The sequence below is a fragment of the Urocitellus parryii genome, unplaced genomic scaffold (genome assembly GCF_045843805.1).
Source record: "Urocitellus parryii isolate mUroPar1 unplaced genomic scaffold, mUroPar1.hap1 Scaffold_43, whole genome shotgun sequence".
Classification (NCBI taxonomy): Eukaryota; Metazoa; Chordata; class Mammalia; order Rodentia; family Sciuridae; genus Urocitellus; species Urocitellus parryii.
This window is the reverse complement of record NW_027553833.1, coordinates 5,045,882-5,117,970: the sequence shown is the minus strand read 5'-3', so window position 1 is coordinate 5,117,970 and position 72,089 is coordinate 5,045,882. Positions and strand designations below refer to the sequence as shown.

Here is a 72,089-nt window from a genome sequence, read left to right as displayed (position 1 = left end):
ATTTTTGTTGGGCTCATAGTTCCTAGAATAAATGTACAATAAGCCAACAAATTCTTCAATTATGGACATTTACAGTAGTATCATTTTCTACAGAAAACTGATAATAATGTTTCCACTCATATTTAAAGTGCCTGTTTAATTTTCTCCTATTGAACTATAATCTTTCTAAGGACAAGAGCTGTGAGTTATCTTGCTCCCTCCTTAGTCACCAGCATATAGTATGACTATAAAATTTTAAAGTAGCATATGTAAAGACATGGATGGAAAAAATAGCAAAAATGTAAGAGATTTCCTTAAAATAGGTCTTTAAGATTTTGATGGAACTTTATTTTTTATTTATTTATATGTAGTGCTGAAAATCAAACCCAGTGCCTCACACATGCCAGGCAAGCATTCTACCACTGAGCTACAACCCCAACCCCAAAATATAAGATTTGCAAGTAATTTTCTATAGTGGGGTTAAAGGCTGCCTATTGTGGAATTTTGAGGAATAAGGAAGGAATTGAAGGGGTTGACAATCACTAAAAATAAAAAAAAATATGTTAATTTTAGATTCATTTGTGCTTTACACTGTTACCACAAATATAAGGAGACAGAATTGCTCACCCAGAAAGGGAGTTTATGAGCATGTAGAGCCCATAATATAAAGGAATATCTTTTTTTTTCTTCCATTTAAAGACTACAGGAAGATTTGTAGACACGTTAGAAGGACCTTTCAAAACAGCTCCCTTCTCTGCAAAAGGAAACAGAGAGGTGATGTTAGGAAACAGACACTCAGCTATAAGTTTATGCAATAACCTAGAAAGAAACAATTAATAATTCTACTAAATTACTGTGGAGAATGAGAGAGCATGGCTGGAGGGGTAGCCATGACATGCAGGCAGCTATGAGGAGAGATGCAAGAGGAAGGCGGGTGTCTATCAGGACACAGTGTCAGGGCTGCTGTAGGTCTGCCTGGGTGTGGAGGTAACGTGCATGGACTTGAAGTCCAAGTTCCTTATCAATGGCTGGCACCACTGCATTGACAGAAATGGCACCTGCCAAACGAGATCATCCAGAAAGTCAGCATAGTTTGGTGTATGATCTGAACGGGATACTCCAACCTTGTCATGGTGAAGGGAACTAGAAGGCTCCTCAGTGGAGGTGCCCAGCAGGCAGGCAGGTATGCTGGATTCCAGGGAGACAGTTCTGGGCCGAAGACCAGGGTCTCTGAATTGCACAGGAGCAAATACCACAAGGTGAGTCATTATAAATGAAAACCTGCAATAGGTTTAACCAGAAGAGAATCCAGAATGGGCTCTTAAAAAAAAATAAAAAGCATTTACAATGGAAGAAGAAATTAGAAACACATTTTAAAATCATGGTCAGAATGATGGGAAGGAGAACTCACTGAATTTGATTAAAGAAGAAAGGACCACTTTTAGCATTATAGGATGTGAAGGAGGGGTTGCATGAGGAAGCCCCATAAGTGGCAGGAGTTCCCCTTTGGACATCATCCATAGCCTTCCTTAGAGCAGGGCTGGACCCTGTTATTGTTGCACATGGAGGATCACATTTAATGTACACAACAGCTGATGAGAAAGTCATATAGTCTTAATTTTACAGATCAAGATTCAGACCCAGGAAAGCAGGTGCTGGGAGTTGCACTCTCAACAACCAAGCTCTACTGTGCCACCCACTGACACATCTAATTATATTGAATTCCGCATTTCACAACAGTTTGAAGTTTTGTTTTGTCCTCTATTTTTTCATAACAATAAATGGTAATTCTCTCATGCTATTCTAAAGTATCATCAGGATTGAGACATGCCATATGCTTCTATGTGTTGCCCCAAGTTTTTAGCCCAAATGGGGGTACCCAGTGTAAAATCCATTCAATAAATGATGTTGAGCAGAAATAGGCATTGAGGGTACTAAAGCCTGGCAGACCATCCAGGTTGTCCTCCAGTGAAACAAACAGCAGATCAAAAAAACTATTTGATCATGGCCTGTGTTCCCTATTTCTAAGCTCTCCTTTACAGTACTTCTCCAATGACTTACGTGCAAAATCTCCAAGGTTATAAGACTAGGCCACACACAGACCTTGATACCTCCATAATGAGTTAATAATGTATACCCCATACTTAATGTATGAGGAAGCAAACCACATAAATTGCACAAAAGAGGTCAAACACACATCTCTGGTGGGCAGTTCCTTTGAGCTTTGAGTCTACAACAAACTATTGTGGAAAGAAAATGCTTTTCATCTTCCTGCGAATAAATAAATCACCAGTTGTTTTATATTTTAAAGCCTCTGAACAGCACCCCAGGGCTCCACAAAGGCTCCATCCTCTAGACGCATTGGCATGCAAGCCATTCTCTTAGATGTGTTCATGATCACCTGCAGAAGCTGTGTCATGGGTTAGGCACCCTTCTGAAAGGTGGGCATCACAGCGACCTTTCGCATAGAACTGGCTGCCATGGTGCAATTAGAGGAGAAGCCAATCTTACCATCTTGATGACAGCCCATGCAACCAAAGCCAGGCAACATAGATGGCTTTGAGAAAATGGAATCTGGTATTCTGACAGTGTAATTATTAAGCTCTGTCAGCTTATTCGACTTTTTCATAAAAATCACTTAACACTTCACGAAGATATTACTTTTGTCATCGAATATCACTTTTGGGAAACATTAATAATTTAGGAACTTCAATATTAAAAATGGCTAATTCACTAAGTGCATGAGAAGCTCCAAGTTTTGAGTCTTCCTCTTCTGTAAGACTCCCCAACCCCCGTTTTGTTGATATATAATTGACATACAAATAAAAATCCCCATAATGTATAAAATTGGGTAAATTTGGGTATATGCTGACACACCATCATCACTATCCAGGTGAAAATTATACTCCTTATTTCTAAATATTAATGCTTCATTCTCATGGTAAGCCTGGGGGAATAAGGAAGGCTGAAGTTAGGAGCTGCTGTCTGGTGTTCAGAGGCCAAGCAGCTGACAAGACAATTCAAATGATTGGGAGAGTGCTGCAGCTATTTTAATATGCATTTTCCTCTGGAGCAACAGATGTGTGTGTTCTTAAATGCTATTTTTAACTTAAATCTAAAGCCTTGTCTTATAAAGACTCTTCTCTTTGAACTGAAGTACACGAGCAATGGAAAATGCATAGCTCACTCACTTCAGTTGAATTTTTAAAGTGTATTTACAAAAAATAAAAGTGAAACTTGCTCATTTTGGTGAATTTTGACTCACAAACTCAATCTTGTGAACACCATAGCAATCAAAATACCAAATAATGCTGTCACCCCACCAGAACATGTGCTGCCCCACTGTGGCCGGCCTCTCTTTCAACCCCTATCCCCTGGCAACCCACTCATCAGTTTTCTATCTCTGCAGTTTTGGTTTCCACATTGTTGTGTAATAGATTGTTTTTTTATTTTTGATGAGCACTATTTCATTGTATAGAATGCCTAGTTTCAGCCTATTTGTCCTGAGCAAAGCACACATTCATCATGCTCTGATGGCAAGGACACCAATGACCTCTGACACTGTGCAAATTCTTTCTGTGTTACTGTCAATATACCTACCACCTCATTTAAATTCCTCATCCTGTAAGTTAGGTGATATCACGACATCTCCTCTTTAGAGAACAGAATAGAAAAATAATTTTTGAAATGTTCTTTTCAAAGAATACTAAGTAACCCTCCCTAGGGCCACATAATTTGTAAATGTCATAGCCTACATTTGCATCTGGGCAGTCTGACTCTAGAGCCCAGCATAATATCCACTATCACATGAAAGATAGGTTGAAGAAAATGAGAATTACAGAGATAATGCAATTTGCCATAAGTCACTCTGACAATATTACCTTATTTTTAACCAAATGATGAAAACAGTCTCAGTACCTAAAAGGGTACTTAGCTTTGATCAGTTTTGGATTTCACTTTTTTAAGTTATTTGCTCCTGTGGCATTGCATGTTAAATTCATATCCACATACATGGAGCCTTCTGAAGTTGGAATAACTTGTTGGGCATTGGTACAAATCATCTTCCAGCCTTTAAGATTAGATAATAAAATATATTTGATCCAAAAGAGACTTTGTCTCTATCTTGATTTATCTCTGCCTGTGGGAAATTGAAGGGATGAAAAAAAAATCTGCTCTCCTGAATTGAACTACATAGAAGTGTAGCAAAAATATTTATATTCATTTTAACTTTGGGTTGTTCCTCAAGAGGTTAAATCTTTTCTCCAGAATGAAGATAAAAATAAATTTTGATGCTAGATTGCTTATGTTATCACCTTATCATCAGCCTTGTAGAATTGGAAGCAACAGTCTCCAACAGAGATGTGTAAGGGGAGAATGTGACTGTATTTTTCAATTGTATTTATGGTAATAATAATGTACTCAGTTCACATCTTTAAGAAAAATGGCTTGAAGTACTTTATGTATTTTAATTAACCCTTACTATTCTCAGGACATAGATAGTATATCAATTTTATGGAGGCATGCAAAACAAATTTAAGTTCTTAAGGTCAAAGTCAAGGCATGCTGGTAATAACAACATTTCACGATGAAAACAAATCTGTGAAAAGAAAAACTAGGCAACAACCCAAAAAACTCTACCGTCTGACATTTCAACAACATTGCATCCTTGCACATTCCACTAGTCCTTTGGTTATTAATTTCTCAGTAAATTTTCATCAAAAAAACACTGAAACTGTGGGTTCAGATATGTGCAAAGTCTATGGAAGGAGTCTATGGATGTCAATGGAAGCTGTGCGTGTGGAACTCTGGGCCAAATTTGGTTGTCATGGATGAATTAGTCAAAGAGGGTATTAGATCAATTTTTAAAAACATAAAGTACTCTCATTCTATAATCCTTTTCCATCTTTCCAAATTTATTGACCTAATCCAGTAATAACTATTGAATCTCCGTTATACACATCAAACCACAATTTCATGCATGCGTCACAGAGTCACTGGCCTTAAAACATTTACCTTTCCACATAAATGTTAATAATCTTGCAGCAATATTTCATCCTAGCAGGAAGAGAGTATTGTGAGATACTTTGCGACAAGGTCAATTTCACTTAGGGAAAATGCTAACATTTTAAAAGTCAGCCATCCAGTTGGGGTTATTATTGCATTTCCGTTATCTTGTTACAGGATAGTAATCTGATTTCACTATTGCCACAGTTATTTAGGTAGGCTTAAATATATTTATTCCGAGTCAAGATGTGTAAGTTAAAAAATCGGTATCATTCTCTAGGTTCTAAAGAAAGTAAGTTTAAGAAAATCTGCCTTAAAAATGTTAATCCAAATATTTTTAGCATGTCATTTTTTTTTCCCTTGTAAGATGAAAACTTCCTCAAATGGCATGCAACTTGTTAGAAAAAGACTGCTTTCTCCACTTGGGAGCTAACTCAACACTCAATGTTGAATTTCTTAAGTAACTTTAGCTACACATTGGTGTTGTAACAAGCATCTGCAAAGCCTGCCATTTACCCATCTGAAGAGAGACCTTTAGTGACTCATTCCCTTTGCCTGAAATCATTAAATGTTCTCTTCCTCACTGTGGTAGATGATTTTGAGCCATAAGGGTCTTTTGGTGAGTTCTAAAAATGAAGACTCTTGGGCCCTTCATCACTTTTAGACCTGCGGTCTGGCATGGACTGCGCTGTGAACAAGCCTTCCATGTAGCTGTGGTGGTCTTCATTCTCAGACCACTCTGATGGATGCTGGAATCCAGAAAGTAAAGGCTGAGCTAGCAATGGAGAGTGTGGAAGAATGACAAGATCAGGAATGCCATGGGCACATTGTTGGTAGTGTCACCTCGACAAATGCAGGGAAACTTTAGTGTTGAGGGGGCCCAGCAGAAGCATCTGGCTTATATAAGTGCTTGATAATTGGGAATTAAATAAAATGCTGTTCCTTGTTGGAGCTGCTGTATTGTACCAATGTTGCCACTCTGACAGTGTTGGATACAGCATTGCTATTCATGACGTTATGGACTGAATTATCCACCTCTGAATCCATAACCCTTAAACCCCAACACCTCAGAATGTAGGAAGATTTGGGTATAGGGTCTTTAAAGAGGTAATTAAGATGAGGTCAATTAGGGTCAATGGTAATCCAATATAACTCCTATTATAAAGTTTAAAAACTTAATAAACTATAAGATTTAGAAGGATATTCTTGAGAGTGAAGGGGAAACTATTAGTAATTCTACTGGGACAACAGGCATGAGTGGAGTCTGTCCTGAAACACTGGGAACTACAGTCACCCTACCTAAATAAAAGGCTCTTATATCATTGAATGTAAAGATACAACCAGTATTCTTTTTTTGCCATTTTGCCTTATAAAAGAGAAGCCACCTGAAGACCAAGTGAAACAGCTTCCTAGACTTTCTTGCTTTAAAAATATAGTGATTCATAACTATTAAACTGTATGTGGACTGTACCTTTTACACATATAATAACACATTTGGGGGGCTTCCAGTAATAGCGGCAGAGTGATGTGGTTATGCAGACATTTTTTTCCAGATAACATGAAATTTGGGTGAAAATTTACTAAAGACCCCATGAAGCATGCAAGCGAGGAAGGATTCTTGAAAATCAGCAACTGGAAATGGTAAGAATTACAACTTTATATTGTTTTAATTCATGCAGGCTTTCCAGTCTTCAGGATTATTAAATATAAAAGCCCATAGAGTCTTACTGTCTTGGCTTGAGGTGGTGAAGAGTTTGAGCCTGAAAAAATGGCTGAAAAGTATCTAAAAACCAGACAGAAGTTAGTGAAGAGCGTACCTTTCTTTGAAAAGTGGCTGTGGAAAGGGCAAGTGTTATATGTTTCTAGTTTTCTTGCCAAGTGTGCTTTCCAAAACCTAAGTCCATGGCAGCAGAAAAAATGTCAGCTTCCTACATTGCTTAAGAGGATGAAGAGAACACAGCACTGGAAGAGATGCTGGAAATGTAAGAGGAAATTTCTGGAAGAGAGAAGAGAAAGAATAGACACCTATCACTGAATATAAAACTCTGATCAAACCCCCAGGCAAACCACTAACTGGATCTGCAGGGAAGACTCAGAGGGCTCAGAAGAGGGTGGGCAGAAGATGCCAAAGAGAAATTTATCTTGCAAGCACTTTGTTTCACTGAGAGAAATTGTGTGCATTTGCTGCTTTTTAAATGGAAGGCAGTTCCCTATCTATGCACAACTCAAGTGTCAGAAAATCGATGCTTTTTTGAATTGAGGTGTCACAAGACAGAAGTGGAAGTTGGAGAAGATGGAAATTTCGGAGATTTTGCAGAGGCAAGGAATCCGTAGAGAGGGTGAAGCACAAAATTTAAATGTAAACTTTGCCTAAATGCTTGAATGATCACCCGACTCCATAAGCACAGGGGAGATGCATAGAGGACCAGACTGAGAAAACAATCACGGTTTGAACTTTGAGTTCAGACAAGTTAACTGTGTAATTAGAAGTAAAAATGAAACGAGACTCCTCTGTTTGTATGAGAAATAAATATACAGCCAAGATTGAAAAAAAAAAAGGAAACAGGGCCCTATGAGGACACAGGGGATGAACTCACAAACCTGTCACCTGTCTTGGAACTACTTGTATGTCACAGAGATTAAGGGCTTTGACTCCAGAGTACACCTATAGGCTTCACCATCTATTAGCTGTTTAAATTTTAAGAAACTGCTTAAATTCTCTGGACATTGTTTTCTCCTCTCTAAAATGCCAATAACAATAGTGCTTTATGTTTCAGGTATTTGTGAGGATTAAATGAGTTTATATATGCAAGGCATTTATAAAAGGACAGCATCCTGTTGGCTAATAGGATAGTAATAATATTGTTGAGGGTGATAATATTGCAGTCGTCCTTCCAATACTTAAATGCAATTCCAAGGTGAAAGTAGATTGGCTTTCAGAGAGAGATCCTGAATTTATTAAAAACATTTTGAATTGGCCTCAATTGCCCTAAACTGCAAGGTAACAGAATAGAAATGCAAAAAGTAGCTATATAGAAAAATGTTGTATTTGGTTTTTTTGTACAATTGAAATAAATTGGTGCCCACTACTTAGGCACATGTACACATGCTTGCATGCATGCTTCACAGGCTATTGGCTCCTAACAGGTTTACTACTAGTCTTGCTTTAGTCAATCTATTTTGTAAGTAGATTCATTGTAAATCTGACTTTTCAAATATAAAAATTCTGAATGTTATTTTTAAGTCTCCATCTATTTAAAAGCTGTTTTGCTTTTAAATTGTTCCTACAATTATTGGTTTCTGATCAGGGAGTATAGTCTCTAAAACTTATGAAAATAGTTTCAATTTCATTTACATATTTTATAGTTAAATGTTTCACATCTTTAGTTTTTTTTTTCTTTTTTGATCATTTATACACTCAAACCCTTTCATCCTTGAAGGGGGATGTCTTGTCTGTGAAACATGGGGATACAAAAATGAATAAAATTTAAATTTTCTTCTTAAAAGTCTTATAAGGCAACAGAGATGCAGTCAGACAAATGACTTTTAAGTAAGTAGAAAGCAAGCAGCCTTAGATGTAGGTAGAAGGGTACTGTGATCACAAGTAATGCAGAGTGATCAATATAGCAAGAGTGTTTAAACAGCATCAGAAAGAATAGGAAGAAAGTTTCTAAACAGATGGTGAAAGGTGGTTTTAGGAGCAGGAAAGATTATATATAAACTCACAGTAGTATAAAATAATAAATTAACTTCAGGGAATTTGAATAATTTTTAATTGTTAAGTGCATTGGTGTGTAGGCTTCAGAAGATAAGTTGTGAGAAAAAGACAAAATGCACTCTGGATTTTATTTAATTCGTATGTGGTAAGAGTCTGAAAGGAGACCGTAGAATAGAAACTCAGAATAGATTTTAGGCAGACTTACACTAGGACTGGTAACTGGTAATGGGAGGGATGATGGCATGGGTGTGGACATACAGCTGTGGGAAAGGTGAGGTGTTAGGAACTGAAGGTTACTGATGTAGGGCTAAGGTTGATAATGACTATATTAATAGAGATGAAGTTTTTCTGATAAAGGACAGTTGAGGAGAGAGAAAATAAGCCTGCACACCTGTAAATGTAGACTTAGAATTTCTTTTGGGATATCTATATGCTGCAATTAGTTGGGAGGTTAGGAGACATGAATTTAGAATTCAAAATAGAATTATAGACTGGAAACTTGTGTTTGGAAAAGATAAAATTTGCCAATGCACTTATGTAGAGCAAGATAATCAGAGAGCAAGAGACAGAGGCCTAGGAGATTCAATTATTTAATAAATGAACCAAGAAGTGGAAACTGGTGAATCAAAGTATTTTATTCAAGATTCTCCTGATAAACAGGACCAATATGGTGTGTGATTTATTTCAGGGTATTTGCTCACATGATTTTAGAAGCTAGTAATTCCAAAATCATCAGGGTAGGTGTAAAGGCTGCAGACATAAAGAAGAGTCCCCTTGGGAGACATCAGCCCTTTTTCTATTAGGGATTTAAACTGATTGGATGAGGTCTACTCACATTGTGAATATAATTCTGCTTCAACCAAAGCCTACTGGTTAAAATTTTAATCTCATCTGAAAAACAGAAACTGAATGGGATTCAATGATGAGAAGAGAAAGAGTGAGAGATCAAGACAGGGAGCAAGCATGTAACAAAGAAAGAAGAAATTTTCATGAAACAATGAAAGAATATTAAGAAGGGGGGAAAAACAGGGGTGGGGTGGGGTTCAGAAGGTTTAAAGTAAAAATGTGAATTGAAAACATAATATACTGAGTGAAACAATAGGAAGTTATTCTGGTAAAATAACTGTCATTTGACTGAAGCTAAAAAGTAGAAGCTGAGAAGTCAAAAGAAAGTGAGAAATGTAGAGACATTGTGTGCTAATTACTCTCCATAGAAATTTAGCATGTGAATAGAGGAAAAGCTATGCAGAGTCATGGCCAAAGGGAGAATAGGGTGAAGGGGATCTGTTTTTTGCTATGAGATTTGAAGGGAAATAAACCTGCTAAGATTAACACCTTGGCTGATGTTAGTAAAAATGACTGTAGCACAACATGTTAACACTCTAGGTGTAATTGCAATTTAAAGAGATCCAAAGAAACAATACACTTACACTAAAGGGTGTTTATCTAATAGGGAAATCTTAATAGTGGAGATTAAGGAAGAGAGGAATATTTTGTATGCTTATTGGTCTCTCATTAATCAAAAAAACAACAAAAATAACAGAGTTATTTCCCTATCCTGCAAGGTAGATAGGGTAAAAGGTAGAGGACATAAGAGTGCAAGAAAAATTTTTAAAACTCATTTTCCCCAAATTATTTTTGTTGTTGTTCAATACTATGTTCTCTAACAAAAGATATTTTAATATTCATAAACAAATTATTTTTTTCTGTCAAAAGTAATATTTTCATTTATTTTGCATCTCCTTAAAAGAAAAAAAAACACCTTTTCAGAAGGTCAACAAAAAGTAGGGGAGGAAAATAGGAATGAAATGTATCAATGGCTCAGCAAACACATTGTTATTGATGAGATCAAGACAGTTTTTGATATCTAAGCAAATCAAAATTTTTCCCATTATTGAATCTATTCTAGTCTAAGGTAAAGAAAAAATATGTGCCATGGATGCACATGGATGCACAATGCATGCACAGATCTTTTTCTTATGGTGGCGAATTATTCTGATTTATATCCTGATAAATTATATGACTTCTGTATTATTTTGATTTCTTCACAAACCTTGTACTACAAGGGAAAGAAATATTTTGAGCCCTAGATATCCATTCCATAATTATATGCAAAATATAAAATCTTCTCTAGTATGATTTCTTAAAGAATATTATACATTTTTGGTCACTGCCACAAAATAAACTTAGAAAGGCTGGCAAAGCCCATCTAATTTGAAGCAGGGAGGTAATCTTACTTGTTCCACTTGAGTTGGACAACGGGTACTTTGCTGCATTTAATGAACCTCCATTCAGTGTAATGGGTTGGGGTCACTTTGTCTAATGTATCTCATTATTCTGAGGGTATATAGTCATTTCAGTGGCTTGTTTTCAATTTTAGAATGAGAAATTTCAATGTATTAGGGAACCTACTATCAATTGGGTTTTAATCTCTGACACAATACCAGATCGTGAGATTTTTGTTTTAAAAATTTGGACTTTGAAGAACTAAAAATAAGTTCTAATACTGATAAGCATATTAACAAAATCATTCTTTCACCTGATTTAAAGATTTAACAGGGAAAATGGGTTTTAGCATTGAAGATCTAGTCTCTCTCCTGATCTGAAACAATTAATAGCAGTTTAGTTTTGGTACAGTCAAAAGTCATAGGATACTGGCAATTTTGTGTGGTTCAAACTAAAAGTATTCTCACCTGAATGATAAAGAAATTGAGGATCATGGGGGTTAAATAATTCAGTCAAGGCCAAATAGTTAGTATGTTGAACAATTATATATCAAACATGCTTTGTTGACATTACCATTAATTTCCCAAGGAAAATTAAAATCCAAAACTCAAACTTTGAGAACATTTGAAGTTCCAAATGTCTCTGAATTCATTGGCTTGCATTACTTATATTCTTGCTTAAAAGTAGCCCCATCAGGTGTATCAAAGACAGTCAGCTGAAAGACCTCCTGAAGCCTAAATTAGAACAATTTGAGCAATAAAATAAAAAATAGCATTGTATTATATCCTGATGCATACAATAAATACCCATAAGTCTATGTAAACATAGTGACTGAATAACTAAATAGATGGGGAAAAATACATAAGTCTCCTATGTAGAATTTAAAATAATTTAAGCAGATATTCTGCTCTCAAGGAGGAATTTAACTATAAATTTCTTAAGGGAGGACAGTGCACGGTGATTTTCTTTCAATGAGAACAGAATAGAATGGGGGAAATAACTTTACAGTAAAACACCTGACAAATGCTACCTCAAGTCCCACTATCAAGGTTAACCTCAATGGTGATAAGTCATGCTGATAGTATATACCCTTGATATGATGTGATGAGAATGGCATTTTATCTCTGATCTTTCTCACAAGATCTCATAACCCCAGTCTAATCATGAGAAAGACATCAGACAAATCCCAACTGAAGGACATTCTACAAAATACCTGACTAAAGGGTACACTTCTACACTGCTGGTGGGACTGCAAAATGGTGAGGCCAATTTGGAAAGCAGTATGGAGATTCCTGGGAAAGCTGGGAATGGATCCACAATTTGACCCAGCTATCGCCCTTCTCGGACTCTTCCCTGAGGACCTTAAAAGAGCGCACTATAGGGATACGGCCACATCAATGATTATAGCGGCACAATTCACAATAGCTAGACTGTGGAACCAACCTAGATGCCCTTCAATAGATGAATGGATAAAAAAAAATGTGGCATCTATACACAATGGAGTATTATGTAGCACTAAGAAATGACAAAATCATAGAATTTGCAGGGAAATGGATGGCATTAGAGCAGATTATGCTAAGTGAAGCTAGCCAAGCCCGAAAAAACAAATGCCAAATGTCTTCTCTGATATAAAGAGAGCAACTAAGAACAGAACAGGAAGGAAGAGCATGAGGAAAAGACTAACAGTAAACAAAGACGAATGGGGGGAGAGAAAGGGAGAGAGAAGGGAAAGGATGTGCAAATGGTAGGAGACCTTCAATGATACACAAAAGTATAAGAGGTTATGATGGGCAAGGGGGAGGGGAAAAAAGGGAGAGAATTGAACAACAGCAGAGGAGGCAGAGAGGGAAGGTGGGAGGGGTGGGGAGAGGGGATAGTAGGGGATAGGAAGGTTAGCAGATTTAAAAAGTCACTAATATGCCATTAGGTAAAAATGTGAGTATGTAACAGATGTGATTCTGCTATCTGTATTTGGGGTAGAAATGGGAGTTCAAAACCCAATGGAGTCAAATGTATGAAAGATGATTTATCAAGAGCTCTGTAATGTATGGAACAATCAATAAAAAAAACTGTGAAGGTCATCAAAAACAAGGTAAGTCTGAGAAACTGTCAGAGCCAAGAGGAGTCAAAGGGAACATGACAACTAGTTTAATGTGGTGCCCCGGTTGGGATCCTGAAACAGAAACAGAGCATGTTGCAGGAATCCAGAGAAATCTGTATGAAGTATGGAGTATAGTTAATAGTAATATGTATCCATAGCTAGGCTCAATGGGACACACCTGTAATCCTCACTGAGATAGAATGATCACAAGCTTGAGGCTAGCCTCAGCAATTTAGTGAAGTTCTAAGAAACTTATTGAGACTCTGTCTGAAAAAATAAATAAAATAAAAAGGGCTGGGGATGTGGCTCAGTAGTTAAGTAACCCTAAGTTTAATCCCTGGTACTATATCATCATGATAATTAAACATCCATTTTAAGCATTAGTTATGACTAATGTATCATATTAATAAAAATACTAATAACAGGGAAAACTGTGTATGAGATATATAGGAATTCTCTCACAATCTTTGTTACTTTTCTATAAATATTGTCTATTCAAAAATTTTTAAAAATTCTAAAAAAAGTTAAAAAACAGCCAATCATCAGAGCATATTAGCTCAGGGAAAAGCTTGAAATTTACCAGTCATAAAAAATACCATACAATTTTTTGAATAGGTTTCCTATTGTGGAAAGACAGTGTGCTTACACATTTTTAATAGTAATAGAAAACAATTATTTTAAGGACTCAGACAAAATGAGGAAAGGCCATTTTGAATATGACATATTTTAGCAACACACATATATTATTTTGTTATAGCATTTAGCTTTTGCTATACATAGTGATATAAAACTTTTTTAAAAAATCACTGACAAGATGGATAATATGTCCAGACATTAACAAAAAAGCATAAAGATTTAGTAAGCCATTGAGCCACTGAAAACATACAAGTGCTTTATCATGTCATAAAATACTGAGAATAAATAAAAACATGTGCATGGCAGGAATTCTTCAGTGAGTTGTCCCTGGTTCTACATCCACTCTACTGATGAGTCCACAGGTTGTTCACATGAGCTCTGAACACAATACTAGGACTTAAAAGAAGTTTATTTCATGCTAAAATTCCAAAGTATTGGACAACAAAAGGAGTTCAAATTGTTATCTATTAATTAAAGAATTGTAATATTTTCTTCTTAAATTCAAATTAACTATTTCCAAAGTTGAAATAATGCAAAACGTGAAATAATGCAACAGAGTTCTTGCTACAAGAATTTATAAAGATAATGATTTCTTTGCTTTCAAGTAAGGATATTCAACATTTATTTGCTCAGGGTGACCAACTTCATTGCTTTGAGTCCAGCACAGAATCAAAAGGTTTTTGTTCCAGAGTTATTTTTTCAGGACTATTGTTGAAATATTATTCAGATTTTTTAATGAATTCAGACTTAGTAAAGAAATGGAATATATTTAAAAACTGCACAAGGCACACTAAAGAACATGATATATCTTCAAAAAACTCCAAAATAATCAGAAAGGTTCATAAGATTTCCTGAAAACGCAGATGAAATCTGATTATATATAAAACTCTTTAATACATAAATGATTAATATTTATCAAATAATGCTGCTGAAGTATGCCCTGTTATTACATTGCTAATATTCTTCTGATTAGAGAAAAAAATCCAGGAGGCACTTATCTCAAATGCAATACATTCCCTTTTATATAACATCTTTAGAATGTAGTCATTTCATATCATCTATTACCTCTGTCACAATTTTCTTAAGATTTCTAACCTCTCAAACTTACTTCTCTTATTACAGACCACATGATTTATGAGTACGGATAGCTACAGAGACAGCTGTGAGATTAGCAATTGTAACCTATCCCGGATCACCTCAGAAACAGTTTCTCCTGAAATGTACTGTCACATTGAAATGGAATTACAGCACATTTTGGGGGCATTTCTGACATGTACTTTTAAACTTTCTTGCTAAGTTATAAAGAAAAAATAAAAAGAATAGAAATGGGGAAAATTGGGCTACATTTATTTGCTTTGACATTCTACAACAATAATATGGACCTCTAATCAAAGATTTACCATATAATTTCATTTTTCTAACATCTTACATACTTTATATATGTATGCATATAAGTGATTATACAAGCATTGAGAAATCAAACAAGTGAGTGACTTTAATATTCCAGTGGAAATATGTTAGAACCCATCTTTTTCTTAATGATTTTGTGTCACAAGGATGCTTTAAACCTCAGGAAAGGAAAATTTAAAGCATCACAGTACATTTTGATTTGATATTAAGTGATAAGTACCTGAGCAAGAAAATGTGAGAATGTGTTGCTTAAAAAAAATTATAGGGTGATATTCTGGGAACAGAAATGTAATAGATTTATGGCAACTTCTCATGACATTTTTCCCCAGAAGAGCTCATCACAACAGACACCAACAAAAGATGTGTAAGTTGCTTATTATTACTGGGCCTTTCTGGTGGAAAACCCAAAATAGCACAGCAAGCTCCATCAGGAATATGCTATTCTTTCTAGAAAAGAAAGAGTGATGTCCAGGTGAACAGTTCTTCACTGCAAATGGAGCATAGCTTGACTGAACAGGTTTTCCTATAAGCACTGACCACTCCCTAAGCCTTTTTCTATGTCCCACTCAAAATTTGGCCCTCAGAGACCAGTAGCAGCAGCATCACCTGGTATCTTGTTAAACACAGAAAATCTCTGGCTCAATCCCAAATAGGTTCCCTAGTTCTTCATATTCACACTGAAATCTGAGAAGGACTGACTTTTAACCAATCTTGGTTATTGTCATTGTCTGCATATTAGAATTAACTGAGGACAGTTTTAAAGTATTGATGTCCAGAACTCACACCAGGATAATTAAATCAGAAACTCTGAGTTTATAGCCAGACATCAGTACTTTTTAAAAGCATAACTATAAATTTAAGTTGTTGGAGAAACAAGATCAGGTTAATTTAATCCACTTATTCCATAATATCTAAAACACTTCTCCCTTAAGGTGGTACTCAAGAATATATATACATATTGACATATGTGTGTGTTTTTCTACTGTTTGTATTTTTAGATGAAATTATCTGGAGCAAGAGTTTTTAACCAGCCATAGGTTTCTTCATCTATTTAATACCAGTGAATTTTATTTTAATTTTTAGTTCAGAAGTTTCATGGAAACATTACTATGTGAGTATTATTTTAAATGAAACTTACAAGCAAACATATATTTGCATTATTTTCATTCTCTATATAACAAATAACAAATTCTTTCTCTGCATATAAACTATACATATGCATATATATGTATGTGTAATATATTACACACACATCTAAATATATATAGATGGTGTGTGTGTATGTTGTGTATGTGTATATACAGAAAAAGACATTAACTAAAAATTACAGGAGTACATTGACATGGATCTGCTGAAATAGTGATTATAGAGCAAATTAAAGTACAAGTAAAAGCATTTATCAAGAAAGGGGGCCAAGTTCACAGTGACAATGGATTGGGAGGTCTTAGCTGGACACCCAGCTCCTGTGAAGATCCTAGACCTGGAGGAGCCAGTCTGAACTCCTGGCAATCAGCTAGTGCATCTGTTGACACCCTATTAAAGTTTTAAAAGCCTGAACAATCACTAGAGTTGGCTGCTCTTGATGTTTCACAAAGGGTATTTAAACACTCTCCTTCTTCTCTAGTTCTACTTTTTGTTTGTGGTCTTATTGTTGATTTACTCTGGCAATTGCAGGTGAGATGTTAAGAACATTTTAGAGATGCTTCACTTATTCTTTTTGTTTTCATCCCTAAAAATTAAAGTTTGGGGTCAAGAGAATTTTCAAGAGTTGGAAGTAGGAATCTGGGAATTCAGACTCTAAATAAGACTTATTGAAAATCTTTTATTCAATTGTGATACTGCACATAAGAATCACATTTATCAAATCAAATAATGATGTTAGCTATATGTAGTATTATTCCTTTCCCCCTAGAAAAAAAATAAGCCATACTAAAATTCAGTCTGAGAAATCACTGGATAGAATTTCACTTTCTATAAATCTGCACTTTTTTAGATTTGCACTAGTTTTTAAAACACATAGTAGACCCTTTAAGATGGTAAACTATTTCACAGTTTTCTTATGATAATCAGCATGACCTCATACTCCATGAGTCAGTGGATGGCCTCCTAAAGACTGAATTTTCTAGGCTCCTCATCAGCTGGCTTATGGTTATAGTTTCAATAGATGAGAAGCATTAGCAGGAGATAGGAGGAGGCCCCTTCCTGCTCTTCGTGGGGTTTGTCTAAAGCAGTGATTACATCACCTCCCTGTATTGGTCCCAACTGCTGGGCTTAGGTGATACCCCATCCTCCCATTGTCCCTGTGTCTTAGGTATGGAGGCATCTTTCTGCCATTGCTTATCTCTGGCTTGCCTTATTGTCCCTGCTGGTTCCTTCAGCTCTTCTAACACCTATACCATTTCCTTATAAGGTGTTACATGGCATGTCCTGTGACTATCCTTCAGACACTGTGGTGTAGTGAGAAGGATTAAAGACACTGGGCTTTGAGACCTGTTTCACTCAGCCTCTAGATGCTGGAAAGAACATTACCTGTTTTTCTCACAATGTGTCTTCCAGATATTACACTTGTGTTTGTATTGTTTTTCCCTCCTTAGGTCCTCACTGTACTTATTAGACCTAAAATTATAAGTTTGTGGGCCTGGTTTCTCTCAATTTTCATTAGCATTAAAGATCATCTAGTGACAGTTGAATGAAAAGTTAATCTTGACGACTAAAAATATAATAGATCCTATGCTAAATATTTACATGTATTAACTCTTTAGACTTCACAAGAAAATATAAGACTGACACTAAATTATTCCAAATAAGCAGATGAAGAAACAGAGGTTCAGAGAGTTTGAATGAATTGCCCAATATCATATAGCCAAGCTCAGAACCTGCTGCACCAGAGCCCAAGCTTTCTACCTTATGTCTCACCTTTACCATTCCCCTCACTCAGTCTTGGGAAGGTGAGATTTCTCTGAAGTTTTCACAGTTTTCATCTTCGACTGCTCAAAAGCTTTGAGAGTACAACTGTATTAACTGCAAGATTAATTTTGAATAGCTTTCTAAGAGTCATATCATAGTTGTATCTATTGCAAACTGGATACATTTTCCTTTATTTTCCATTATAGATTGGGCTTTGAATAAACATTATCCACATGGCTATATTATGTGTTGTTTTTGCAACAAATATGTTAAAAATTAGAACACATTATGCAGAAAAACCACGATTAAATATAATAATACAGCAAAATAGCTATCAAAGTGATAATGGGAGAAAACAACTGTGATGATTAGTTTTAGGTGATAACTTGACTGAGTTAAGTGATACATCTAGAGTGCTGTTAAATATTGTTTCTGGAAGAAATGAGCATTTGAAAGGTTTGCCCTCACAAAAGTGGAAGGGCTTCATCCCATCCACTGAGGGTCTGAAAGGAAGGAGAATGCTGAGGAACAGCAAATTGTTTATCTCTCTTCTTGAACAGGGACACACATTTCTGCTGCCCTGAATCATCAGAGTTCTAGGTTCCTGGACCTTTAGATTTCTCCTTACAACAAACTGAATTATACCGCTGGTTTATTCTTATTCTCCAGCTTGTAGATGGCATCTTGTGGGTCTTTTTTTTTTTTCAATTGTCTTTAGTTGTAGATGGACACATATCATTATTTTATTCATTTATTTCTATGTGGTGCTGAGGATCAAACCCAGTGCTTTCCATGTGTGAGGCAAGTGCTCTCCCATGGAGGTACAACCCCAGCCTCATTCTGTGGATCTTGATCAGCTTCTATGACTACATGAATGAATTTCCATGAAAAGTCTCAATCTCTCCTACCATATGTGCATGTGTGTATGGATATGTATGTATATATGTATGCGTGTGTGTATGTATATACATATATGTGTATATAATGGGATATAAATCTATTTTTTCATTTTTGTTGGAGAACTCTAATAACCAAATCAACCCAAAATGATTAATGAGATTCAAATCTGCAGCTGATTTGTTTAATTTGGTGGTGATGGTATGAGAAGAGGACTAGATTTGCTGTAAAATCAACTATTTTCTGTTGGATCCCTGGGTCCACATTAAATGTCTATGTGTCTACTTCCAGAAACATGGTAGTGCAGACTCGTAGTTCCTATGTTGACATTTGCTTTAAACGTATCCAGCTCAATTGTAATTTTTCTGCACTCCTCCTTCCCACTTCCAGGACTGTTTCACAGTACAGTGTATCCTATCTTGAGTGACATTGGGGAGAGTAAACTATGTTAACTCTGCAGCTATTCATGTCTTGACCCCAAACATTCTCCATTGCTACCTATTTATTTTCCTTGAGAATGAATCTATTCAGAAAAAAACAAAGCTGGCTGGATTGAGGATTAGAACTGCTTCCTTACTCTTGCCACTCAGATCTGAACCAGCAGAGTGTCCCTTTGATATCACTGTAATCCATCTTATTTAAGGTGGAGCATTTGATTCCTTCAGCACCAGGCCTCCATTCCACTTTGGGAAATAGTCCTCTTTCAATCTCTTACTCATTCAAATAAAAATACCATCTCATATTAATAACATCTTTCCTGAAGAAGCTCAAATCATTTTTCAGATATTTCTCTAAACCTCACAGCATTCCCATGAGGTAGGTAATGTCCATACAACAACGCTTCTCAACCAAGTCAGAATGATTATGCAAGGGTATTAGGTGCCCATGGGTATTATTGAACTGACTTTCATTTCCTCTAAAAATATATTTACTGGGGACTGGTGCAGTGAATATATTTGAAAAAAATATGTATTTGGGTTTAAGGATAAAAATTTGACTTGGAATAATGATGGTGTTGTCCATAGTATTTTAACATGGATACAGATAAATTGCTCCTGGCAAGATGCTGTATAACTCATTTAGATACTGCTAATATGAATTTCAAAGTTGGAAAGTATTTATCAGGTTGAAATATTAAAGATATAATTTATGAATTCCATGAAAAAATATCTTAATATAATCATTACATTAAAAATCATTTCTCTGAAAAATGTTGATTACTATAAGGAAAAGTAAAGAAGTTTAATTGTTTAGCTTCGAGATAAGATCCCTAAGTGATGGCCTTATGATTTGATATTTAGGCATAATACATAGTAAGCCTAAACAAAAAGATGGGATTAAAATAACATTACAAAGATTTGAGTTGGCTAAAGAAAAATTATCAATTAAATAGGACATTTTAGGACATTGTTATATAATACCCAAAAGTTAAACAAAAGTTAGCCTCCTTTCACTTGTATAGTAAAGATAATGGTAGATAATAGAAAAAAGTCTGTCTATGGATTAATGAGGTTCTTAGTACATTAACTCAATTTCCCCCATCTCCAAATAATTATTATGTTATGTCCAGATAAGGAAACCAAGGCACAGATTCCAGCACTTATCTTGGTGGTAGACTGAGATTTGAATCCATGCTGTCTAGCTATCAAATTATTCTTTAATCTTTAAACTATATAACTAAGGTGTACTATTTGTAGGAATTTTATGAAGGGTGAAGACATTATAATATTGCTGATTATTACAATAATTGTAGGAATTGCTGAGGTTCATCACAAAATCTTTCCTTCTTGGAGAAAATATGCTAGATATATATACGATGGTGTCATGTATATTATTGTTTAAAGTTGGTGATACTTTAGAAAACCTTTACAGTCCAATCACACCATCCTCACAGTTTCTACTGGTAGACAGCCATCAACCCTCTCTCAATTCCAGCAACTGATATAACTTAGAGGTATGATGGACGAATTAACATATAAAATCTCAATTGTTTTCTATACTGCAATAAAGGAGATGAAAATTTCTATGAATAGAAATTTGGAATAGAGTAGTAATACTCTAAATTTGGAATAAAAGTAGTAAAAATTTTAATTTAACAAATTTAAAATTAAAAATAGAAATATATATTGAATCACTTATTAATATTATTACCTCAATAAAATTAAAATAATAGAAATGACATTTGTTGAATATTAACTTTATACCAAATACTGTTTTAGCTCTTCAAATTTATTTATTTAATTTTTTTTAAAGAGAGAGTGAGAGAGGAGAGAGAGAGATAGAGAGAGAGAATTTTTAATATTTATTTTTTAGTTCTCGGCGGACACAACATCTTTGTTGGTAATGTGGTGCTGCTGAGGATCGAACCCGGGCCGCACGCATGCCAGGCGAGCGCGCTACCGCTTGAGCCACATCCCCAGCCATCTTCAAATTTATTATATGATTCCAATAAAGTAGGGCCAATTATTAGGCCCATATTTCAGATAAAGTTACTGAGGCTAAAAGAAGGAATTAAAAATTTGAATTACATAGAATTAGTAAACAAGAGTCCCAGGATTCAAAATCAGTTTGCCTAATTCTTAACTTTTAACAACTATATTATTATATAAGTGCTTGTAAATTTCTGAAGTTAATGAATATTCAGTATAAAGATACTTAAAAATATCACTTCAAAAATAGGTACTTGTTTTCTAATCATAGTTAACATTTGCTTCATCCTGAAAAAACTTCCCCTCCTAACTACTCATTGATATAAAAAGACTTCAGAACTCAATTCAGGTTATCACCCTTTATAAGTGCTTCATTTAAATTTACAGCCTAATCTCACTCTTGAATGAAAATGTAAACATTTCCAACAACAGGCAAAACTATTACAATAATTTAAATATATATCATGCCCAGGGTGGTGTTCTGCCAGGAAGATATTAACATATCAACATACAGGAAATATGTTAATTATATTCAATATAAATACATTATAGAAAAACATATGCTTATGTCAATAAATGCATAAAATTATTCAATAGTATCCATACCTGTTCATGATTAAATTTGCTTTAAAAAATTTAAGTGGAAAAATACTCACTTAAGCTGATGAAGATATCTACAAAAACCCTATAGCAAACATTGTATTTAATTGCAAAATGTTTAATTGCATTCCAATTAAAGTCAGGACTAAGACAAAGTGACTTGCTCTGAATATCCTACCCAGATCAATAAGTGGTGTAACAAAAATAAGTATAAGGATTAGACAGAGAGAAAGAAAATTGTCAACAGGTAAAGTAACCATTAACCCTCAGATGCTTCTGGGCAAAGTATAAATACGGATGAGACAGTAAATCAAAATGACTAAGCATGAAAATAAATACAACTATTAAAAGTAAGTATAATTCTATGTATACACAATGAACAGATTGTACAATTTATAAAATAATATTTAAAATAGCAATAACATAAAGTATTTACAGATAAATTTGATTAAATGTTCCAAAAGACTTTTTTTGAAATCTATAAACTGCTTTTAAAATTGCTGGATGTGGTGGCACATGCCTATAATCCCAGCAGCTCTGGAGGGTGAGGCAGGAGGATTGCAAGTTCAAAGCCAGCCTCAGCAAAAGTGAGGTGCTAAGCAACTCAGTGATACCGAGTTCATAACCCACTTGAATCTAAAGTATGAAATATGATATGTCAAGAGCTATGTAATGTTTTGAACAACCTATAAAAAAAATAGGACTAGAGATGTGGCTCAGTGGGCAAGTGCCCTGAGTTCTGGTACCTAACCAACCCATTCTCTGGCCAAAAAATTTTTATATAGGTGTAGGGGTGAGAATTGGTTGGGGAAAAGGTGATCAATGGGTACTAAGTTATAGTTAAAAGAAATAAGTTCCAGTGTTCCATTGCACAGCAGTATTACTATAGATAGCTATTATGTACTTACTATACATTTCAAATGAGATAGAAGAAAGGATTTTCAATTATTTTACCAAAAAGAAATGATTAATGACAAATGAAAGATAAATGTGGAAATCATTTGTTTACTCTGGATTAAACATCATACAATGTTATGTGTATCAAAACATCATATGGTGCCCCATAAAATATATAATTTTTACATGTCCATTTAAAAAAGTAAAAGAAATAACCCCCTAAAATTTATATGGAAGAGAAAAGATCTAAATATTGCTGAGACATTGTTAAGACAAAAGCTGGGGAAGTTGTAGTAATTAACACAAAACGAATGAACTATAATCAAAAGTCCAAAAACATGGGGCTGGGGATGTGGCTCAAGCGGTAGCGCAATCGCCTGGCATGCGTGCGGCCAGGGTTCGATCCTCAGCACCACATACCAACAAATATGTTGTGTCCGCCGAGAACTAAAAAATAAATATTAAAAATTCTCTCTCTCTCTCTCTCTCCTCTCTCTCTCTCTCTTTAAAAAAAAAAAAGTCCAAAAACATTTTGACACATGTGGAATTAGGCTGCTGATCAGTGGGGATAGAATGAATTATTCCACAAATGATTCTTGAACAAAAGTCCACCATTATAAAAATTAAAATTGGATTTCTACCTCATACCAAACACCAAAATCAATTTCAGATTAAATGAAGACTTAAATCTGAATGGTAAAATTTAAGAAAAAGGAAGAAAACAAACAACAATAGCTTTATGACTTAAGGTAGGGCAAGAATTTTTCAATGTATACAAAATTCACAAACCAACAAAGGAAAACAGATCAGTTTAAGTACCTGAAAATTAATAACTCTGTTTATCAAAAGGTGACAGAGATGAAGTGAAAATTTATCCATAATTTGAGAAAATACATTTTAGTTTGGAAACAAAAAAACCCATAAAAGGGGCTGGGGATGTGGCTCAAGCAGTAGCGCGCTCACCTGGCATGCGTGAGGCCCGGGTTCGATCCTCAGCACCACATACAAACAAAGATGTTGTGTCCGCCAAAAACTAAAAAATAAATATTAAAATTCTCTCTCTCTCTCTCTCTCTCTCTCTCTCTCTCTCTCTCTCTCTCTCTCTCTCCATAAAATACATACATGAAATTTACAAGAAAAAGTATAAAAAAAATAACAAAAATAAAGAGGGAAAAGACAGAGAGAGGCACTTCTCAAAAGAGGAAACCCTAATGATCTTAAATATTAGATGAACAGGATTGGTAATTGTGAACGTCTAGTGCGTTCGGGTCCCTGGGTAAGGGTCGCGAAATCACCGGGACACAGGGGATGCAGAGCCAAGGCAGCAATTGCAACTGCATGCTGAGGTTTATTTGCAAGTTCCTTTTATATTCTTCTTCTAACAAAGCAAGCAATTCTTCAGTAACATTTCATCTACATAGCCCAAATATCATGCCTCAGCGGGTACACAGAGCTAAATTCAGATTGTTCCTGTTCTTTTTGATAAGTACCCTCCCAAAGTTCTTTGTAGACATTATCTAATCCCCGAATGTACTGTTCCCAGGTCCAGTATGCAGGAAGCTTCTTCCTCTAGGCCAAACCATGCAGAAGCTTGTGTCTTGTGATAAGGGGAAAAGGACCTTTCCTTCTCCTAGCGAGGCATGCCTTCAGCTGACCTAAATCACAGCCACAGCTTCTTGCAAAGTGTCAGGCTGAGGGAGCTAAACTCTGCACACTTAAACCCCAACAGGTAATCAAGTTATGTATATCAAAATCACAGTGGATGCAAATTGGCATATCACTATGTTGGGAAAAATTTGAAGACCTTCCATAAAGATTGCAGCTAAATGTAAACTTAAAAACTGCTTGTAGAAATTTTAGTTTTCTGAAAACAAATTTGGAAAGCAATTTTGTATTTTCTTAGAAACTGTGTATTCTCAGCAAACCCACATTAAGAATGTACCTGTATCCCTGTATTCCATTGATAGCTATTAGTGATAACAATGTGTAGTACACATATATAAGCACAGAAAGCTTTAGAACATAATATTTGTTCTTACTATGTATTATAAACTCCAATATTTTCTATTGTATTCAAAGTAGTTTTTAAGAATATTGGTTTTAGCTCAGTGAACCGATTTCACAACCTACTACTGGGTTACAGATCAGAGTTCGAAAAATACTCTCCTAGAGAAACCCTGATGTATGTGTTCCAGGAGACATGTAAAAATCTCATTGCTATATTTTTAAATGACAAAAGGTAGAAATAAATGTTCATTAAAGAAGAATAAATATAGTGTCCCATATAAAATTAACCATGCCCAGGGCAACTCTTCAGGACTGGAGTTTTACACGAGCTTCTTCTACCTCCTTAAACTCTAGCAATGGTCCCTCTGACCAGAATGAACTGGTCTGGAAATGTGGAGATAGGCCAAGTAAAGGGCATATTGTTGCCCTGCATGTCTGCAGTGTCTTAATCCCACTTTACTTCTAGAAAGGTCGATCAATTCCAAGAACAGCAGTGTTGTACAGACTGAAGAATAGAGGCCATCCCACTGAAACCAGAGGTTCTGAGCCTCACCAATAGCTCCTAGGGCTACTTTGCTTTCCCCACTAAACCAGCTCGGTCTTCGGGGCAGTTCACATCCCTCTAACAGTGAAAGCTGCCAAAGCAAGTGGTTCACACGCTTGCCTTGGCATATTCTACTTCCTGTTGACAATTTACTGCTGATTCTTCCAGGTTTCAGGTACCTTTAGACTTTTTTTTTTTATCTTTTAGAAATAAGATTTTTGTGGAGTATTTTTTCCCCTGGATCCTTTGAGAAGAGGCTTGACACAATAGAATTGACACCTTGGTGTCTAAAACTGTTTGAGAAATATCACCTGTTTTTTATCTTCGAATAAACTACCTGTTTTTGCTTTCATCAGTCCTTTCTCCATCCCTTTGACCAGGATGAAGACCAGTACCAGGGTAAAATTCAGCAACCCATAAAATAATGCATACAAAGTGATTGAATATGTCTGAAACAAAAGAAAACAAATTCCACTATATGAAGAAAACAAAGATGTAGATAGCTAGATATAACTATAAAGCACATGCAGTAATTGTTAGCAGTGATCCTTTTGGGGTTACAGAAAAGGTGACAGTTTATATTTCCTTCTCATTATTCTGTGCATTTTGCATGAAACAAATGTATCTCTTCTGTAGACAAGTAGATTGTTTGGGATGTATGTCATTTTACATATAGGAGTATGGAACCATAGATGTAATAGGGGATGTGGAGAAGATATTCCAAAGAAATAATTTCTAGATTGAAAAAGAATTATATATGCAGACACAAACCCACAGAATCAAAGACAAGGTTAGGAGGTAAATCTATTTGCTTTTGCATTGAGAGTCTTAAGACACAGGTTCATTTCAATGCAATGTATGCATCTAGCTGCCTTTTAGTAGTAATATACTAAACTCTTGGGCATAGAGAGAAATCAGTTGCATGCTTTTGTAAAGCATTCCAGCACTTACAGAAAGAGGTAGACAAACAAGGCATTATCACAATGAGCTATAATGGTCAAGACAGCCAACCATTGTTAGGAAAAAAGAATTTGGGCCTCTGATAGAATTGGACTTAAACCCAGATTTTTCTGCTTAATGGATGAGTGTTGGAGGAAATTTTTTATTTTGTTTATAAACTTGTTTGTCAACTCTAAAATAGAACTAGTGACAGCATTAAGTAGGAGATACGTATGTAAAATGCCTGTTCCAGGTGTTCAAAATGGGCAGTTTTTTAAATTATTAGTTTGTTAGATCGGAAAGATCAGTGAATAACAAAGATCTTTTTCCTTTACGAAGGTGGTATTTTTGTAGAATATTTGATGGATAGCAGACTTTGTGTACAGTGTGAAATAGTGCATTCTGAAGTCTCACTGCCAATGCAGCTGTCTGGAGACATAATTTTTCCTACTTTTGTCTGTTTGACATTTGACTATTCTTCTGGGAGGAAACACTTCACCAGGGATTCCATTGTTCCTAGGAATGCAGTTTCTAGTGGTATTTTTTAGTAACTCAAAGATCAAGCATGTGTACAAAACCCACCATCAATAACAGAGCTGGTACTGCACGGGAAGTCTTTAAAAATAAGATTTACAAGTTTTCAGCTCCTGAAGTGTTTCTAATCATGAGTCTAATTTTATACTTCATGATACAACTCATTTTGAAGGCATAAAAAATAAAAAAAAACATGAAATAAAATTAGTTATGTCTCACTCCTGATTAACACTCTTGTTCCCTTAGAGGGCATGCCAAAGTCTCTGGGTAAGAAATATTCTGTTCAGTTATGTGAACCCAGAAGCTCTTAGGGATATGGATATTGCAAACTCAGGATGTAATGAGTCTTCAGTGGTATATATTCATTTACAACTTTGGTCCTTGGTAGGAGGCTGTGTGTGCACAGAAATGAGCAAACAGGATTTGTTTGTTGCCTTACTTTGTTATACATAACACTGCATATGAAATTCTGGTCTATAAAGTAAGAATAACCATTGCTACTTCATCAAAGAATTAAGAGATAAAATATATGTAGTACTTATCAGATATCTAGCACATTTTGGGTGTTCAGTAGACTTTGGTTCCCTTCCCATTTGTAATCTCTTCAGTATCTCACCATTTAGTTATTAAGTATCAGAGATCTCATTGTACGTAATAGGTTTCTCATCAAGGATAAATATCTTTTCCAATTATCTTTTGACATTCTGATCATTTCATCCAGCTTGTCCATCTTTTGAACAGTTTCATTTCACATTGTATGTTGCCTGCTAACTCAAGTATCTAGATAATCTGTGGGTCTGCATTTATCTATTTATTTTTCATCTTTATGATTGATCCAGACAATGCTGGACTTACCTGCACACAAGACTTATGCTTTTCTTTTTTAGGCAAATAGAACTTAGAAACTGCAATCCCAAGAAGAGGATCTGGTTGGGGCTGAGTTGATGATTTTGTTAAGCTTAGTCTATATCTGCTTTGTTTTCATTCCCCAGTTGTGGCTTCCTAGTCTGGCAGATCCCTCATCACTGGTTCCTGAAAGACTACAGGAGATTAAGATATGCCTTCAGATGTTTGAAGTTATCTTTAGTCTGTTACACACAGCACCAAATTATTTTAGTCTTGAAATGGAGTATGTGTGGTATGTTCGTGTCAGGCCACCTCTAGAGGGATCTTGTTTTCTAATCACTTCAAAACTGCAGATTTCTTCTACCCCAGGTCATAGTAAATGTTTCATTGGGAAATCTGACTATTTGCAGGTGCTTTGAATTCCTTTGCATTGTACCAATCCATGGGACTTTTCCTTGATCTGTTTGCCTAAGCCAGCCTCTATCCTTGACACACACCTTGAGTCTATAATGCACTTAAGAAAGACATTATTATTATTACTGTGTGTATATATGTGAATGCATGACCAACATGATTCTGTAACCTGAAATCTCAGAAAAATGAGATATTATATTCCATCTGATTCAAATGTATGATATGTCAAGGTCATTGTAATGTCATGTGTAACTAATTAAAACAAATTTTTAAAAAAGAAACAAACTATCATTTCTCAGCTCACCTAGTAATGAATCTTTTCTCTTCAAATTTTATTCCCTCTAGTCCTTGTTCCTTCTACAACTTTCCATTATCTTTAAAATATGATTTTACTGTAATGCATCCATTTCTTCCCTGGTTTGGGCTGCTTAATAGAACACAATTGGAAATGGAAATCCCAAAGATTTGGAAGGCATAATTTGTTTGTCTAGCAGCCCTTTGTAGAGACTCTCTCTAAAGCTTCATATGGTTAAGTTTATATGAGGTTCCTTTCTTCTCCCTTGGTTTGGTGCGTATATTCCTTCCTTGAAAGAAAGGAAGAAAGAAAGAAAGAAAGAAAGAAAGAAAGAGAGAGAGAGAGAGAGAGAGAGAGAGAAAGAAAGAAGAAAGAAAAGGAAAGAAAGAAAGAAAGAAAGAAAGAAAGAAAGAAAGAAAGGAAAGAAAGAAAGAAAGAAAGAAAGAAAGAAAGAAAGAAAGAAAGAAAGAAAGAAAGAAAGAAAGAAAGACAGGTGTTTTAAGATGGCAGAATAGAGAAGGTCACTTTCCTCTCTGTTCTGTGGCATGAAACCAAGAAACTAAGCAGTTTATCAGCAAAGTGGGTGAAAGACTACAAAAAAGGGGGGGAGACTGCTGGAATTTAATACTAGACACTCAAAGCAAATTGAAGAATGACGAGGTTGGATATAATAAAATAAGGAAGAAATCCCCAGCACCGCAGCTGCTTTAACTAGTGTGAACCCTCTGCAAGCATGGTCTAGGGATAAGGGAATTAAAGGAACTCACATTTTTAGGAGGACTGAGGCGTGTCTGGGTACAGAGAGTTCAGAGATCAAGGACACTGCCCAACTAAATTGAAAGGTGCACTGTACAATATCCTTGAACAAAAAGAAACTGCATCTTTGCCAACAGTGTGCAGAGGACAAAGAAAGGAACCATTTTGCAGCCATGTCTCAGGGGCTGGCAGCTGAGGGAGCTTATTTCTGGCAAACCCACACTGCAACATACAGTGTGCCTAAGTGACCAGGGGACAATTAAACATGGAGAGAGGTTTACAGTTTACACAGGGGCCAACTGGTTGTGGAAACTCACCTGGCTCTTCCCTCCCCTCCAATCCTGCTGCTTGTAGGACTGGATGGGAGAGATGAGCCTGGCCAGAAATTCAAAAATTTGTGGACATGACAGACTGAGTTTGGAGACAAAACCCGAGACCAGGAAACATTCGGTCCACAGGTGATGTAGTGGACCAAATATTGTGTCTTCCACCACCGAAGTGGAACCCAGGGGAGATCCCTGGGTGCAGTCTTTCAGTATGAAGTGACAATTGCTGGGCTCTGGCGATGTGATGATTTAAAATCTCCAGGCCAACTGGCATTCAGCAAAGAATCTGGAGCCTACCTAAGCCTAAACCCTACCCCCAGGAATTTCACCTACATGATTACTTCTCTTATACCAGCAACCCCATCATGAGGGTGGAGAAAGCATCATACCCTAAACAACCTCACCTAACACTGCTTAGAAGGGAAACTGAGAATCTTTTGAACTCCAAGGGAAACAATTCTTTAACTTTCCATCAAGATCTTTTTTCTCTGCTCCATTGTGATCTTAATAGTTCAAAGAGATTTATACGTATTCATGTTTTTCCCCTCATTTATAGCATTTTAAAAACTGTTTTTTTTTTTCATGGATCAGTTTTTTGAGGACTAGGATATTTGATTGGTATATTTCAGTTTTGCTTTGTCCTTTTATTTTTAATTTCTAAAATTAAACTTTATGTTTTTTCTCTAACTTATCTGTTTTCCCTTGATTTTCTTCCTGTCTTGTCTTCTGCAAGCAGCCAATCTTTATTGTTCTCTCTTTCACTCTTACTTTAATTTTTTTTTATTTCTATCTTCTCTCCTCCTTCCTCATAATCATCACATACTAAATCACTTCTGTTCTCTCCTGTACACCATTCAAAATTATAAACCCCTTTTGCAAACTTCTTGTTTTTATTGTATGCAATAACTGATCATATCATTTCTGTTATTGTGACAATGTTGTAGATGGCATAGCAGGAAATATTTGGTTTAATGCTGTATATTATTTGCATTGGTTGCTGTTTTTATTTGTCTCCCCCATAAATGGTGAGGTACTAGAAATCTTCAGGGATACTATAAGTTTAGAAAATAGAAACTCTACTGCCTCAAATCCTTACTGTTAGATGAATAGACACACAACATGAAAAAGCAAGGAAACAATTATCCCCAAGTAAACCAACATAATTAAATAACAGAATTCCTTGACACCACAATGAAACAAATGTCAGAGAAGAAGTTTAGAATGTACATAGCTAAACTGATCTGTAAAGTAAAGAATGATATAGGAGTGAAATCAGAAAATACAGGAAGTGAATTTCATGACAATAAAAAGAGGTTTTGAAAAAAAATCAAGCAGAAATCCTTGAAATGAAAGAATCAATAAACCAAATTAAAAAATCAATGGGAAGCGCCACCGATAGGTTAGGTCACTTGGAAGACTAAAGTTTCAGGCAAGTGAAGTCAAAATATATAATTTTGAAAATAAAGTTGACAATGGAGAACAGATGCTTAGAGTTAAATGAGTGATATATTGTATCCAAATCTCTGAGACACTATGAAGGCAATTCTAAGGGGAAAGTTCATTTCATTGAGCTCATTCATTAAAAGGAATAGAAAGTCATCACATAAATAACCATATGTCTCAAAGCCCTAGAAAAAAGAACAAACCATCACCAAAAGCAGTAGAAAAAGGAAATATTTAAAATCAGAGCTGAAATCAATGAAGTTGAAACAAAAAGAAATCCAAATCAAGTTGACAAAACCAAAAGTTAATTCTCTGAAAAAAATAAAATAAATTGATAAACATTTGGCCAAGCTAAGGAAGAAAAAGAGAGAGAAAATACAAGTTACTAAAATTTGTAAGGAAATAGGAAATATCACAATAGACACTACTGGAATAAAGATGATAGTCAGAAAATGTTTTGAAACATTATACTCTAATAAAACAAAAAATTTTGAAGACATTGACAAATTGCTAGAGACAGATGACATATCCAAATTGAATCAGGAGGACATAGAAAAATTAAACAAATTCAATGAAATTGAAGGTGCCACGAAGAGCTTACCAATAATGAAAAGCCCAGGACCAGATGGATTCTCAGCCAAGTTGTACCAGACCTTCAAAGAACTAACACGGATACTTCTCAAATTATCCCATAAAATAGAAAAGGAGGAATCCCTTCCAAACTCATTCTATGAAGCTTATATCACCCTTACACTAAAATCAGACAAATAATCATCAAGGAAAAAAAAATAGACAAACTTGAGATCAATACCCCTCATGAACACAGATTCAAAAGTTCCTAATAAAGTTTTAGCAAACCACATACAAAAACATAATAAAAAGACAGTACACCATGATCTATTGGGGTTCATCCCGGGAATGCAAGATTGATTCAACACTTAGGAATCAATAAATATAATTCATCACATCAACAGACTTAAAGAATCATATGATTATCTCAGTAGAAGCAGAAAAAACATTTGACAAAATAAAACACCCTTTAATTTTCTTAATTTTCACGCTAGATAAACTAGGGATAGTATGCAGAAACCTTAACATTGTAATAGTTATAAATGCTAAACCCAAGGCCAGTATCATTCTAAATGGAGAAAAATTGAAAGTACTCAGTCTAAAAACTGGAACAAGACAAGAATGCCCTCTTCTACCACTTCTATTCAACATAGTGCAATTTTTTCAAAGGGCATATTGGTAACAACATTAAAGATGGTTTGAAAAGGTGAGACAATATTTGAAAACCAAGTAGGAAACTATTTGAAAAATTAAACAAATTCAATGAAATTGAAGGTGCCACGAAGAGCCTAATATCAGGAGAGCTCCTTTTATACTATGAGTAGGTATGGGAGGATTTGGGGAGCATCAGGGCCTTGCCTGTATGTCTGACACAGTCTTCCACTTTTTATATTTAAAGCCTGACATTCTGTGCGGCATGCAACATTTCCTTTGGTGGGGAGATAGTCCCATCAATGATGGATAATTCCCTGGGCTAGAGGCAGATCTAGTAGATTGTCCCCCATCAATGCTACTTACTGTCCACATCTCCTGCAAGCAGTTAGCATTTTAAGCCTAAGTTTTGTAAATTTTGTATTTTGATTTCATCTTTGTTGGTTCCATTTTGTTTTGGTGAGATATAAATAGCTCCTACCTTCTACATTTGCATGCATAAATCTTGTTGGGTGTTGTTTGGCACCAATCAAGCACTTGATGCCCCCCTCCCTTTTTTTGGTTATGTATTTCTGAATGCTTATGGTTAATTGAGTTAGGGGACTTTAAAACTATTGTCTATTAATACTTTAAGCTGTTATGTCTGTATGAGGATGTTTTAGCATCAAGATGCATTTAATGATGATGATATTCTGGAAATTCAAAGTCAAAAAACTGTTTTAAATGATTACTGCACCATTTTCTTTATTAACCCTCGTCCCTGTGTCCATTTGAGTAATATAAACTGTCTGTGTCCACATTAATGATTATAGCACTCCCACGGTGTTTGGGAGAGATAATAACAGTCTATATAGTAGCTAGAATTTATATGAAGGATAGGATCAGAATTTGTCTGAGCAGATTTTATCTTAAATATTTAAAGACTAAGCTGTAACCATTAATTTTAGTGTGAATCAAGAGAATGCATTTTAGCATGCAACTTCAAAAAATGATTGCTAAGTACCATAAGACTCTGAAGGGAAAACAAGATACTAAAATCATGATTTCTCTAGCCTCAAGAAACTTGTCTAGAAAGTATCATACAAGTGACAGTTTTTAATGATTTTTTTTGCATTGTCTTCTTAACTCTTCTATTCCCTCAAATAGATTACACACATCAACATAACCTTTAAATTAGAGTGAATGATAGTAATCACTAGAATTAACTAGCACAGCAATGCCCAAGTCCAAGAGTATATCCTAATCACCTGATCAGGGAGCTATTTAAAAATACAGATTCCTGGCTACCACTCTACACTATAAATTGTAGCTTCCAAAGTCGGAAACTTGTATCTCTATTAAACAAACAGATAAATGAAAACTTTGTGGAGAATTCTTATCAGAGGCCAGATTTGAAAATTTTGTTGCAGATCACATGTTTTCCAGGGAATAAGCAGCTACCTGAGATTCTAGGTTAAATGAGAGATGGAGGAGGAAAGAAATTCACATTTGTTGAGCATATATTGTGACTAAACACTTTTTATCATTGAAACATGATTGCAAATTGAATCATTATATTCATTTTGTAGTTGGAAAGCCTGGTTTAAAAAGGTTAAGTGACTTGGCCAAGTTACGACATTTATACACTTAATTAGTAGTTGAGCTTATATGTGACCTTAGGTTTATCTCAAAGTTGTTTTTTCTCTGGGAGCACACTGGTAAATACAAATGATCTGAGTTCAGGGTATCTTATCAAGTGTCTTTCAACCTCTCTGTTCAAAATGCACAGCCAGAAATCAACGGTTTCTATTACTATTCTAACTTGTGAAAACTTTACACTCTGTGAAGGCACCAAGCAAATGGCAGAGTGCTAACTACTAATACCAAGAAACGCTGGCTTCAGATCACCTCTAATTTGGTTGTGGTTGTGACAAATTCATTAGGAAGAATATGAAAACAAAGAAAAAATTAAAGGTAAAATGCTACCCAGGCAGCAAGAAACTCTCACCTCATCAAATTTATAATTAATTGTATGATTTTTTTTAGTATTAAGAACATATGATTGTGCCACTACGAGGGAAAGGAAAAAAAAATCCAACTTAAAAGTAGCAGCCTACCTTCTTGTGAGTCCTGCACAAGCAGGAGAACGTCCTATGAGCTTCTTCTTGCTTTGCAATTTCTTTCATCTATTCTCAGGGATTTGGCTGTGCTCTGGACATCAGTTGCATGGCTTGGCACATGATAGCAATCCTTTTGCAAACATCTCAATAATAAACAACTCAGCTTCATCTCCTTGTGGGTACTTCTCTTTCTTGGGTCCCATAAAGTACTTGTTACTTTGAAATACTTGTTTGTTCCACTAATAGAAAATTCATGACCCTCTGCTCTGTTTCTATGCCTTCTGCATACACAATCACTCCTGATTCAGTAGTGAAGCACAGTGTAGTCCTTTGAAAGCATTTAAAATGGCAATTAACCTTAACTTGGTTAGCATTAACTAGGCACGTGACTCAACTGAAAGAAATGAGATCAGTGACAGTTGTGACTACATATCACCTGCCCAGAAGACACCATCACCTTACAACTGCTGCCTGATGGGCAGCCATTTTAAGAAATGATCCATCCTAAGGTGCATCTGGATTTCAGAACTATTTAAAGGTGAAAAATCATCCTTTGAAAATCAATTTAAAATGGTTATTAAGTATCTTAAGGACTTTTGAATGTGATTGTAAGGAAAAGCATTGCAGAGGGGTTAATTTGGAACTCTTCAGGGAAAGTTGAGGAAAATGGGTGCAGAAGAGGAAAGAGTTGCAGGTGAGGAGAATTGCTAGATCACAAGGTGAGCTGTTGGGCAGGCAATCCACAGACACAAGAGATCGTGACATTTAAAACATTCCTATGTATTAGGATCTAGGTGCTTGCAATATTTTACACTGCAGATTTGATATTTTCTCCTGCCAGTATAATAAACTGCAAAATCTTGAGGACAGAATCTAAAACCTTCCATAAATTGGCCTCAACCTGCCTTTTCCCTCTTCTCTGCTGCTCAGCCGGGCACTTTATGCTTTGCTATCACGATTCTATCTCCAAGCACTGCCCGGAGTGCCATTTTAACTGCCTATAGGTCTTTTTATTTGAATACACCAACCTCTTTCAATGCACAATTATGATAGGAATGGGCATTTCATGACCAGTAATCGCTTCCATAAGACAACTACACAAAAATCACCTGGTGCTTTGTGCTTGCCAGAACCATTTGCAAAAGCAGGTGCCATTTAGCTGTTTGTGACTGCCTGTTAGATTCGTGGTCAGCCTTAAGAAGAGCCACCCTATTACTGATTGCTTCATGCAAAAAGAGGGAGCAGAGCCATTAAAGGCTACCAGTGTGACACAGGTGTTGAATTACTTTTCTCAGTGTGTTCTATTCCATGCTTTTCCACTATGGAGCAAGAAAACTAGGTGGTTAGCGTGAGTGTGCACTGTGCATGTTTATGTGCTATTATTCATGAGGTTAAACACAATCTCAGCCAAGTCATGGTTTGTCTCACTTTAGTGAAGCATTTCTTTGAAAAATTTCAGGCACTGTAATTGCATTTTAAAGATACATAATAAATTGCTATTAGGCTCTGGTTAGGAGGTTTGCTGAGGTGTGAACTGATCATTTTGTTCCTTTCTCTTTTATCAATAGGCTGTGCTTCAAGTCCCTGTCTTCAGAAGACAAAAAAGATGCGCTGGAATATCAAAGGCTGTAGGTTTATTACTATACAATATGAATAATTTAATACAGCAACAAAATAACATACTGATAAAAGCCAACAAGTAATATTCTATTCATAGCTGACTGGATAATCAAAGCCATTGTAGGTGCTTATTCTAATACTAATTTAAAATTTGCATTCTGGCTTTTCGCCTTCCCACACGATAACCACCTACTTGCTGAGATATACTGTATACCCTTTGGAGTCCTTTACAATTGGGTTCAAAAGTACACTTTTGCTATATGCAAGAGAAGGAAAATAATTCATTGAGAAAAAGTAATTTTGCCTTAACTATTTCATCTTTTCCTTATTCTTTCAGTTTAGTGTTTGAAATTGTACTGTGTATAGGTTTCCTGTATGCTTCCAAAATGATCATATTGACCTTAGAAAAACTATCATGGGGTCATAAAAGAGTTTTAATTAGATCATTGGGATTTTCACAAAACTGTTTTGTAACACACTGTAGATGGAAAACTGTCCTTGGCTGTAGTCTCCACTCATGTACAAATTAAATTCATTTTTTTCCTCTTTCTTTATGAGTTCTGCTTAAGATAAGAATTAGATGGCTTTCCCAATTGCTCTTAGATGTTTTGATTTTGCTTTATTAGCAGAGAAACATGATATTTACAACCTTTGGCACCAGGATCGAATTCTAGTGGGGGGAAAGTGGATCAAGCCCCTCTGTGATCTTCAAATAGGTTCTTTGAATAACTGATTTTCACTTTTCTTTTTACGTATGAGAATCATTGCCTTCTACAGAAGAAGGATAAAAACTCAAGGTCACTTTCTGGTTTTGGAGTGATTTAAATCCTTAGGTAGACATGTTCTATTTTTGTTAAGGGCTTGAATAACATTTATCACATTAATCACAGGGGACTGATTTAGGCATTAGGAAAACAAAAAAAAAGCAATTCCATATTCCTTTTCTCAGCCAGAACATGTGCTTGATCAAGAACGGAATCACTGAGCTCGAATCAGCAATCACACAAAATAAATGTGAGAAAGACTAAGAGAAGTTTTCAGAGAGGAATCTCTGAGTCCTGCTTTCCAGGTAAAGGTAGAAGGGAAATTAGAGACAGCAGTTCTCCTAAAGGTCAGGGTTTAGATGCAAATTGCTCTTTGCAGGCTCTGCAAGCCTCACCTACAGCTGGAAAATTACTAGAACCGTTTAGTAGAGCCCAGGTCTTTTTATCTGATAGGCATATATTCTTATCTGAGGCTTTAAATCTGTATGTCAGTCAGTGACGGCATCACAGAACTATGCCATCTTTTAAGTAATCAAAGCAGAGAACCTCTGAAATCAGGTGATAAAATATATAAGAAATGAGATTGATTTCATTCTGTTTCTCTTAGAGCAGCTGAATCATGTCAGATTGCACAAAAAAGAAAACCCAAATCTTCTCTGAAATGGCTCGGGTAGGGAGGTATGTATTTTCATTTAAATGTAGACATTAGCTCAAAAATATTTGAAGATAGTTAATAGAAAATAGATTTGCCTATAGAAGAACACATTTGGGTACTATTCAATAAGCTCTCCACCAGACCAGCAAAAAAAAGTAATTACAATTGCTGTTTTTCATTTTGCTGAAGAAAAGCTTCAAGTTAAATTTTATACTTAACCATAGATATTTTAGTTCTTGGAATCAGTTTTCTCTGACAATGAAATCTGAAGCTTATTTGTAAATCATCAAATGTCATGTCAAATGACAACAGAGGATAATTTCTTTTTTACCTTTAACTTTTTCAAGTAAGAAATCGCTGTTTATTTAATAAGTAGTTATTGGATATCTGCTTTTTGCAAGGCCTCAATTTAGTCCCAGAGGATAAAACTAAAGTCTAGGAATTTATGATCTAATAAGGCTCTTGATGTCTTTGTGCTATTCTCTATTTTATTTTGTATTAAAAAAATCATTAAAATAGCAGACTTTACATTTAGTAGTTATGTGTAACTAAAAGTGTCGTCTGCTGTACTATGGAAATGAAAGAGAAATGTCATTTATTTAACACCTACTGCAAGTCAGTCACTATGCCAAGTACTTTACAAGCATAATTTCATTTTTAAAAATAATTTCTTTTAAAACAATTTCAAATTTATAGGAAATTTGAACATGGTACAAGAACACTGATAAATAACATACAAATTTGGCTTATTTTGGTGCTCTTTGCAGCAAAAGACCCAAATCTATGACCACACATTGTGCTCATTTATCATGTCTGCTTAAATCTCCTCCAGTCTGAAACAGTTCTTTAGTCTTTTCTTGACTTCCAGGACTTTGACTTTTTTAAAGTTACAGGCCAGACATTTTGTAGAATGTTCATCAGTTTGGATTTGCCTGATGTTTTCTCATGATTGAATTCAAATTATGCATGTTGGGCTGAAACAATACAGAAGTAATGCCAGATACTCTCATTGTATTCTAATGGTGGTGCACCATGTCGATTTGTCCCATTGCTGACAATCCCATTCTCAATAAACTTTGTTTATTTTCTGATTACAACAGGAATATAGCTTCCATACCAAAATTCACATATTTAAAATACTGTGAATGTGCAGCAGGAAAGGTAGTTATAGCTTTTTTGTCCCTAACTGCTCTAAAAGATTGGCATAAAGCCATCCTATTTTCTGTTTGTATATCTTACTATGCAGTGGTCTTGGATATAATACATTATCTACTGTAATTTCCACGAACAACCTTATGAAGACATTTTTCTTAGCCCTCATTTGCCAATAAGGACATTTGCTCAAGGTCATCCACATGGGGAGGTAGAATACAAAAAGAGGTCTTTTGACACCAAATCTCAGGTTTTATTATGTACTGAGTTATAAGTGACATAGGTATATAAAGAATTTATTTATGTCAGATATTTAAACTAAATAAGTTTAACTAAGTTCTTTAATATCATGAATGAAACAAAATTTGTTAAATTAGCAAATCAAATTGTATAGATTCTTAATAACAGAGATTAACATTGCCTGATTTTTGTAAGTAAAGCACTTTCTCATCACCTTTACAATATTAGTAACAGCATTTTAAAAATATAGAATATTCACTGATCCCTCTGTGTGACTTTCTCTTCATATTCAACTTTCCCTATATCATTTGGTATCAGATAATTAAAATTGGTAACCAGTATGTTCTGTAGAAATCAGTACTGCCATAAATACTAAATAAAATGGATTCTATTTCTAGTTCTGTCTCTAACTACCTACAAGTTATGAGGTATTTTTCTTAATTTCTTTTTCTCTCAGTTTTTATTTATTTAATTATTTACATATTTATTTATTTATATTCAGTACTGGGCATTGAATTCAGGGCTCATGCTAAGCGAATACTCTACCACTGAACTACACCTTCAAAACATATTATATTTTACTTTAAGCCAAGTGAGGATCTCTTTAAGTTGCTCAGGATGGTCCAGAACTTGTGATTCTCCTGCCTCTGCCTCCCAAGTATTTATGATTGCAGGTTTGAAACACTGCACCTGGTTCAGGTTTCTTTTCTGTAACGTTAACTGAAAAGCTCTCTTTGATTTTCCGTATATTATTATGAAAACTAAAGCAGTGGACAAAGAAAAGAAAGACTACAGAAGTCATTAATTTGTGAGTTAAATTTTATCTTATATAAGGGAAATTTAAATTTAAAAATTACAGTGCCTTTCAAAAAGTGTCACAAAATATACCTACACCACTGTTAGATTTGCCATTTTCACTACATCAAAGAAGAGATAAAGGTCTGATTATTACTTGATTACAGTATATCCTCAGGTTAGTAAAACATTTCAGTGGGTTTTTACTCTGAAAATTACTTTAAAAACTCACTTATTTAGTTCACCATGACACAATAACAAGTGTTATTACTTAAAATATAATTGTTCTAATTGCATTTACTATTCTTTGCATTCAAAGAAAAATATTTAGCAGACTCAGTTACAATCAATAACTACTCATTATCAGTTTCTGCCAGATTCAAGTCCATGGATGTTTATGCTTTCCATTTAGGGGAATGCTGCTTATTTGAAGTAGCTTGCTATAGTGAGTAGGTAAGTCAATGGAATCTGATATCAGAAAACCTAGATTTAGGTCTTGGTTCTTTTTTTCTGTAGTTTTTTACATTTGGGCTAATCCTGTTTTCTTAGTACCTTTGTGAAGATCAAATGACTGGTTTATGTAAATGAAATATAATCCCAGATTTGAGTCAGGGATGAATTAATTTATGTTTAGTATTATTATGGGTGTTTGTTTTTTAATGTAGATTTGAAGGATCTGAGAATCTTTGGATGATTGGAGTATCATATCATATAAGGAAATCCATTTGGGAATCAGGACAATATTCTTGTAATCAAAACATAATGACTTGGAAGTCTCAAATTTTTACTTGGGGGGAAAAAAACTAGTACTGAACTGAGACAAAGACACTACCCATCCAGAATTTAGGCATCTTGTTCAAATCATGGTCTGGTTAACTGGCTGAGAGGGTGAAATAAGGCATGCATTTGGTCTTGGCCTGGATTTCAAGTGTCTGCTTCAAATCTGGAGTAACTCCTAATGTTTTGGGCTTATCTGAAATAAAGAGGCCTTTCACAATAGCGCCAAAATGTGCCTTGCTTGAGAATGGAACTCTGAGTAGTTCTACATAGAAGTAAGCAGGGTTGGCAAAATTTTCTTCTTTCCCCATCTGGGAGTTTCCTGAGATGTGCTCTCCCTGCATGTTACAAATCTATTTGACCAACCAGCATCTTCCTAGCCTGTGCTCACTGTCAGAAGTCAGATTCTAATTCATGAGAGAGGTGGCAAACTAAAATTGGCTTGTCCAGGAAATTTCCAAGAAATCTGCAAGTCTTCATCACAGGATATTTAGGTATAAAGCAGAGCTCATAAATTACAGGGTTATGGTCAGATCCAGCCTGCAGATGTTTCCTGTTGGAATCACATTGTATTTTAAAATATTTTTAATCAGCTGTTCACATTTCAATTTTAAGAAATTTTGCATAAAAATCTTGTTGTTTTTCAGATCTTGTCAAACCTGAGACATCAGTGGTGATCACCTTGGTTCAATGTCCCTGTGAATGAGGAGCTGAGCTGTGGTTATAATTATATAGTGGTTAAGAATGTGGACAATGAGTTTACTTCCTGGTTCTACCTCTACTTAGCTGTGTTCCTCAGGCAAGTTAAACTTCTCTATGCCTCAATTTCCTTGACTTAAAGTGCGAATAATGATTCTACCTCTTCCTTCAGGTTGTGTTAGAAACTAAATGTGTTATGTCTGTCATGTGCACAAAAGAGTGTCTGGCCTGTAATAATTAGTATAAGTAATTTTCCTTATTTGCTTTAGTTGGCTTATGAGAATTCTACTTTGCCCTTGAACACATCTGGCCCATTTTATAAAATATTTTGTAACTTGCCTGTTTCTCTTAGATGTTTGAATTTTTTTTAAATCTTTGAACTATTATCATTTTCCTCAAATAAAATGGTAGACATAGACTCCCAGACTACAATGAATAAATAATTCAAAAATTAAAAAGAAATTATGAGAAAAAGTCATCATCCTACAAATTGTTAAAATATCCAAATTATCATTTGGAGAGCCAGATACAAGATTTTATAACTAACTTATCTGCCAAAGACAACCAGATTAAAGAACATGAGACTAACATTTCTCCAAAAATAAAAGTAGCTTATGAGTGACAAGGCAAAGTTTTGCTTACCATTTTGCTATTTTTAGATTTAATTGTGCAATGTAGATATTTGTCATTTTTTAAAAAGTTGAACAATAACATAGGAGAAAGGATGTAAAATTGATTTTCTGATAGGAGTTCAACTGCTGAAATAAAAAAATTACAAGTGATTATAGTAATGATAACACATTTATTTTCCCATATTTTGATCTCATAGATTATTTCTCACCAGAGTTAATGGGTTAAACAAAGAACTAGAGGAAGAGTCAGAAGCCCTGGGTTCAAGTTCTTACACTCCCAATAACTCAGCATGCTCTCCAACCTTCAAGGATCCCATTAATCCATCTATAAAACTAAGAAATTCTGTGTTATGTCACACAGGATTAGCATGAACATCAATCAAATGAATTAAAGGAAAACTAGCAAGATGTCTTAATGAATTAAATTGGCTAATGGTTGTTTTGGTATTTTATAGAGATCATCAAGTAAAAATAATTGAAGTAACTGTGTAAGGTGTTTTTGTATGCTTGATCCCAACCAAAAGGCCCACAAGTGATAGAAGTTTTAAAATTTTTAGATTTTAATGTTTCTTTAACTTTACTGACACCCTTTTAAATATCCAGCTCATCAGGTTAAATATATTGCATCTTATTAAAAATAATATACTAAATAAGATAAAATTCCCCAAAGCTTCTCTTCCCTACAGTCATAGCCATATATATATATATATATATATATATATATATATATATATATATATAATCTACTAACACACAAAGCTAATAGAAATGGATGCTGGACTTCAATGTGCTCCCCAAACTAGTGTTGTCAGTAAAAATCTGTGCTTTCTAGTGGTAAGATGCCAAAAGAAAAAAAAATCACCCCATTCATTATTCTGGACAGATCAGAAACCTCTCCTGGGAAGCCTGTAAAATTCTTCTGCAAAGAAGAAAGCTATAATATACTGTCAGCAACAATTTTCCTTGGCAGGGGATGGACAATATGATCTAACAGTCCCTTTTATTTCTAATTTCTATGATTCTGGTTTTTTTCAAGCCTTATATAGTTCTCTTAACCCAATTCTGTAGCATACTGAGCCAGAATCTCCTAGTGTTTGAGCTGCTCTCCAGGGTTATCAGGCACTTTGGAAAATACATGATCACTGTGTTCATCAGGTTAACTCTTTTTTTGACTCATGTTACGAACAAAGCTTCTTTATCTTCATGCAAAGTACAGTATTTTTATGAGATAATATACAGACAGTTTTTTTTTTCTTTCCCCTACAGGGTCAAAATCAGCATAGATTCAAAACTATTGCCCAACTGCCTTGATGATTTTTAACTCTTAATGATCATAAGGCTAGGGACACTTTTTTTTCCTGAATCCTGCCTCTGGAGTATCTTCCTACTATGCAGATCTTGCTCAAAATCTCTTCAGCTACTTCAGTGTTTACTGGGCAAAGTCTAGATTCATTAAGATGATAATTCCACCATAATGTCTACATGTTTTGGAAGAAATTACATATTAAGCATCTTCTTACAATAAATGCAGTCCTATGGGCTAAGACACAACAGGTTCATAAGGTATTCCCTACTCTGTTTGGCTTACTTCTAAGAGGGACTCCAACAATCAACATGAGTAATATATAGAAAACACAGATGGTGGTGTGTGCTAAGGAGAAAGATAAAGAAGGAACAGAGGAGGAAATGTACCAAATAAAGTACATTTTTAACTAGGGCAGCTAGGGAAGGCTTTTTCTAATAATTATACTTATTTAATTTTACCCTGTGTGTTCTCTATTGAATAAGAGAACCACTATCTTGAATGCTAGGTAATGCTTCATAACTATTGGTTAATTGAATGGCATAGTATGATCTATCTATCTCATATTTTTAAGGTGCATATACATCTGAATCTACTTTCTAATTTATTAAAGGTGGCATTGGCATTGTAGACTTATTCTTGGGCATTTGATTCCTAGAGAAAGCAGAAAATATAAGACATGTGAGGGTAGAGATATTGTCTATTTTGTTCATAACAGAATCCCAAGGACATAGAAATAGGTCACAGTATGGGCTCAATAATTTTTGAATGAATCAATGAAACATGTAGGGAAATCCAGGTATGCAGTGAAAAGCAGAGGAGAGGAAAATGTCCCTTTAGCTGTTACGTGCTGTGCTGCTACTTCACAGAATCTGAGAGTGTGATAGAATATACCGTATTTTTTTCCTTATTCATTTGCTGAGGTAGAAATTTTTTTTCCATGGATAGAATGGGATAACTACTACCATAAAAATTCAGCATTTATATATTATATGCTTCCTTTTCAGAAGTGCTAGAAATTGATTGACTTCTCAGCTTAAATTAAAAAATAAAAACCAAAAAAAAAAATCCATAAGTTCTTATTGACAATTAAAATAACATCCCTCTACCTAATTACTTGGAATGCAAAAATCCCAATGGAAGGGAGAGGGGTCAGAACTTAATACTTTTAGTGATCATTATTGCTCTTTTAAAAATTCATATCGATGAATTTCAGATAGTTTCCTCTAGGGGACGTTTTCCATGGGATGATAATGGGAGGGAATTTGGAAGGAGAAAAGTGTTTGTAAGTGTTGGGGCAGATGAGGGAGAGTGGTGGAGAATTTTTCTTGTCTATTTCATATTTTATCTAGTTCAGATTCTATTTAAATTACCTCCTGGCAAAAATTGATTATAAAATGAAAACTCCACTCCTATCTTAGGCAGAGCTTTCTGAATTACTGAAAAACACAACACCAAATGAAATCTGGAAAAACAATGGTTAGTATTCCTTGCAGTTAGAAGAATTCTAATTTGGAAGGTCTGAATTCAAGACTTTTTGTCTCTTTCTAGTTCTCTATTCCTGGATCCACCAACAGTCTCCTTGAAAAGTTATTCTCTTATCTCCTTCATGAGGATACTTCATAGGGTTTTGTTCAAATCAAGTGGGAAGGTAAGACTTTATTCCACCCCCCTAAAAAAGAAAAAAATACTTATGCAAATATTGGTTATGGGTTATGGACCAAACAATAAAACATACATCCCTTGTTCAGGAAGATAAAATGAAGAACACTAAATTACAATATAATTCTGTTTGCTGCATATAGAGGATATCCACTAGAATATCTTCATTTTATAATAATTTAAAAATTGTGCATATGTAAAACAATGTTGATTTTTCCTTTTCTGTTATGGACTGAATATTTGTATCCCCCCAATATCCATAGGTTGGAATCCTAACTCTCAATGTAATGACACTGGGAGGGGTGATTTGGGGAGGTGATTAGGTCATCTCATGAATGAGATTGGTGCCTTATTAAAAACATTAGAGATTTCCCTTTCCTCTTCTATCATTGAGGGTAGAAGAAGATCCCTGTCTAAAAACCAGGAAGCAGGCCCTCATTGGAGAGCACATCTGCTAGCACCTTGATCTGGGGCTACTCAGCCTTTATAACTGAGAGAAATATTTTTGTTTAGATGTCCCAATATATGGCATACTTGTTGTAGCAACCTGAACAAACTAATTCAGCCTCTAGTAATGAAGTTAGTATCTCCAGCCTTCCTAAAATTTTTCTAGATTAGAGATACTAGATATATTTTCAAAATTATTTTAGTTGTATAGATCATATTTTTTTTAGTTGTCAATACACCTTTATTTTATTTATTTATATGTGGTGGTAAGAATCGAACCCAGGGATTCACACATGCTAGGCAAATGCTCTGCCATTGAGCTATAACCCCAGCCCCAATATAGATCATAATTTTATAAAGACTATAAAATAAAAATTCTTGGTTAACATATTCAGATATTTTTAGGTTTTTTGATTCTAAAATTCAGAAATATAGTCTTGCATATAGTAGCTTGCAATAAAAAGAAAAATTATATGCATGATGGTATGTTAATTGGTTGGTGTTGAAGTGTCTATTTTCAACTTGTATCCAAAACCATATAAACCCCCACAGCTTAGTGTCTGAATTAACATGTCTTTATTATTTTAGGAAACTCTTACCCAGAGAGATGGAACTGCAAATAACATTATTGTTTGTTTCAGGAATTTCCTGAAAGTACAGAACTAGTTATATTAGATAGCTCAAGTAGGCTGATCAAATCTACATGACTCACTTTTAAAGACTTGTCTTGCTAGGTATGTCAACCTCAAACCATTAGTTCATGAACTTGCCCAGTCTTAATCAAGATTCTCTTCAAAAGCTTCTAAGATCTCATAAATATTCTGCTTTTCCCTCCCCTCTCCGAGATGCTACTAAGATTCTGTAAATGTAGCTATCACCTATTGCAACACAGACTTACTTCTTTTACTGGTTGTTTTTCTGCCCTATATTCAGGGAGCTGCCATTTGACAAAATTCAGGATCTTTTCAAATGATTAGCAGGACTTATTTTTGCTTGAGGAATTTTTCTAATAAATTAAACATATTTCAAACTAAATTATAAGAACTAGAAATTAAATTATTATCTAAATAAAATGGGGCTTTAAATGCTTGACTTATACTTTCCCTTAAAACACTGAATCAGTCTTCATCTTTCTATAGAAAATAAATGCTTGATGCAGTTTGCACAGTGAAATTAGCTAATTACTTTAAACTACATGAACTTTGGTAATATTCACTGAACTGTACCATGTTTGCAAATGCAATTGATGTGTATTCTGGAGTCTACATACATTGTATCTGAAATGTTTTTCCTTTTTGAGAATTAAAACCCAACAAGCATGGACCAAAACAAGAATGTTTTTCTAATTTCCTTGCACAAGTTTAACTGCTCTCACTTGAAATGGGTGTTATACAGATGATAAATAGTGAACAGACTTTCATTATCTATCAATCATTCACATTTAAAAAGAATCCTTCATGTGTGTATTTTAAGTGATGTACTAAAAAATGGAAATTATGCTTTCAGATAAAAGCAGTCCTAAAAATATATTAAATGTAGGATTAAATTTAGATAATGTAGCAGTTGATTTCACTTAACAGGGAGAAGATTAGAAAGTGAATGACAGCAAAGAAGGTCTACAGTCATATCAGGTTTGTCTTTGAGGAGGAATAAGACCCATCATATCTGTGCATACAGGTCTTGAGAAGCACATCTTAATAAAAAGGTGGTCACAGACAGCAGAATACATCAGACACTAGAAAGGCAATATGTCAATCAATGGAAGGGAAACTGATGTGATACAGCAATTTGTATACGGGGTAAAAGCGGGAGTTCATAATCCACGTGAATCAACTGTGTAATATGATGTATTAAGAACTATGTAATGTTATGAACGACCAATAAAAAAATAAATAAAAAAATAAAAAGGTGGTCACGAAGACTGAAACACTCTGATTCAGCTGCTTATGTCAGATATCTGATATTGAGTGTGGTGTGTGTGTTTTAAAATGTATGATAAGCCAATTTTAAGCTACTGTAAACTCTGTTGTATTTCTAAAGCTTTGAGAGTAACATGCACTAGAGAAATCTCACTCTTCCTAAGACTCCCCAGCAATGTCTATGGATAGTCCATTTTAACCAAAGAACCAGAAGAATTCCCACCTGGGATTTTCAATTCTCATGTAATCTTGATTTGACAGGTGGTCAGAATTAAGAGGACAAAGAGTCTAAAGGAGAGCAGGACACCTGGGAGCCCACGTAAGTATTTTAACAACTACCAGTAAAACTCCTAAGTATATATTGGTGGGAAAATGGTTTGAAGTCAATAAGCAGCTGGCCACCGATTTTAAATCTAGCAGCAGGTTTATTCCAAATACAGACCAAACTGATGGTAGCAAGGTGTTCATAAACATTTTCAAAATGGCCCAGAAAAAAGAGTTTAGCTCCCAACAATTCCACAAAAAAATGATAGAAAGTTATTTTAATCATCTAAATAGCGTGTCTAGTAGAAATGCTTGCTTAGACCCCAAATCACTCACTTCATTAGCTGCCAGATAGAGGTCAAAAAGAAAATCAAAACAATTATTGAAATAAAAGAAAAAATAAACTTATTGTTCCTGTCTCTCCCCAGTGCCTGAAGTCATTATTGTAGTGCTCAGAAGTTCTACCAAAATTAACTATTTCAAGTCATTAAAATGCTCTTTACGGTTGCAAAGAAAACATTTTGAGAATTCTCATTGGCTTCAGACCCATTGTGTCCACAGAAGACAACATATACTCACTATATTCAGGCTGGATGCTACCAATGACAAATTCCTAAATATGATATGTTGCAGTGTTTCAAGTTTTAGTTATGGTAAAAAGAGTACAGATTGGAAGGTACCAGAAACAATAGAGGCCAATGTAGGTTAAATATTGTGTTTTAGTGGTCATATTAGTCTCTCTGTTACTTCTCAGTATCTGCATGTTAATATCATTGTAAAGACTGACAGGATATTCTCTCCATTAGTGACATCTGAGCACAGTGTCTGCCATTGCATTGACAGATGCAAATGTTATTTGGGGGCCTGGTTCCAAGACTCATTCTAATACTGGAGCACATGGAAAGTTCAGCAAGATTGTCACATGCCAAAATGTGACCATATTTGGGTAACTATTTTTAAACAGGAAGTATTTTTGTTTACTTAATATTTAGAGAAGTTAAATATTTAAAAGTGTGCGTCTATCTATGTGTGGTTTAATAAGTTCCCCTCTTTGGAAAAACTAAATTTAAATGTAAAATGTCACATGGAGTTCCCCATATTTCAGTGGTTCTACTTTTACTGTGTGTTGAGCGAAACAAAAATATTGACTAAATTCAGAAATGTTTTGTATTTTACTTATCAGTACACTCTATGCAATAAATGATATTACATGGAGACACATCTTAGTTTTCAGAATATGTTTGTTGGAAGGGACCTGTATGTGTACTAAATCAAATATTGTTTGAAATATCTACAATTCACACGTTGAAAATAAGCTTAATGTTGTGTGTACCACCATCTCAAATATGAAACACCTAAAAACTTAAAGTGAGCAAGAAGTATGCTACTTGTGGAAACTTTGAAATAATTACTCTGACTGCAGAATTGAAACACTGGGACATAATGGGTTAAAAATAGTGAACACAGACAATCAGACACACCTGGGTTTCAAATCTCACTGGTATGTGAACATAGGAACAAGTATTTATCACCTTAGGGAAATCACATGACTCTCCCAATTTATCGAGCTAACTTCTAATGGTGCTTTAGAGAGAATTAAATGATACAATTTAAAGTATAAACATACTGCTTGCTTGGCACAGCATGGATACTCAGGATCTCCTAGCTCCTACTCTTTTTCTTTTCACTGCTTGAAAATCTTACATTCTCAATATATGGATGAAAGCTGGGACTGACTCAAGATAAAAATTAGAGAACAAAAATTCATGTCACGTAAAGATTCACAATAGAATTACTTCACATAGAAAACTGTGCTAGTATATTTACTACATTCCACAATTTGCAAATTTCTTACATCCACTCATAAGTCTGTGTCTTGAATAGGGGTGAGTGTCTCTAGAAAACCAAGGTTGAGACTCTTTGCATCTGGTAGAATGCTTCTAATTGAAAGAATGATTTCAAACATGCTGGATGCTTATTATTAGAGACCTGAAAAGTAAATAACTTTGTGAATATTGGATCTAATACAATAATCTGTTGGAGTCATTATAATAAGAATTTTTTTTTTAGTTTACAAGGTGATTATACATTGAAGATATTCCATCATGCAGTTTGCACAAAACGATCCTGCTAGTCTTAATTGCTGCTTCATCTCCCCTGCTTTTCACTGTTGTGGAAGGTATTTTTCAAGCAGCAGCATGTGGCTCAGTGGCTGACACCACAGGCAACTATGCTGGGAGTTTTGAAGTTTCCTATGTATTAGGTTGCTGCTGCTGGGCTGGGTTTTCTAGGCATTTACAAATGCTGAGAGCTTTTAACTTCTATTCTTCCCAACTTTATCTCTGGGGCTGTCCCTCCCCCCACTTTGAGAGAGTGCTCTGGGGTTTGGTATACCACAATTAATGAACAGCCTTTCAAAGGAACTATTTACTCACTTTGGTCCTGTTATATCCACTTGTAAAATCTTTTTTTCCACTGTACAACAGTGGAAAAAAAGATCTCAAACAGCAAATTCTAAAGAAGTCTGGTACTATTTTACCTGGTAAGATGGCAAAGTTCTTACATACATTCATAGGAAGAAAGTCATTTTATTGAATTTTAATTTGATTGCTTTTATAGTTGTGGCTTTGAGGAAGTCTTCATTTGGTAGCTCTACCCAATAGGCTACAAGTTCTTTGAGCCTCTCCTATTTAGACAATAGAAGAATTGCTATTTTTTAAACCCATACTTGGTGACAAGTACCATGCTGAGCTCTGTTTACACATTTACATTTTACAAAAACATCTAGAGTTAGGTACTACTTTTATATTCCCATTTCACAGATGAAGAAAGTAAGTCTTAGTGAAATTAAGTAAGCTGTCATTCTGTCAGGAGTAAGCTGAGATTTGAACTCAGGGCGATGTGAAAATTACTTCTTGATTTTAACTGCCTTAGCAGTTTTCAATAGTACACATGTAGTTTAAAGAATGTTTTAAGAGAGCAAAATGAAACTTAGTTTCTATAGTATTTGAAAGCAGTTAAGAGAAAACTGAATCCCAAGAAAGGAAATAAAATATATATAACATTAAGTTGGTCAACATATGTTTCCTTGATTTTCTCAGTTCAATAATAACAGAAGTTTATTTCTTCAAGCAGAATGCTAATTTATAGAAACAGGAAAGAAAAAATTTCTATGCATCCTTACATAAACCCCAATTTTGGGGGAATGTATTAGATTATATTTGAGTAATACATATTTAAAATAAAAACAATTCAAGTATTATTCTTTAAAGTGAAAGAATAATATTTTCCATGTGAATTTAAAAAGTTAATTGATTGATTTATTAATATAAGGAATAAACCACCCACATCTCTGATCTTTCATGCTATATTTCATCCCAGAAGGTAATGGAAATGCCAACACCATCCTAATAATTGTGGCACCAGCAGGGCTTCATGCATTACAAACGAAATTTCTTTCCGCTTTTTTCTCCTGTTCTAAATTGAACCCAGGAGGGCAGAGGTGGGACTTTGATAAGATTCTAAAGCAACTGCTGTTGGTTAAAAAAAAAATGGCCAATATTTTTAATTCGACAATTTTTAGATTGACAATTTCATTTTGTGGCTTCTTCTGTGTTTCTGGGCTCTGGTTTTAATTATCACTTAGAGTAAGTGTACTGGATATATACTTATCAACTCCTCATTTCCCTTGTGGACCACACTGTGTGTTACAAAATACAATTTCCATTTTGTCTGCTGATGGCCTAAATAAGGTACACACAAAACAACAGGATGGGCTTCTTAATTTAGCAGGGTAAGATGTTCATATAACAGTGGCCCTGAGGGTTAGATTAGAGGAGAAAGAGAAATAGATTCTACCTCAGTGGAGTTGAATAATTTCTAAAAGATTTAGCACAAAAGAACTGGGCCATCCTGCACTATGAACACTTAGAAAAAACTAATGATAATGTAGTAATTTTTTTAATATTCTTTAATACAGGGATCCATGGCATACATGCAATTATATCTTACATGATATTTTAAGCATAACTATCATTGGAACAAAAATGTTAAAGAAATATTAAGGATATAATATCATAGCAAGTTTCTCTTAAGGTATTTCAAACTATAAAATATATGGCACATCTAACCTGAATTATTTTATTTAATTCCTAATATTGATATCCACAGTGTTTAGCTAAAATAAGTACCATAATAAAATATCCTAATATAAGATATATAAAAATTCTTGAATACTTAATTTCTATTTTTTAATATTAATTTTTTCCACCATGAACTATTTCTCCATCTCATTTCCTCTGAATGCATGCCCCTTTCCTGAGAACATGCAGTATATGCTGTAAGTCATAATTCTTCATCAGCAAAATTTAATGAGTGCTCATAATTAGCTAAGTCCTAGGGATCCAGAAAGTTACAAAGAATGATCAGGTTTTAGCAAGTTAATTTGACAAAGATGGTATTTTTAAATGATTTTAAAAAGTCTTGCAAAACAATTGAAGAAGCATGGTACTTTTGGGATATCATAAGGCTTCACTGAGGAAACAGAAGTTGAGGTGGAGGTTGAATGGGTAAGACACATATAGAACCCACGAATGAGAAAAAACAACATTTAACTCATACATTACCCTGTATGGCCAAGAAAAATATATCATTTTTTTAAAACTCTTTGATTCTAAGCAGGTCTTACACAATAGGAGAATATAGTGAAAAGATAGAGAATTTTATAAAGGGTGATGACAGGTAACTCAAGTATGTATTTATACTTTATTCTGGAGGAAATGAAGGCTCACTGAAGGGTTTTGAGTACAGGGAATGATATCTTTGGAAAGCCCACTTAGTATTCTGATATTATAGAGGAAATTATAGAGAATATCTGGGATACAGACTGTGCCTTAAATGTAACATTCTGGTTGCATGCACCTTGCATTTTCTTGTTCATACATATCACATTTTCTTATATCTACATTTATGATCACATCAAATATTTGTCTCTATTTCTGGAAACCAGGATGAATGAGAGTTAAGCACAGTAATTGAAGAGATATTCTAAAGATGCCACATATCATACTGCCTAAAGAGAAGTAGACCTTGATGGATAACATATTACAAGGCAAAGAATAGAGAATTCTGGAGAAGCATCAAGTGGGAGAAGGTTTGAGCTGGATCCGTATAGATGTTATGTCTTTAGTTCTCTGATATGCAGCTTAAAAAAATAGTGAACCACTGAAGTCATTTAAATTTGACTTAAATGCATACATTTTTGTTGTTTATTTATTTTCCTAATTAGACTGAAATCAATTTGCACTCTCTTAACACTGTTTGACAGTGTTAAGGTGCCCATGCTGGCTGGCAAAACCCAGTTAACCTACAATATATTGTTGATAATTCAGAGAGACAATCGCATTCACTCAGTAAGAAATTATTATTTTAATCTTAATTGTACCTAAGATGTTTTCTATGTATGTGCGAACACGATAAAAATTATTTTTTATGTCTACTTCCAAACAACTATTATACAAGTATTTACTAAATACACTTACTGAATGTTAGTTAAGCTTGATAGCAAATTGAGAGCAAGGCAAAAGCATAATTTAGAGTTTATTTAATATCAGCATAAACTCCAAGCTAGACCCAAATTTGCAATTTAGGTTTATGGTAATAAATACCATTTGATAAATTTAAGGAAATTGGAATATTATTTTTTATTTTTTCCTACATTAAAAAATATGTATTTAAATTGTGTTCTATGAGTTCTTATTTGAGAAGGAGCTTTAGTTGATGAAATAATTATCCTATATCAATTCCTCTGTAGAAATGAATTTCCTTGGTCTTTTGAAAATCTGATGAGGACTCTTAAACCATCTCATTCTTTTATTCATTCACTCATTCATCCCCAAATATTTATTATCATCTAATATATTGTAATTACCTAGAGAAACAGTGAGAAATGAAGGTTCCACATGACATTTACATTTTTAAGGTCATCAGCAAAGTGCCAAATTGGAATGTTGAAAAAGAAAGGAAAGGGAAGAGAAGTGCTGGCACTACCAGGAGGGGTTGGTGAGAGTTTTGTTTATTTTGCAGAGTAATTAGACTTCATTAACAAAGTTCCATTTTAATAAAGAAAACTCTGAAAGAAGTGCTGATTCACACAGGAATAAAACTTCACTGTCCTTGACTTTATGTTGAAATTTTTCTTACATATTAGAAAATACACCTTATCCCAAAATGAATACAATACTTAGTTGTGACTGAATTTTCCAGAGTAGCTATCTGTAGGTTGAAATGTCTTAGTGTTTTGCTGGGAAAGATACTTAAAAGATTGCAACACTTCAGTTTAATTAATATCTATTAAGTGCTTACTCTGTTTAAGACTCTCTTAGACACCTGCCATTTTGTTTGCCCAACAACAATGACTCCAGTTTCTCTTAGGAGTGTTTTACTCTCCTTTGGGAGTTGATCCTTCCTATTCTAAAATGTGACCCAGGCTTGGCCACCCAGTGTGGTCCATGTTCTCTGGCTGAAGAAATTGATTGAGGAATTGTTTAAGATACAAGACAAGTGTCTCACAATCATTGTCAGTACAGGTAGTGTTGGTGGAACTATGTAAATGGACACTTCTTTTGCTAGGTTTCCTACCATAAGATAGAAATTTAGGACATAAGACTGAGGTTCTAATGTTCAACTCCTGAAATTAAAAGATCTGAAATAAAGTAAGAAGAGAAGAAGGCAGATCTAAGAAAGGAACAGAATCCCTGACAATATTGTTTCAACAGTTAGCTCCCCCTTTGCCTCGAGCATTTACCTATGGGCTTTTTTTTTCTTTTTTTCTTTTTAATAAGATCCAACAGATTAAAATATTTGCATGAGCTATTAGGATTAAGAGTCAGTCAATCCACTCAGTTCTACTTACTCTGCTGAGTTTTGAAAAAGAAAGAGGGTATATGACAATGTCAATGGCTGTTTTACTGATCACTCAGCTCTTCACATTTCTTTATGATGATTATCATGTGGCTACCTTTGAATAGCATAAAATGATTATGATATCAGCTAAACAAATATTTTACATGTGCCTAAGAAAACTTAGGTGATATTAGAAACATGCAAAAATGAAACAAGTCAAGTTGCTTAGTCTGAACACGCAAGTTCTGACCTTTATGTCTCTAAATTGTGTCTGAATTGTGTTGTCAAACAAAAATGCTATATAAATCATAAGGTTTTTCATTTTCCCATCAGACATTAAATACATTGAAGCCATGAATTGATTTGTGTCATTTTTTCTGTTTCAATTCTAACACTTTTGTCTAAAATGCTTATATTTAATAAATATAGTACTTATACTTTTATTTGAGTCCCATTAACCTACAAATATCCTTTTAGAGAACTAATAAAACAATGCATAATGTCTATCATTATGACCCCTTATTCAAGTCACTATCTGCTAACAATTTTTCATTCACACCTGATTTTGAAATTCTCCAAAATAATGTATTTATAAAGATGCAATGATGGTTTTAAGATAAAGCATTCTGCAATAAGTATTTTTACCTCTAAAAGACTTTTACCAAAACAGAGAAAGAAAATACATCAATAAGAATATATATGTATATACACATATATAAGCTCTTCCTTCTCATGTCTCATTCTCTCAATAAAAATATAAAATCAACACTCACACCACCCTCTGATTATAGCAAGATTGCAAGACCTCTGCAGCTTTCCTACTCAGAGCTATTTCCAATACCACACGGATCTTGTCGTGTTTGCCATCTCCTTAAAGCACCTGCTGGAACTCCTAGCCATGGCCCCTTCTTGCTTTAAAAACTAGATCTAACCCAATAATCAGGCTCAAAGTAGGAAATACAGCAGTTTGAAGAAATGCAAAAATATATCTTTTATTCTATTAAATGTCAGGCAGTGCTGAAATAGGTTCTGCCTCAGCACTTGGGTTCAGGTAAATAAAGCAATATGGTCTATTTTCCATGAAGTGGCTGCATTAGCAAACTAGCCAGAGTTACTTCTTTGATTTCTCATGTACTTTTCCCTCTTATTAAAATGTTTCCCGGTTACGTGACATTTAAGGCAAAAAGTAGGTGACTTGAACATACCTTCAGGGTCTATCCTTATAAAGTTTCCCCAAAGAGGAGATTCTCAATCCTGGCTTCACATTCAAATCACCTTGAGAGCTTATAAAAATGCCATTGCCTGGGCCCTAGGTCCAGAAGCTCGGTTCTAATTTATCTTGGCTGGAGGCCAAATGTTGGTGTGCTTCAAAATCTCATTAGCCACTCAGGAGGCTTGGGCAGGAGGATCACAAGTTTGAGGCCAGCCTCAGCAATTTAGAGAGGCCCCATCCCCAAATATAAATAAATAAATAAATAAATAAATAAATAAATAAATAAATAAATAAAAGAACTGGAGATAAAGCTCAGATGTACAGAAACTCTGGGTTTCATCCCTAGTACCCCCAACACTTGAAATACTTTCCTTAAGGCCTTGATCATAGATGAACTTCCAATCAGGAGAGAAAGAAGAAAGGAAGGGGTAGGAAAAGGAAAGGAGAGCTGAGGAGGTGAGAGAAGGGGAGGTGGGGGAAGGGAGGCAGAGGAGGGAGGGGTCCTAGAGGCCTGAGGACCTTCAATAGGTAAGAGACTGAAACAGTGGTCAGAGGGCTGGGGAGAAGAGCAAGTGTGTACATGAGCCCCATCTTTTCCCTGACTCTCCTGGGTTTCTTCTCCAGGCACAGAGACAGTTTGATTCAGTGATCTTCAAGATTCATCTTGTTCTGTGGGCATGGCATCTAGTGCCACAAGAGAGGAGCAAAGCTCTCTGGGAGCCCAGAAAGCCCCCCAGATTCCAGGAATCAGAAGAGGTGTTGCAGCTCTGAAGAATAAGGAGGATTTGCACAGGCCCAGGAGGTGAGAAAGGTAGAAGTGGGGGGCGGGGGTCAGGGCAGCACTGGGTGAACGAATATTCCAGGCCAAAGAATTGGAGTGAGGTAAAAACACAGTAGCAGGAAAACACTGGGAGTGTTTTGGGAATCCTGAGTAGTCACTGTCACGGCCAGGGACAATGGGTGTGGCCTGGTGGATTGGAATCCTGTGTCTGTCCCACAGCTGTGTGACCTGAGAGAAGTCACTGAACACAGCCTCATTTTCCTCATTGGTTCCAACACTAATTCTCCCCTCTGGGGAAGGGATGGAAGAAGAAAGAGCCTTTCTTGGCTGGGTTTCTAGAAAGATCTTACATGTGGGGAATGACAGTGATCCCCAAGTGTGAGCCAAATGACAAAAGGGGTCACTCACAGAGACTCTGGTCCCTTCCTTCATTCTATGTCAATGAGGCTTCCCAGTCAAGAGGACCGAGCCAGGAGAATCAAAACTCTGGACTAGAATGCAGACAAGCATGGTAGAGGTCCCCAAAAGGCAATGGCCAGCCACCCTCTGCCTCTCTCAGAGAGCCACAGAGGAAGGGACAGGCAGGGGAGCTTTGGATTTCCTGGCATGTACCCCAGCCACACCTTTGCCCAGTCACCCCATTTCACAGATGAGAAAAGCACCAAGTTGCCAGGAAGCAGCAGAACCAGGACTATCTGACTCCTAGACCCACATTTGCATCTGCCACTCCAGCAACTGTGTCACTTGGCTCTGAGAATGCCCCATCTGTGACTGTGTGCCTGGACAGCATCTGCTGGCTCCCTCTGCTCAAGATGGCCCTCCCTCTTCTCCCCTCCATCTGCCCTATTCTTCTCTGGAACACACTCTCTACAGCAGCCAGCCCTGAAGCCTGTGTCTGTCCTCTCCACTGGGACCCAGGCAGATGACATTGGAATAATTGAAGTGTCCTTCTTATGACCTTGAGTTCTGGCAAGGCTGATTTCCCTTCTGGTGACTGGGGCTGATGACAGCTGAGTGGAACAAGGACACACATACACAGACACACATCAATGAGCCACATCACAGCAGGCATGGACAGGATCCCCCCGTCGCCTGCCAGGGCAGCTTCCCGCACCCACAATAGAGACAGCTGGGAATACCCCTATCAAGTGACAGGGCTCCACCTCCATCCTACCTCCTCTTCCCAGCCAGGAACACACCTGCCGGCTGACGGGGCACAGTCATTCCCTATAGCTTCAGACACATCTCCATGTCACCCCTGCCAACAGGTGGGACACAGCCACCTCTTCAAGACATAAACAACATGGGCAAGTTGCAGATAGAATTGCAAAGGACACTCTGGGTCCCAAGGCTGCATAGATAGATACCAGCCTCTTCAGGACTTGGGAACTGATGAGCACCAGTTTTACCAGGCCCCTATTCCAGGTCCTCACTGTGTGACAAATATAGCAGGAATGCAGGCATTGGAGCTTCCTGGATGTATCTGGGTAGTCTGGGGCCTTCCATGGCCCAGTACACACGTGCAGTTCAGGTTGCCTCTGGGGGCAAGCATATGCACACGTACACGTGTGCTCACACATGCACCCACAGGTCTCCAGCTCTCATAGGTGTCTTTTTGTTGTTGTTGTACCAGGATTTGAACCAGGGGATACTTACGTTCCAAATACAGGTCTGAACAAATACCTAAACCAGGCACTGGGATAACAGATAGAAGTCAGAAAACCATTCTCTGTGGAAAAATTAAGCTAGAAGAGAACCCCAAAGAGACCCCCCCAAAAGGTGACAAGCTGGGGTTGGGGTTGTGGCTCAGCGGTAGAGCACTCGCCTAGCACGTGCGAGGTGCTGGGTCCAACACTCAGCACCACATAAAAGTAAATAAATAAAAATAAAGGTATTGTGTCCAACTACAACTAGAAACTAAAAGGTGACAAGCTGTAAGACCTATTGTGTCTGGAAGGAGCAAGGTGATGTTCTGGCCCTCTGAGTCCTTGCCAAGACCATACCTGGGAGATTTGGCCAGTGGCAGGCCTCAAGCAGTGAGGGACCACAGAGCAGGCTCTGTGAGAACAGTCTGGGCAGAAGGGACCATTTGGCTTGGAATAGAGTCAACTTGGGATTGAGCCATCTGAAGTGCTGTCACAGGGCACAGGCCATGTGTAGCCACAGGAGACAGAGCTAGTTTGAACTTGTTGATGGAAGCCACAATAAGACCACTTGGAATGACTGATCCCAGAATGCCAGTGGAAGGAAGGAGTCTCCCATCAGTAGAGGTGTGCCAGCAGAGCTCAACCGACCCCTGGGTGGAGGCTGCAGCTAGATGACCTCGAAAGGTACTTTCGACCCCGAGATTCCATGACTCTGGCATTTGAATTCAACTTATTCATGCTACAGATGAGGAAACTGAGGCCCAGAGAGATGCAGGGAATGTTTGAGGTCACACAAAGCGTTATTGGTCCTCTGAGAACTAGACTCAGGAGTCCTCATGCTCCATCTTGGATCCTCCCACTCCTTGGATGTTTGGGCCAGAACCAACCTCGTGGCCCAGAGATCCAGAAGCTCCTCTCTTCATTTGGCATCCTGGGTGGTCTGACACCCTGTGGTCTTTCCCAGCGCCTGCCTGGACTCAGCTGATGGATGAGCTCCTTGTTGAATCAGCTCTGGCTCTACAGATGGATGCTCTCAGGCTGAAAGGAGATCCACATTTGACCCAGAGCCAGATGTGTAGCAAAGAGAAGTGGGAAAATGGGAGATCCGGACACTTGAGGGAGGCTGCAGAGCCTGGGGGCTATGGCTAGGATCCATAGACCTGGTGAACCCCTCAAAAACTTGACACATAGTAGGTGTTCCATAGATCACATGGAGACAAGGAGGAAAAAAATCTTCCTCTGGAGCAGGGATGTTAGGAATGCCAGTGAATGAAGCTAAGTGTCCTGCAGACTCTTAGCAGAAATCCCGAAGCCTGGGACGTGGGTCTTTGGAAAGAGCCCTCATCCTGGACCCCACCACCACCCTAGCCTTTCTCCCCTGAGAAGAACTCCCCGGTCCAGCCTTTTCCCTCTGTCCTTGCTTGTGAAACCAAAATGACTTCTGTCCTATCCATCAGCGCAAGGCAACTTGCTAAAGTGCCAAGAGATTTCTGCAGAAGAGGGGCTTCTTGTCACTAAGAATGCCACAAAACAGAAGACTCCACCCACATACCAAGCCCTTCATGAGTCAGTGAAATTTCCATAGGTGATTAGGGGTTGGGAGAACAGACAGGTCTGACCCCAGGTGACCTGGGGACAAAACTAGAGTCTCCCAGTACACAGGTATTTTCTCACCTGCCCTTTGCATGTTCTGGTGACAAACTACTTTCCGCTGTTTCATGGGCCCTTTGCAATTACAAATGAGGCAACCATTATTACCCTCATTTTAGGAAAAAGAACTAAAGGCAAGAGAGGCACAGCATCTTTCCAACTATCTTTCCTTAAAAATCAAGAATGTGGTGAGTTAATTGGGGGCAGGGAGTTGGTAATAGAAATGCTGACTTAGGAAAGCAGACCTGACGGAGTTCCAGGCCCATTTCAAGGCCATGAGGGACATTTGTGAAGCAGTGAGTTCAAAACATCACTATGGATAGGCTCACTGAGACCCACTTGAACAATTAGCGCGTGTGTGTGTGTGTGTGTGTGTGTGTGTGTGTGTGTGTGTTTGGGCTCTATGATAGGTAGGCCCAGAAAGACTAATATTTTTGTTGTTTCATTGGGAGTTCTGGGGATGGAACCCTGAGCCTCACGCATGCCAGGCGAGTGCTCTACCACTAAACCACACCCTAGCCCAGGGATCATTACTTTTAACAAGCACATCAGGAGAATCTGACATGTGGCCAGATTTAGAAATAACTGCTTAAGGTAGCCAGAGTCTTCCAGTCCAAAGGCAGGGCAAGTCCTGGGAAGAAATACCTCTGGAGGATACATATTTCCATGAATTTCAACCCTACTTCTGGTGATAACATGCGAGCAGGGGCTGTGTGGATATTGACTAGCTAACCATCCATCACCACTTCCTCTTCCCTTTCAGATCCCAGTCTGTTCATCCACTTCTGAGCGGCCAGCATGTGAGGTGCTGCACTATGGGGGCTTGATCTTGGTTAGTCTCAGCATATTTGACTCACTTGCAATGGTTTTTTAAAATAGTAGCAATTGGGCCTTACTTCCAGAGATTAAATTGGTCCAGGAGAGCAGTCTGAGCACTGGTATTTTTTTAAAGCACACCAGGAAATTCTAATGGGTAGCCAGGATTGAGAGTACTGACCTCAGTCAGCCTCAATAATTGTAACTTCTTTGCCATGTGGTTGGCTTCAGTTTTGCATGTGACAATTCTGTACAGTGGGAGGCATTAACAGAAAGCTGCTGGAATGTACTGGGCAAGGTAACTTTGTTCTGAAAAAGTGACCCAAAGCAAAGCCATGACTTCTTCCTGTCTTGGGGTCTTATTGAATGAGAGTGCCATCCTGGGAACTGATTAGCCACCTTATGACTATGAGGAGACAGGCTTGAGCACAGAAGTCAAGAACAGAAGGATGGAGGGAACTGGCCTCCTGGATTCTGAATAAACCCACTATTGAAACACCCTTAGTGAGGACTTCTTCTGTGGGATAGTTAATGAGCTTATTATGTAAGCCTTTTATTTTATTTTATTTGCTTGAGGCCAAATGCTCTTTCCATTTGATGGGAGAGGAAAACAAAGCTCAGGGAGGTTAAGTTATAAAAAAAAAATCATAGAACTAGTTAGTAGCTTGAGTGGAGATGATGGTTAGACCCTTTTCCACAAACCAAGTGCGCACACACACACACACACACACACACACACACACACTCACAATCCCTCAAACCCTAGGTGGTATAGCATAGTAGAAAAAATCATTGAGCTTTGAGGAGAGGTCTGAGGGGGAGAGGTGGGTGTATGGGGATAAAGGCCACATAGCGGTGACAATCAGGTCAAGCATCCTGTGGGTGTCCCCTGCTGGGAGGCAGGGGAGGGGCAGCTGGTGCCTGCTCTGACTCCATCAGCCATTAATTAAAACTTGACAAAAAGATTAATATACAGGGGACAATTTTAATCAGAGACTCCTGGAGCGTTAGTGCTGGCACAGCCTAAAGAGACCATGTCATCCGGCCTCCTTATTGTATAGATTGGGAAACTGAGGCAGGCACAGGGAGCAACTGGCCTATGTTTCTTCAATGAGTCTGGGGCTCAGGGATCAAAGTGCCCAATGTGATTTCCTGGTCAAAACTCTTCCTCTGCCCTAGTGTAACATACATATGGGATAGCTTTAATTATCTTATTATACCATTCAACTTGTCACTGATTCCCAGGGCCTCAGCAAAGGCCTACACCTCAAGATTACTTTTGTACACACTCTGCTTGGCTCCAGGAGGCTGAAGGGATGAGGGTGAATTGAGGAGCCCAGGGAAGCTGAGTTTGGTCACCTCCCAGGGTTCAGGTCAGTTAGGGAGCTGAGCTGGGGGGATAGTCAGCCTGAGGACATGGCCTTGGCCTTTTTCACGAGAGGGGGTGGAAATGTCACTCATCCATTATCCCAGTCCCTCAATTTTCCAAGTGCTGTCTGAGATCTTAACTGAGATCCACACTCCCCACCAAAGAGAGGGGTTCATTCCTTTTCAAAACGTTTCTATTTTTCTTTCAATGAGACACATTCTTTGTAAGGACATCCACAGAACGCCTCAGGGCATAAGGCCAAAATCCACTTCTCTGCATCCCCTCTACCAATACCCAGCCATAGCCACTGGGGAGAGTTTCTTGTCTAACCTTCTAGACTTCTCTTTCCCCACACCTTTAGGTCTGTTGCATGTCCCCTATTGTCACATGGGGACATTGTGGCAGCCCGGGTGCCTTGCAGGAGGGAGGAGGTCCACTTTGGGATCCTCCCTTCCCTAGGCCCTCCTAGGCGACTGTCCTCTGTCTCAGTCGGCTGTCCAGTCAAAGCCCCGAGCTGGCTCACAAGGTGCCTATTGCCAATTGGAAAAGCATGTCCCTCTAGGCACATAATTGAGCAGAGGGTCCCTGTTCTTGAGGGTGGATGCTTCTTTTCTCTAGGGCAGTGTGAATTACACCGGGGACCTTGCTTCATGGCCACAATGTCTCCATCTCTGCCCTGTATGTCCACCGACACTGTCACTGCCTTGAACCAGGCTTCCTCCCAGAGACTGCAGTGGCCCCCGTCTTCCCACCAGCTTCCCTGCTTCTCATTGGTCCCTCCAAGGCCCCTGCTCCCTGTAGCCAGATGGATTGATGTCACAAGCAAAGTAGATCATGTCCCTCCTAGGCTAAGCCCCTCAATTATTTCCTCTTGCCTCCAGTCAAGGGCACACTCCTTGAGGATGACACTTAGGGATCTTTCCCTATTATTAGCACAAATGTGACTGCACTAGGAACAGGGCCTGTGTGCAGCAGGCTCCCTCACATGTGTGAATTCTGCTTCTACCACTTGCTGGCTGTGTGGCTTCTGGTAATCCAGAGAACCTGGCTGCCTCTCAACTTCCTCATCTGCAAAATGGGCATGATGATAATAACAGCATCTGCTTCGCTGCATTATACAGAATAGGAAATCAGGGAATTTGGGTCAAAGAGCTCAGAACAGTACCTATGAGATGAGGCCCTGGTAGCCCATGAGCACTTGAAGATCAGTGTCCAAAACGGCCCTCCACCCGAGACCTGAGCCCAGCTCCAGGCAAGTAGGGAAAGGGAGCTGCATGTGATAGAGACAGGGACAGAGGTCACTGTGAGACCGCTCACCCTGGACTCACTTCCAGGAGCTGAAAGGAAGATCTGACTGTGGCAGGTCACTTTCTGGAATGAGTCCTCTGAAGGGGACAGAGTTATAAGAACAGGCCCCAAGGGCCCTTTAGCTCCTGCCCTATGGCCTGGGAGAGAAGGAGGCCAGAAGACTTAGGGGATCCATGGAAGCTCCTGAGCCTCAGGTCTCTCATCCACAAAATGAAGGTCTGAATGACATCACAGAGTGACTGTGAACTTAAGGGAATAATTCACAGAACACCACCACAATGCCTGGAATATAGTAGGTGCTCAATAAACCCCTGGGGTAGGAAGAAAAGGGAAGACTGTGGACCCTCAGTCCAGAGTGAAGCATGAAATGCTCTGGGCTACCTGTAGCCTAGGGGGTAGGTGACAAGACAAAGCACTTCCCAGGTACTTTAGGAGTGCTGCTGGCTTTCTATGTGAGCCACGTGGGCAAGGTGGGGTGGAGGGAATATAGCAGTACCCCGATGCACAGGAGACACAGGGAGAGGGCAGCTGTGCTTTTCACTCGATGATCCTCATTGTCAGTATCTGGAAAGTGGGGATCATCTTGGCAGGTGCACAGGCCTATTGTGAAGCTGAACAAAGCTATTGAGTGGGAAAGTCCACCATAGCAAATGTGGACGTTTACTGGCTCCTCATTGGCCAGAGAAGCCATTTGGAGTCATGATTCACAGTGCTGCCTTTGGAGTCTGGTTGAGGTGGGTACAATTGTGGTTTATTCTTCCTCAACCAGCACACCTACACAAGTCACTCAACACCCCTTAGTGACAGTTTTTTTTGTCTCTAGAATAGCAATAACAATTATACCCATTTTACAGGATTTGGGAGAAAATTCCTCAATGAGACCACTTCAGTGAAACTTTTAGCCCATGTAAATAGTTACTGTGTAGCTATTGACTTTTTTTTCCATTCTGTGGATGGAACCAAGGGACTTATACATGCTAGACAAGCACTGTACCACCACAGACTCACTGCCTTGCCCAGGCCAGTCTTGAACTTGTTATCCTTCTGCCTCAGTCTTCTGAGTAGCTGGGTTTTCAGGTATGCACCACTGTGCCTTGCCTAATATATAGTATTTTTTAAGATAACATTATTCTTTAAGGAGAGAGCCTGTGTCTTAAACCTATAGGCAGGTAGAGTCACATGCCTATAATCCCAGCATCTCAGGAGGCTGAGACAGGAGGATCACAAGTTGAGGCCAGTCTCATCAATTTATCAAGGCCCTGCAGTGAGACCCTATCTCAAAATAAGAAAATAAAAAGGGATGAGGATGTAGCTTAGTGGTGGAGCATCCCTGGATTAAGCCTCCACAGCTAATAAATACATAAGTAAATAAATAGATAAATAATTCCTTCTCTTGATGCTGCTAATGAAGCCAGAGAATACATCCAACTGACACTCAAGAAATCTTCCATAGCCAAAAAAAGTCCTTAGCTCTCAGCAACATTATTGTATTATGGACTATGATCTCTGGAAGAAGTGTTCAGGATTGTTTATTCCAATCACCTCATTATACAGTTGGCCACACTAAGACTCAGAGGGCAGAACAGATAATCCCCAAAGCTCATGAATGCCATGGCTAGACCTAGTACCAAGGCCTCCTGACAGGAAACCAGTATCCCAAGTTCACCAAGGTAGTTCCTTACTTGGAGTTGCTTCTAAGTGGAAGGGATTCATCCCCCAGCAGAAGACAATTGCTATGGCCTCCCCAGAATCTCAACAGCTTAGAGCCTACTCCCTGTGCTCTGCTGGCCTTGTTCCAGGCCACCCCTAGCTGGTGGCCTAGGTTGGCCTCAGCCTGCCCCCCACAGCAGCCTGGGCCAGGTGCTCTGTGATTGCTTCCTGTCCTCACAGGCTCTGCTTGTTTGCTCTGTCGCTGTTTCCTCACCCCCCAGCACACCAGAGGCACTGACCAACAGCCTGGGACTCCAGGGGCCAGCACCCAGCCTGCTCTCAGAGGTTGGCCAGCCCTCCCCACACCTACCACCTGGAGCCCAGGAACCCAGCCAGACTCTGGAGACACCCCCCTCAGCACTCCCTCCAGTTTCCGCCTCCTACACTCACCCCCTCCCCAGCAACGGGTCCTGCCTCCAGCTGGGGGAGAAGCCAAAAAATCAACAGATGGCCATCCCCAGTGAAGTCCTTGCAAGCCTCAGGCTGAAGGGGACCCAGGCCCCCTTTCTCCCAGCCCATCCCCATTCCCAGCCCCAGCCCAGGGGAACTTGGGCAGTGGCTCCAGATGACAGTGCCTCATGGCAGGACTTGGAAACTGCTGAGGTGGGGATGTTTGGGGGGAGGAGTGAGGTTTCTAAGTCTGTCCCTGAAGGTCTCAGCAACTAGGATTAAAAAGTCCAAGGCAGACAGACAACAGACCTTGATTTCACACTGGCCACTCTCCACATGACATTAGAGCCAGGTCTTCACATGGTCTCTTCTGTCAAATGGGACCTGCCTACTGTGATCCTTGGCCCAGGGCTGTTGGAGGTGGACACGAGCTGTCTGCGGGTGCATAAGGCCTGTTGGGCAGGGTGGGGCAGGGAGTTGGGCCACTCACTTGTCCTAGGTCACTGGGGCCTGAGGGGTTTCAGTTCTCCAATCTGGACAGTCTCTGGCAAACTGGGACACACTCGTCATGCAAACAGTAGGTTCCACTGTGTGTCTCTGAAAACTCTCTCCCACCCCACATAACTCCTACAGTGTTTTGGGGTGTAGAAGACTCCCCCCACAAATCTTCCTGATTCTTCTTCAGGGAAACTTCCTGGCCTTATATCATTTGGAACCTTCTTCTCCATCCTCTTCCTCTCTCTGCGTCTGCGTCCACAGGTGTTCTTGCCATTCTAGGCCTTGTCCCTTCTGTCCCTCTACCACAGGACCCATCGTGTTTCCTCTGAGTTCCCTGTGTCCCTGCTGCACACCCACACACTGACCATTGCTTTTCCACTCTGTCTAGGCACATGGACTCACCCCCATCTCACACACACACACACACACACACACACACACACACACTCACACACATACACACACCCTGTTCACCTGAACCTCAGCAGGAAGGATTTCAGTTTGGCCTAGGCACCTGCTGACCCACAGTAGGATCAGGCCTCAGAGATAGGTGAGAGGGGAAGTCACACACTTTTCCTCCTCAGGAGCAGAGCCTTTAAATGTAGAAGAGTTGTGAGGAGCAGGGTGTCATCTGGGAGAGGAGGGTCAGCTGCCATGAGTTCTTCGTAGCCCATGGTCTGCTTCAGGGGCCCCTGGGTGGTTTCCTTTCCCCAGAGTCCCTGCCATCGAGGCCAAGGCAGGCAAGGCCAGGAGCAGCACACCCCTGAATTCCATCCCATTGGTGCTGGACTGGGGGTGCTGGTGGCAGTGTGTGCATTGTGTCTATTTTGGGGGGCATCAGTGGTGAGGAAGCAATGGTAGGGAGCAGCCCCTTGGAGGCTGTTCCTTTTCTTCAGCTGGGGACATGCCCTGAGCTGGCTGGGGCAAGGGACACAGGCATGGAAAGGACACTGCCCTCTCCTTGGGGCCCCTGGCCGCTGGTTCTCACTGCCCCTCCTCAGCCCCAGAGAAAAGCTCTGTCAGCAGGATTCCTCCTATCCTGATGCTGGGGCCATGCTGATCCAGCACAGCCAACCTCCCAGAAGCCCTCCTTGTGGTGGCCTCAAAAACACAGACTGAGGGAAGCCCAGAGAGCTGGAGTGAGGGAAATACTGGCACCTAAGAGACCCACAATGCAGGAGAGCTGAGGGACAGCAGAGCTGGGGAGAAACTGTGCAGCTCAGAGATGGAGAGCAAGAGACAGACGCCGGGCAGGCACCCCTGTGGGTCAGCAAGATGGCGCTGCAGCAGACAGACCCAGCAAGCAGGCAGGACCCTGAAGAAGAGCAAGGGCCCATGCCAGAGAGGACAACCAAACCAAGACAGAAAGAGGCAGAAAGCAAGCCTGGATGAGAGAGAGAGGAGGAGCAGCAGAAGGAAGAGAGAGAGACAGGACTGGGGTGGTCACAGGAAAGAAGGGTCCCAGGAAGTCAGAGGCAGCAAGAGAGGCTTGGGTGGCCAGGATGGGTGGCTGCAGTGCCCCCTTGGGCTCACAGACACAGGGCCGCCCAGCGTGGCCAGTCAGGGCTGTTTGCAGAAGGAAGCCCCAGCTCAGTGGTCAGGCACCCCAGGCCTGGCGGCGGTGGCCCCTGCACTTCATGACATTCATATTCCAAGCTGTGGGTGCTGAGGCCAGGCTGTGGAGGCCCCACAGCGCCTCTGCTCCCACCCAAAGGGGGCCTGGGTTAGGGTTAGGGCAGGAGGGCAGCCAGACCAAGCCTGGCCACAGAGGCTGCCAGGCCTCTGCCACAGTCCGGCTGCAGCAAACTAAGGGGGGCGGGTGGGCGGGGGGTGATGAGCAACTTGTGTACATTGATACAGCAGGAGTGGAAGCAGTTTATTATAGGACAGGAGGGGTATTTATACATTCCACAAAGCTTATCTTAATTAACATAAACTAGATACAGCAGTCAACCAATAAGAAATCTCCACACTTAATGGCTCACTGGCGTTACTTCACAAACCACTCCCTCTGGCATTTTGCCAGGCGCCATCCAGACTTGTTTACAGACTCTAACAGGCCTCCAGAGAAGAGGGGGACGGTGGTGGCAGAGGGGCCTTGGAGCCTCTGGCCAAGCTCTGGGGAGGAAGGTGAAGGGGGAATGTTGTCCCTCACCCTGGGGTAATCTCCAGTGAGGGCCCTCCTTTCTCTGTGGGCGTTGATCTCCCCATTCACCCCAGGCAGAGCAAACTCAGGCAGGTGAAGGCCATGGAGAAGCCGAGAGTATGTGCCCTGGCTCAGGGGACAGCGCCACTCCACTCCAGCTGCCTATGGCCTTGTGAGTGTGAGCCCAGGATTACTAGATTGTCCGAGATTTTTTTTGAAGTTATAAATCTGGAATTTTATGTAGAAAACTCCTGAATTTTCAGTGATGGCTAATCATTTGTTCTTGATGTAGGCATGATGGGAGCCAAAGGAGACACTCAGAAGGTTCTAAGTGGCCCAGGTGCTTGTTTATGGCCGTCTCTGGGGCCCACCTCACCTCTGACCATCGGCACATGGATAGCTCCATCACCATCCTGAGAAGAATCCAAACCTTGCCTAACGTCATGCCCTTGGAGAGCTGATGGAAAGTTCCACCAGGAGAAAGCCACCTGGCACCCGCACTGCATGTGTGGCGACACATGGTCCAAGATGCCAGGCCCCTGGATGGCTCATTTACTGGCCAGCGGTCTTGCTCTCTCTTTTCCTTTCAAAGCCCCCACCTCCTCCTATCTCTGTTCTTCAAAGCTTTGGGGACACCCTCTGCCTGAGCCTGATCCAAAGGCCTGGTACAGCCCACACATGGCCAAAGCTGGCCTGGACCCACAACCACTGATAGTGCTGTCCTTCCTTCCTCTGGCACTTGAATTCCCAGGCCAGCACCCTGGGAGGGCCTCTTGCAGAAGGGAGAAATGGGAGAAAGGGGACAGTGTGTGCTGGTGTGTGCTGAGAGTGGCCTTCCTCAGGCCTCGTCCACCCCACCCCTTCCCACTCTACAGCCCACACCACCAGCCAAGCATCACAAGGGTTACATGGTTACCCCCAGCTGGGATCACGGAAACATAGGACAGGAACAGACCTGGAGGTCATCTGTCAGGGGTAGAGGAGTGATTTTAATGACCCAATTCAGCTGCACTGGAAGACCTCTCACCCCCACCCCAGCCTGAGTGGAGGGAGAGGTGAGGTCAGCAAGGACCGCGAGGCTGGGAGTCCCTGAAGGGTACAGCCTGGCTGCATGGTCCCCTCCTTGACAGTGCCCCCTACCCCCAGTAGTGCCAAGCATTGGGAGGAGCACACAGCCCTGGGCTGAATAATTGACTAACAGGCAGGATGAATGGTAGCAGGGGAGACTGTTGAGGGACAGCATGCTGAACCAGAAGCCAATGCCGAGGACCGTAGGCGTAGCATTTTTCAAAGTCACTAACCTAAGGAGAGGCTCCCACGCTAGCAGACTCTGCTCTTCATTTTTTTTTAAACTTTTATTTTTAGTTGTAGATGGACACGATCCTTTTATTTTATTTATTGTTATGTGGTCCTGAAGATTGAACTCACTGCGTCACACATGCTAGGCAAGTTCTCTACCCCAGTCCGACTCTTGAGTTTCTTTGGGCTTCCTAGTCCAGCTTATGCTTCCCAGTCTTCTCAGTTCCATTCACAGCATGATCTTAAATGAGAAGACTCCCTCTGACACTTCTGTGGACAGAATGAGGAGAAAAAAAATGAGCTGGTTGCAGCAAGAAGGCTTCATGTCAGACATCAAGAAGGACTTCCAGAATGTGGGACTCACCACAGAGGCAGCCAGCCAAGTGTACTCTGCAGTCTCCTGAACTGAAGAGCTGGAAGCCAAATGGATGGGGAAGTAACATCAGAGCTAGGTGAGGAGAGGCTGGGGTGACATTTCTCTGTTGGCTCCCAAGATGGTGGGAGTAGCAATCCACCTAATTTCCAATCTACCAGTCTGGAGAGCATGGAACCCAGGAATGTTCCCAGCCCAAGGTCGATGTTACCAATTGGAGGTGGAAGCCCATGGTCACTACTGCTTCTTTTCTTCTCCCCAAACCACTCAATGAGTAGAACCCAACCGAAGCAGACGGAGCCAGGCTCAGCCTCTATCTCTACTCCAGAGAAGCCCCTGAATCAATGTGGACTTGTTGGCTCAAGGCCTCAGGGCGGGTAGGGGCTGGGCTGGAAGACAGAGAAGAAACCGGTGGGAGGGGGACATCACAGGAGCCACCTGTCTCCATCCCAAGGCAGGGGAAGCGAGAAAGACACAGCCATCTCTTGGGAACTCTCAATATCACTTTAAAGGGTGACCCTGCAGGGAGAAGCCAGCCCTGTGCAAGCTGCGAAGTGTGCTGCCAGAAGGTGAGAGCCATCCTGAGGTTGCCCTCCTCCCAGCCTTCCCTACCTGAGGGCCTCCACAGGAATACACCTCCCCAGTTCCCCAGGTGCCAGGAGAGCTAGGAGGTGGTTAGGGGCAAAGATCCAGGTGGTATGAGTGGGGCCTAAATGAAGCTGCTTTGCCTCCCTGCTTGGGACAGTAGAGAGAGCCCCTCCTTCCCACACCTCCTGCCCCCCTCCCACCACGCCATTCTGCAGCCATCCGGGTCCCTTGTTCTCCAGGAGACCACCTCTTCTCTGACATCATCTGTAGTCAATTCCCCTGAGGGCCATCCCCAATTTTCATTTCCCCCCACTGATCCTCACACACAGTCCCTTCACATACCCAGAACAGCCTCTGTCCCGAGCTGGCTCCACTCACCAGATCTGTGTCACAGCTCACAAACCCAGGCTCTCAGCTGGGACAGGATCACAGAGTTCATCATCTCCAGTCCCCTTCCTCCTCCAGGGCCTTGTGGTGGGGATGGGAGTGGGAAGAGGAGCCAGGGCCCCACAGGGTTGGTAAGCAGAAGGCAGGTGGGATTCTGGCCCCCACTCGTCCTTGGCCAGGAACCTTGTGCAGTTTACAACCTGGATGCTCTCCACAGTGGCTCTGGATGAGCCTAGGGAGGCATGCTCAGAAAAACGGGACTGGATCCCACTTGGAGTCCCTACAAAAAGAAAATTCCAAGAAGGTTATAGTAAGTCCTGGAACAGCTCAGGAAGTGAAAAGTCACCAAAGGAAGGTGATCTTCAAGCTGCATTTGAAGCAAATGTGAAGATAGAAAGGGCCTTCCATCTCTGGAATTCCTGTAGTTAGAGAATGAGGTCCAGGGTTGGGAACAGATTGGAGCAGTGGGCAGAGATATGGTTCACAAAGAAGACCAAAGGAAGACCTGGGGCCAGGCACGGTGACGCACGCCTAGCAGCTCTGGAGGCTGAGGCAGGAGGATTGTGAGTTCAAAACTAACCTCAGCATTTAGCAAGGCCCTAAGCAACTCAGTGAAACTCTGTCTCTCAATAAAATACAAAAAGGGCCCCGGGGTGTGGCTCAGGGTTTAAGTGCCCCTGGGTTCAATCTCTAGTACAAACAAAAACAAAAACCAAGGAAGACTTGGGAGGTCTGTGCAGTGTGGAACTTTAGGTTACATCGGGTGGTCAGGGCCCATGATGGATAAAGGGATAGAAAAGTCAGGTAAAAAAGGGCTGATGGCCCTGTCTTAGGTCCAGTCACTGCCCTAGGTGGTAGAGAACCGGGGTCTGTGTTCAAGTGCAGCCTCGCCCATGTGCCTGGTCTGGCAAGTGCCTCCTTCTGGCCCCAGGATCCCAAAGTTGTAAAGAATCACTAGAACAGCAAAACGCATTCCAGCTTTCCCAGGGCTGAAGGGAACCTGTTTCTCTCCTCTGTCATCTACACCCAACTGATCGTTCACGCCTAGTTCAAATATCACCTCTGGGAGGCCTTCCCTGATGCCAAGCCCTGACATCTCATCAGCTCCCATGACTTCTTGGACTCCAAGGATCACCACACAGACATGGTTTCTCTCAGTTTCTCTGACACCCCTACAAAACTAAGAGCCTCTGAGCCTGGCTCTTGAGGAGCAGGCAACGTGTTTGGTGGATGAGAGAAGCCAAGTGGACACATGCTCACACCTGGGTCTCAGAAGGACAGTCCACTGGACAACTGGGTCAAGGAGTAAAGGTTCACGGATATTCTCTCAGCCAGGCCCCAGGCCATGATTGGCATCAGGGTGAGGGCTTGTCGGTGGGGGCAGGGAGGCAGGCTAGGAGGACTGGCTGTGGAGGGGGATTCCTTCCCATCCTCGGTCCTCCTCCTGCCTGTTCCCCTTCCCCCTAAGTCTGGTGTTGAGCTCTGGATAAGCTGCAGGAAGCCAAGGGAGAGGCTATCCAAGGGACATCTGACGCCTTCCTCTGATGGGCATCCTGCCCATGTTCTGTCTTGCTCAACATGCCAGAGCTGTCCCAGCTGCCCCTTCTCTGGTCACCCTGGAGGGCTCTGCCTGACCCTCTAGGGATCCCAGGCCCTGTTCTGTATGTCCACCATGCCATTCCTCCCACCAACTCGGCCTGGACACAGCATGGCCAAGCCGGGAGAAGGGAAGCCAGGGAGCCTGACTTCTGGGATTCTGGCCTCAGCTTTGCCCTTAACCTGTGGGTTCCTGTCGTGGTGTGTGTGATCCTGGCTGACCCTCCGATTGTCCTCACTGAGGACTGAAAGGCAAGGT

General features: G+C 38.7%; 2 long non-coding RNA genes across 2 annotated transcripts; both read left to right on the top strand.

Moving 5' to 3' along the window:
• The first annotated feature begins 35,793 nt into the window (after window positions 1–35,793).
• Window positions 35,794–41,024, top strand: LOC144252425 (uncharacterized). The gene is made up of 4 exons (XR_013342998.1): window positions 35,794–35,856; window positions 36,798–36,917; window positions 37,220–37,290; window positions 40,879–41,024. It is a non-coding gene; the product is annotated as an uncharacterized LOC144252425 (long non-coding RNA).
• A 3,409-nt stretch (window positions 41,025–44,433) lies between these two features.
• On the top strand, window positions 44,434–48,097 carry LOC144252422 (uncharacterized). The gene is made up of 4 exons (XR_013342996.1): window positions 44,434–44,516; window positions 46,555–46,605; window positions 47,155–47,212; window positions 47,964–48,097. It is a non-coding gene; the product is annotated as an uncharacterized LOC144252422 (long non-coding RNA).
• Window positions 48,098–72,089: the final 23,992 nt, after the last annotated feature.